This window comes from Aegilops tauschii, chromosome 6, assembly GCF_002575655.3.
Source record: "Aegilops tauschii subsp. strangulata cultivar AL8/78 chromosome 6, Aet v6.0, whole genome shotgun sequence".
NCBI classification, from domain to species: Eukaryota; Viridiplantae; Streptophyta; class Magnoliopsida; order Poales; family Poaceae; genus Aegilops; species Aegilops tauschii.
In genome coordinates, this window is record NC_053040.3 from 34,681,061 (window position 1) to 34,751,717 (window position 70,657).

Consider the following 70,657-nt stretch of genomic DNA (forward strand, 5'->3'; position numbering starts at 1 on the left):
ATGGCCTCCTGCCCCAGCGGCGGAGTTTTGAACAGGTTGTGTGCCGGCCATGAAGATTCCGACCCGGCTCGGCGGCTCAGAGGGGTCCGGAATACTGTCGCCATTGGAACAACCCCTGAGCCTGCCATCTTGAAGTTGATATAACGAGTCGGTCTCACCTGTGGACGACTCACCGTCAGAGCCGGCGGCTGTCTCCTCGCCAGATCCAGATCCTTCAGAGAGTTCTCCATGGACACATCCCACGAAAGCACGCTTCAAGGCCGGCAGAGCCCGGGCGGGTCTTGCATGCTGAGCCGTCTCGACGGGATCGGTGCAGATGTCCGGCTCAGGGCCCGGCTCGCCAATCTTGCCAATGAAAACGTGGATTCCGCCGAAGGGGACCCGGTACCCGTACTCAATTGAGCCGGCGTCGGGGCCCCAGCCTGCGTCGTCGATGTAGAGCTTGCCGCGACGACTCTTGGTCATCCGGCCCACAGCGTATCCCTTGAGCCCTTCGAAGCTGCCCTTCAAGAACTCAAATCCACCGTGCGCCAGCCCCACGGTGGGCGCCAACTGTCGTGGAATTGTCACGGCAGATGTCCTCGTGCAAGGACTTAGTCGTGGAGCCATCGCAGCTAGGAAGCTTAAAGGGGTTAAACGGGACAAAGGACACGAGGATTATACTGGTTCGGCCCCTTACGTTGAAGGTGAAAGCCTACTCCAGTTTGAGGTGGAATTACTTAGGGTTTCGATGACCAGGAGTTAAACCGCCCTGCCTGGCTATCGATCTGATCTTACTTGTCCCGAACCGCCGCCGGGTCGTCCCTTTATATAGAAAGGTTAACGCCCAGCGGCTCTCAGAGTCCCGGCCGACTCATAAACGGTGTCCGGCTCGGACTCTTAACTATTCTTGCCTTACACTACAAGTCATGCCACAACGGCGGTTTACCACTACGGGCCTTAAGCCGCCTCTGGGCCTTAGACCTATTACTAAACCGCCATCCTTAACCTGTCCTTGGGCTTCTGAACGAAGAGCTGTCGCAACGTAACCCGACCCATCTACGGCGGGTTACACCAGTAGCTATATCCTCAACACTCGGTGTTTTCTTTCCACTCTTGCCACCTTAGTTTCCGTCATACCGGTGTTATGTTCCTTGAATTTGCGTTCCTTACACGGTTGGGGTTTATGGGGCCCTCTCGACAGTTCACTTTGAATAAAACTCTTCCAGCAAGGCCCAACATTGGTTTTACCATTTTCCTAATAACAACTAAAACTTGCATAGGGAGTAATTAACCCGAGGACTCTTAATCAACAACTCGGGCCAATGCTCCTCATGAGTGTTGGTCCAAAACGGGCAGACTGCGGGGCCACCACGGGGCAACTCGAGGTCTGGTCTTACTCGTAGGCTTTCCCATCGGGTCGTGGCCTGAGACGAGATACGCCGGCTACTATTAGGGTGTCGGCACGTCGGGAGGTCTTGCTGGTTTTGTTTTACCATTGTCGAAATGTCTTGTGAACCGGGATTTCGAGCTTGATCGGGTTGTTCTGGGAGGAGGATTTTCCTCCTTTGATCGTGAGAGCTTGTCATGGGCTAAGTTGGGACACCCCTGCAGGGTTTAAACTTTCGAGAGCCGTGCCCACGGTTATGTGGCAGATGGGAGTTTTTAATATCCGGTTGTAGTGAACTTGAAGCTGATCTCATTAAAACACACCAACCACATGCGTAACCGTGATGGTCTCTTTTCGATGAGGTTCGGGGAGAGAACACGGTGGGGTTATGTATGAACGTAAGTAGTAAAGGATCACTTCTTGATCATTACTAGTTTGCGACCGTTGCGTAGATTCTCATCTTATTCTTACATTCGTAAGTTAGCCACCATACAATGCTTAGTGCTTGCTGCAACTCCACCATATATCCATACCTTACCTTTAAGCTTTGATAGTCTTGCTACCGAGGGTGTTGAGATTGCTGAGTCCCCGTGGCTCACAGATTACTACAAATACAGTTGCAGGTACCATTGAGACTGATGCAGGTGGGAGTTCGATGAAGATCGTGGTTGTTTCTATGTGACTTATCCGGACGATCAATAAAGGACCTAGTCGGGTATCCGTGGGCCTAGTAGCAGGGTGATTTTCCTTTTCAATCTAGTCCGTAGTCGGACACTACTTATGTATGGATGATTGTATGATGATCCTTGTTTATGCTATTTGGGGCAAGTGATGCCTGGATTCTAGTATTCTGTCTTTTCACTCAGGTTGTATGTATTTGTGTATGACCTTGCTACGCGTCCGAAATGCAATTGTGCCCCAATCATGAATTCATCACGTGATTGGAATAGAACTGCATCTTGGGCGTTACACCCATCTCTCCAAAAGATTTGGATGAACTACCTCTCAAGAACTACCCTTGTATCTTTATTTCTCTTGTTCTTAGATTTTGATGCACCTCAAGTATTGCTTGTGATTTGAGGAGTACCTGATATTTTGATGCACCTCAAGTATTGCTTGTGATTTGAGGAGTACCTGATGTGGATCTTGTCCAATAGAACGTTCTCCCTTTGATTTCTCCATGTTTTCTCCGTGTTCTTCGTCAATGGTGGCCGCCCTACCTTAGTTTTTCCGGTGCAGGCAGGGTGCAAGGCGGCGCATCAACGCCAGCGGCGAGTGACCAAAGCCTGCCCTACCTTAACTTCTATTCATCCTTCGTCACTGTTTTTGTGTTCCTCCTCGAATTCAACTTCAATTCGTGAAGACCGGGCAACTAGGGTTCGTTTTTGTGAAAAATCAAATTTGGATATTATTTTCTTCTTGTAAGAGATCATGATTGAACCAAGGCCCACATTGGGACAAGATTGAACCAAGGCCCACCCTAGGACAACTAGAAAGCTTTCTTTTGGAAGTTTCCTCATAGAGCCCTCCCAAAGTTTCATATTTGAAAGTTCTAAGAAACTAGCAAAGCTTGGTTGAAGGCCCTCATGTCGCAAAATCCAATCCCACCTTTGTACTTTGCCGGTCTCATCTTGTCCCAACTCAACCAGGCCATAAAGAATAAAAATAATGTTAGAACATTCTGAGATGATGTTTGTTAAAATTTCATCAATCCTTACTGGAGTATATTATCAACTTGGGAGTACAGAACTGAAAATGTACTCCAAAACCAAAAAAAGGATCTTGATGGAGTCGAACCATCATTCCCAGCAATTTATTTGCTAGAATGCTCTTTCCAGTTCAGAGCTTAAGATCCATGATTTATTTATTTTATATTAACCAAAATAATCGGACCAAACCATCTGTAGACATCGTAAGTTGACAAAATACTAATACCACAACCTGCTTGCTAAAGTTTAATTTGCTGATCACAAATGGAAGCATAAAAATGAGAATACTAGCAAGGAATGACCCCAACTTCCAAATTTAGAGATATTATTATTGTGCATTTTTTTATAGAATCACGAATCATAATTTATTAAGATAGTTTTGAAAGAAAAAAATCATATATTTTAAGCTACAAAGATCATTTATGATGCTAGATTCCGTAAATACGGAGAAAAATGCAATCAAATCAGGAACCAGCGAGCTCAAATGGCCTAACTAACCAGGGCTCCTTGCTGGAGAAGCAACTGTTGCACCCAAACACGGAAGCTACAGCACAACAAGATAAAAACTGCGTACCTCTGACAATGCCATATATGCATGGCTAGGAATTGCATGCAAATAAGATTACATATAACCAGATGTGCAAGCATGGAATGTGAAACCAGCTCTTCCCGAATAAAGGTCTTCCTTCAGGTTTCAGCAAGACATTGCTGAGCAAAAATGGCAACACACAAAAAAATTCTGATATGACGAGCTATACATCCAGTAAACATTCAACTGGAATCCAACTGATGACCAAGAGGAAGTATGATGAAGAACATCTGGACAAGCTTGAGTCCTCAAGGCCATTAACAAGGCATCAAATTTGGAAGAATAAAAAGTATACAAAGGAGAACACAAATCCTTCAATGGTATTTACAGAACTGATATAATAAATATGTACAGCATGTAGCAGAACAAATGAACTCACCTGTGCACACAGCATGAGAATTAACATGAACTAGTTGAATTATGATGAAGGTACAAAGCTCATAACATTGTACAATAAAAAAATATGCAGAGTAACCAAAATTTCGTGAAAAAGCCTGTGCTGCAAAAAGTCAACAACGGCTTTTTTCTAAAACAAGACATTGTAACATTGAACAAGAATGCTGATGATCTCTCGTGGGCATTTTAGTATTGTTGGGGTGCAGGAGTACAATATTTACATGTATGACAGAATCTCGTATCAAGCCAAGATATGGTTGTTCATTGACGAAGGGTAAACCACCATGTACGCTTTGAGTTGGGATGACGTGCATATGCAAATTTAAATTGATATAGCTAAGTGCTTGCCGGATAGAAGTAGTTAGATGTACCTTCGTTTGTACTTATCATTGATCTTCAGTACGTAGTTATCGCCGCACCCAGGCCTGTCAATACATTTGCTATGTAGGATCGTGCTGCAATTTAAGATGATCTTGGGGAATCGACAACACAGTGAAAGGACAGAGACACCATGGCAGGGTGGAGAACCCGGGCAAAATAGAACAAATTGATAGTTCCCCGTGTGATCTCCACGCCGCAGACACCAACAAAATATAAATTTTATTGTCTCGTGGCCTGCCAAGCGAGCGCACCCGTTGGCCGTCCTACACAATTACCTTTCTGCGATGTTTGGAGACAGGGAAGCATCATCTTGTCAGCAAAAGGAACCACAAACACCATCTGGATTTGATAAGCAAACATGAAGCATAAATCGGATGACCAGTTCCCTCCCGCGCCTTGTGGACAGCAGCAAGCACCGGAGAGCCTTCATCAACTAAGATGACCATCGTCGAAAATATGCTTTTTTTCTAACAGAAGACATTACATTGAAAAACAATGATAATTATATCTCATGGGTATTTCAGTACTATCGTGCTGGCGCGGTGCAAGAGTACAAGATTTACAAGTATGAACGATCTTTACCTAACCTTCCATGACGCGGAGCATCCTATGAAAATCACCATGTCAATAGCCCCTTTGTAAGAGACACGTGCAACCTCTACTTCAAACATATAAATGTGAATTTTCTCTTTTACACGTGTCTTTTTGTCCCCTTCGAGGATGGTATACTATTTGTCCATCCATCATGCACGTATAGGTTTGAATGGAGCTTCACGGATGACGAGGAATGCATGCATAAGAGAACATCTACACCATCCGCGAAGGAAGCTTGGAAGAGGCGACGAAAGAAGCATCAAGTAGAGAACCACCAAACATCCGGTGCCACGTGAAGATGGGCCACCAGAAGTGCCCAAAGACTGGACATGCTAGGAGGTCTGGAATGGACCAAACATCCAATGTGTGTGCCTCCGATCATACATCTGATGTGTACCAAAAATCCGGTGTCAGGCACGCGAAGCAAAGTCAACAGTAAATACTAGAGTTCCGTATACCTATCGAATGTCCTGCACGTAACAACTAGGGTTTCGACTCATGTACCTACCCTTTCACCCCTAACACTATAAATAGACGCTCCCTTCTCATTTTTAGGGTTAGCTATAAATAGAAAGAAAAGAGAGAGCTTAGCTCATCTACCTCCCCTAGTGGGATTCTTATTAGGAGTAGATACATGAGTGAATTCAAGACCTCTTAGGAGAATAATCATCTATGGTTATCAAGACCTCTACGAAGAAAGATTCCCAAGTGTATCGTCAAGCCCCATCTCTCCAAAAGATTTGGATGAACTACCTCTCAAGAACTACCATTTATCTTTATTTCTCTTGTTCTTAGATTTTGATGCACCTCAAGTATTGCTTATGATTTGAGGAGTACCTGATGTGGATCTTGTCCAATAGAACGTTCTCCCTTTGATTTCTCCACGTTTCCCCATGTTCTTTGTCAATGGTGGCCGCCCTACCTTGGTTTGTCCGGTGCAAGCAGGGTGCAAGGCGGCACATTAGCGCGGCGGCGTTGCCGGTGGCGAGTGACCAAAGCCTGCCCTACCTCAACTTCTATTCGTCCTACATCACTATTTTTTGTGTTCCTCCTCGAATCCACCTTCAATTCATGAAGATTGGGCAACTAGGGCTCCTACGCTACATCTAGGGTTTCTTTGACAAAATCAAATTTGGAGATTATTTTCTTCTTGTAAGAGATCATGTCTAGTAGAATCGACAAGATTGAACCAAGGCCCCACCCTGAGACAACTAGAAAGCTTTCTTTGGGAAGTTTCCTCATAGAGCCCTCCCAAAGTTTCATATCTGAAGCAAGTTTTTAAGAAACTAGCAAAGCTTGGTTGAAGGCCCTCGTGACGGAAAAACCAATCCCACCTTTGTACTTTGCCGGTCTCATCTTGTTCCAACTCAACCAGGCCATAAAGAATAAAAATAAAGTGAGGACTGAAAACGTACTCCCAAACCACAAAAGGATCTTGATGGAGTCGAACCATCATTCCCAGCAATTTGTTTGCTGGAATGCTCTTTCCAGTCCAGAGCTTAAGATCCACGATTTATTCATTTATTTTATAATAATAAAAATCGGACCAAACCAGCTGTAGATATCGTAAGTTGACAAAATACTATCACATCCAATTTGAATACCACAGCCTGCTTGCTAAAGTTTAATTTGCTGATCACAAATGAAGGCATAAAAATGAGAATACTAGCAAAGAATGATCCCAACTTCCAAATTTAGAGATATTATTGTGCATTTTTTTATAGAATAACGAATCATAATTTATTAAGATAGTTTTGAAGAAAAAAAAGCTACAAAGAACTTTTCTGATGATAGTCTGTAAATACGGAGAAAATGCAATCAAATCAGGAAATCAGCGAGCTCAAATTGCCTACCTAACCAGGTTTCCTCGTTGGAGAAGCAACTGTTGCACCTAAACACGAAAGCTACAGCACAACAAGTCAAAGACTGCGTACCTCTGACAATGCCATATATGCATGGCTAGGAATTGCATGCAAATGTAAGATTACATATAACCAGACGAACCAGTATGGAATGTGAAACCAGCCCTTCCCGAATAAAGCTCCTCCTACAGGTTTCAGCAAGACATTGCTGAGCAAAAATGGCATTCACACTAAAACAAAATTCTGATATGACGAGCTATACATCCATTAAGAACATCTGGACAAGCTCAAGTTCTCAAGGCCATTAACAAGGCATCAATTTTGGAAGAATAAAAAGTAAACAAAGGGGAACACAAGTCCATCAATGGTATTTACAGAATTGATAATAAATATGTACACCACGTAGTAGAACAAATGGAACTCACCTGTGCACACATCATGAGAACTAACAGGAAATAGTTGAATTATGACAAAGGTACAGAGCTCGTAACATTGTACAATAAATTTTTTGCAGAGAAAACAAAGCTTCTCGGAAAAGCCTGCAAACGGCTTTTTTCTAAAAGAAGACATTGTAACATTGAACAAGAATGCTGATGATCTCTCGTGGGGTGCAAGAGTACAATATTTACATGTATGATAGATCTCATATCAAGCCAAAATAAGGTTGTTCATTGACGAAGAGTTGGGATGGCGTGCATATGCAAATTTAAATTGATGTAGCGAAGTGCTTGCCCGATAGAAGCAGTTAGATGTACCTTCGTTTGTAGTATCATTAATCTTCAGTACGTAGTTATCACTGCACCCAGGCCTACATTTGCTATGTAGGATCGTGGTGCAATTTTAGATGATCTTGTGGAATCAACAACACAGGGCAAGGACAGAGACACCATGACAGGGTGGAGAACCCGGGCAAAATAGAACAAATTGATAGTTCCCCGTGCGATCTCCACCCCGCAAACACCAACAAAATATACGTTTTTTTGTCTCGTGGCCTGCCAAGCGAGCGCACCCGTCATGGCAAAGACCGTCCTACCTACCAATGTAGTACAGCAAGTAATACAACACATGCGCATCAATCTGCTTACCAACACAATTACCTTTCTGCAATGTTCGGAGATAGGCAAGCTTGTCAGCAAAAGGAACCATGAACGCCATATCTAGATTTGATCAGCAAACATGAAGCATAACTAGGATGACCAATTCCCTCCTGCGCCTTGTGGACAGCAGCAAGCACTGGAGAGCCTTCATCAACTAGACGACCATTGTCGAAAATATGCAGAGTAACCAAAAATTCTGGAAAAGCTTGTGCTGCAAAAAGTTAACAACTCTCTTTTTCTAACAGAAGACATTGCATTGAAAAAGAATGCTAATGAAGTAATGATATCTTATTGATATTTCAGTACTATCGTGCTGGCGCGGTGCAAGAGTACAAGATTTACAGGTATGAACGATTTGTATCAAACCAAAATATGGTTGTTCAGTATGGTTATGTTTTGCGTTGGGGTGACGTGCGATATGCAAATTTAAATTGATATAACGAAGTGCTTGCCTGATAGAAGCAGCTAGATGTACCTTGGTTTGTAGTTATCATCGATCTTGAGTATGCAGTTATCATTGATCTTCAGTACGTAGTTATCGCTGCACCTGTCGATATATTTGATATGAAGGATCGCGGTGTACTTAAGATGATATCGCGGAATCAACAAAGATGATGTCACGGAATCAACAACACGAGAGAAGGACAGAGACACCATGGCAGGGTGGAGAACCCGGGCAAAATAGAACAAATTGATAGTTCCCGTGCGATCTCCACCCCGCAAACACCAGCAAAATATTCCTTTTATTGTCTCGTGGCCTGCCAAGCGAGCGCACCCGACATGGCAAAGGCCGTCCTACGCTACCAATGTAGTACAACATGTAATAATACAACACGCACGTACACACATGCGCGTCAATCAGCCTACCAACACAATTACCTTTCTGTGATGTTTGGAGACAGGCAAGCATCATCTTGTCAGCAGAAGGAACCACGAACCTGAAGCATAAATCGGATGACCACTTCCCTCAGGCGCCTTCTTCAACTAGAAGGCGAGCATCGTCGAAGATAATCAGTGGTCCGCAGGCATCATAAACCAGTGACGATGAACATGAACCATCGGCGTGCCCGGAACAAAAACCGAAGGATCTGGCGCATCAACCGATTCAGGCGTCGCAAGCGTATCGCCAGAAAATCTTAGACGAACATGGCTCAAGGGATACACATGTACCAGAGAGGCAAATCCTCCGCTACAGGAACACCTCTTCGGATCGGATGACACATCATCCTGGATCAGAAGGAACAGACCACTAACCGTGCCGCGAGATCTGAAAAGCGTCCAGAAGATCGTCTAGTAACTTATCTAGAGAATATATATACTGGCTCCATGCATGAAGAAAGGAGTTGGGGAATTATAATTCGGAAAGTAACAACGTAGAAGAAGATATATGGATCTAGATCTAGCCTTGCTAACAAGCAAAATTATACCTACGCAATCACGACACAACCTTACTGTGATCTGAAATACCCTGGATTCTAATTCGAAAACCGAAAGGAAGAGGAGGAACAACAAGATTAGATTAGGTGCACCTCACGATTCTCGCGACGAAACAAAGACGAGACTGCGACGGGCGATGGGAGCAGGAGAGGACGGGGCGATCGAGGGGAAAGGCGTACATAAAAGGGAAGGGAGGGTGGCTGGTGGATTGTCGATGACGGAGCCGGTTTGGGTGATGGACGGCTTGGATTGGATCACGTAGCTGTCTGTCTATGTGCCGTTGTCGGTTGGGGAACGAGTGGACGGAGGACCTCACGTCTAGCACGAACTTTTCCCGATGCCCACCTTTGCGTGTTCCCTTTGGCCACGTTTTGCGTCATCCCTTGCGTCATTGAGTTGAGGAGGCCTGATCGTCCACGGCCAAACTACCGTCCCTCTTCCTTTTCTTTCGACCCCAAGATTCAGCGAATGTCAGACTTTTAGGCATGACAAATAAAACGTTCTTCATAGTAAATTATGTTTAATGATTAAGGATGACAAGTTTAGTTGGCGAGCACAGCAAATCCGTCTCAATTCATTTTTTTTTGCGAGGAAATTGCCGTGTTTCAAACTAAAATTTATCATCATCACGCCAATATATATTGCTATGAAAAACGTTCCATTTGACATGCCTAAAAATCTAACGCCAGACTTTTATTATTTATATCAGTTTTGCTAAAGCACATCTAGATGTGCCGTAAGTATTGCACATCTAAATCCTATGTCATTGATCTTACCTTAAGATTCGTGTGGATATTTTCCATTTCTTTTTTCTTTTTCCTCTTTATGCTTGATTCAGTCACTTAGATGTGCAATAGTTAGAGCACATCTAGATGTGCCCTAGACACACCCTATTTATATTCTTGCGTCATCCCTTGTGTCACGATTGAGGAGGCCTGATCCTCCACGGCCAAACTACCGTCTCTCTTCCTTTTCTTTCAACCTAAATATTCAACGAATGTTGGATTTTTAGGCATGACAAATAAAACGTTCTTCATAGCAAGTTATGTTTAATGATCAAGGATAGCAAGTTTAGTTGGGGAGCACAGCAAATCCGTCTCAATTCAATTTTTTTTGCGAGGAAATTGCCGTGTTTCAAATTAAATTTGTCATCACCACGACAATATATATTGCCATGAAAAACATTCGATTTGACATGCCTAAAAATATAAGGCTAGATTTTTATCATTTCTATCTTTTTTACTACTCCCTCCGTCCCAAAATTCTTGTCTTAGATTTGTCTACATACGGATGTATCAAGTCACATTTTAGTATTAAACTAGCAAGATGCTCGTGCGTTGCATGGAACTTGAAGATGCATTTGTATGAGTAGTTTATGTTATGGGAGAAAAAGGATAAACGAGGAAAGGCTGTATCTGCAAATGTGGAGAGGAGTGCAGGTAAATTGTCATAGTTTTCTTCCTATCCGTTAGATATAGATCGGATGGCCTATATTGCAGGATCACAGGCACACCATCATTACCAACTCTGTTTTTTTATAGGAGTAGAGATACATACTTATCTAAACAAATTTAAGACAAGAATTTTGGGACGGAGGAAGTAGAAAAAATGCCCGTGTGTAACGGAGATGCGTAGAAGGCAGCTAGCGTAACATAGACAAGCAGCGTAGCATTGAGGGGCCGGCCCATAGATGATGTGCGAGACAGTGACAAACCTGAAATCGGGTACAAAACACTGAAAGAGTAAGGTTCGTTGGCTTTTTTAAGGAACACCGTCTGGTTAGTCCGATCGTTGTTGTCCTTAAAAAAGCTGAGATCAATCGCTAACACGTGAGTGACGAAATAAGTGGTGGATTTTATTTTGATAAAAAGGCAGGCCACAGTCTACCTTACATATTCCAGAACCAGACCAAGGTCTAAGAATTGTCAGGGTACAAAGGATGCTAGCTAGCTAGCTGCATCAGAAAAAAGGAAAAGGGGTACAGCGGGGCGTAGCTAACTTAAGAAGCGGCTGAAAGGAAATCCGCTTTACACTGGAGGAAAACTCGTAAAGAACTATCGTTCAATCTGGCGCACCAAAGAAGTAGCATCTCTGCTATAGCAGCCCCCAAAGCATCTGGCAATATGGTTTCGCTGTCAAAAACCCTGGCGTTGCGCACCTTTCATAGCTGAGCAGTGAGCAGCACATGCAGCAATCAGAATTGTCCAGTGGCTAGAAGCTTCTCTCATCTTGAACACAAAATCCTTCAAGGAAAGCGATGAAATGGCTTGGTGGAGTGAAATAAGTGGTGGATCATGGAACCTTACTCTTATTTTTTCAGATGTTTTTATTTTATTACTTTTATTTCATTTCATTTTATTTTATTTCATTTTATTTATACTAGCACATGTGTCCATGCGTTGCAACGGAAAATAAATAACTTCAAACCCTCCTACTAAAAGTATTTAGTGCGCAAGGCTTGTGAATCAGGATGTGCAGATGCGATATAGAGATAAAAGAATTTACAAGAGTCCTCCAACGAGAGGTGCTCTGGCACCATCAGATTGCCTTGTGTGCCAGCCAATGCATTTCTTGATTAAATGTAGGTTTATTTGAATGTTTTATGTGGTCAGGCGTAAGATCCACTACTGATCGCAAGCTTCGAAACTCCGGGCGCTTCCTCATCGCTAATCTCTCTCTTCAATATTCTCACAAGTTTTTCTCCTCTCACGGATATGGCGATTGGCCAAGGTGTATTCTCTTGACTGCAATTTTCGGTAACCGCTAGATTACCGGGTTTTCCAATCGCTCCAAGAAATATTGTTACCGTTTGAAGAAAACTTGATGAATTTGAATGCAAACATAGACCTAATAGAATAAAGATGGTTGCATTGATGTGTACATAGAGAAGAGAATAATATATGTAGAGATATGATGCGGTTGGGGACACATTTTTTGTTCTTATAATGTGATCGCTTTTGGGGTTTGGTCATCCTTCTTAAAGCCAAAAACAGACATACATGCATAATGCCATCAGTATGGCACGTGGCTATATTGACATTTACAAATGGACATTATCCCCAAAAAATACTTATTTCTCCCGCTCGCTCGTGGCTGCTGTTTAGTGAAAGAGAGAGTGAATTATGCATGCACATAGTTCACCCTCCTTAGTGATTGAATAGAGTACAAACCGTGAAAAATTCAAGAAAAAAGTCCATTTTACTACCCTAAATAAAGTGGGTGGTTCATTTTACCTCCTGATCTATTTTTTGGCTTCTTTTACCCCCCAAACAAACCCAAACCGGACAAAACACCCCCCTGGCTGGTTTTTCTCCACCCTCTGCTGATGTGGCACTAGTCAACGGCGGTTTTGACCTGGGTGGGGCCCTCTTGTCAGGTTTCTCTCACCTCTCTCTCTCTCTCTCCAGGTACACTCGCCGGCGAGCAGAGTAGGGTCAGGCGGGGTCGGCAGGAGGCGGTGGCGCACGGGGCCGAGGCGGTGGGTACTTGGGGCGGGCTCGCGCGGCGGCGGGATGGCGTGGCCAGCGGGGTCGACAGGAGACGGTGGCGCGGCGGCGAGCGGAGTAGGGCCAGGCGGGGTTGGCAGGAGATGGTGGCGCACGGGGTGGAGGCGGTGGTGGCAACCACCGGCGGTGGGTACTCGGGGCGGGCTCGGGCGGCGGCGGGATGGCATGGCCAGCGGGGTCGGCGAGGCAACGGCGGCGCGAGGGCGGGGCAATCTGCGGCGGCGCGGGACGAGGCTCCTCTGGCAGGACGCCGGCGCGATGGCGGGGAGAGGGCGGCCGCTCCTGGGCGACGTGGTGAGGGAGGTGGGGCACGGGTGGCTCGGGCTCGGGGCGAGCTCCTTCAGCGGCGGCGGTTCTGACCTAGAGAGAGAGAGAGAGAGAGAAACCTGACAAGGGGGCCCCACCCAGGTCAAAACCGCCGTTGACTAGTGCCACATCAGCAGAGGGTGGAGAAAAACCAGCCAGGGGGGTGTTTTGTCCGGTTTGGGTTTGTTTGGGGGGTAAAAGAAACCGAAAAATAGATCAGGGGGTAAAGTGAACCACCGACTTTATTCTGGGTAGTAAAATGGACTTTTTTCAAAATTCAAGAAAGCATAGGTATCTTATTCGAGTTTGTGAGTTCGAGTAATGAGCACAACAAATTTTTTGGTCGAAGTGGACGTGGGCTGGAGGCCCAAAATGAACTGTTATGCATATTTATTAGAAATCTCAGTGGTTGATCTTTAGATTAACATAAAATTAATGGATATAAAGCGGTGATGAAAGGAGAACTAAGAAATGTTGCTTCCTTTATTTTTAGGTCTAGACTAGATCTAGGTATAGATATAAATTAAAAAAAGGTCTAGATATAGATTTATCTACTAGCCTATGCATTGCGACAGGGGCATACACATTCTAATAGTTCAATATCAATCATGTCAACCTTGCACCTTTAGAATAATCATGTACATTAGACAACATAGTCGATTCGATTTACCATTAAATAATTCCTCCTCCACCACCATCCACTTTCTCTTCTCTGGAAAACAAAGACTTGATTAACCTTAAAGAAATAAACCTAGCATACAGAGGGAATAGAAGCAGGGACAGTCATGTGTGAGTCACAGCGGGCAGTTTTTTTTGGCGTGCTAAGCACGGACGAAGGCAGAGGAACGTTGAGCAAAATGGGAACATTATGCATTGTTTTAAGATGGTGTAGATATGAGGTAATTGCTCAAAACCATCACAGACGAAGGTAAAACCATCGTCGTCTAGAGTGCACAAGGTTTGTGCGGCAGCGACGGCTACATCAGGCGTCCACCAGCAGCGAAATAAATCTCTTCTCTTTCTTCCCTTTCTCCTCTCACTGTAGGGTTAGTACATTTGACTGATTTGAATGCTAGGGTTAGGATTTGAATGCTAGAGGGTTAGTGGATTTGAAAGTTAGGGTTAGGATATTTAATTTCTTCTACTAAATTTAGTTTGTGGGATAATGAATTTGAATGCTAGGGTTACTATACTGGTACTGAATTTAGTTTGTCAAGCTACTGAATTTGGATGCTGGGATTAGTATACTGCTACCGTATTTAGTTTATTAAATTACTGAATTTTAATGCTAGGGTTACAATATAATATTGTATTTAGTTTCTTGATACTGTATTTAGTTTTTTGATATTGAACAAATACAAGGGGTTTGTAAGCCCTTAATAAAGCGACTCAATACGGTGTCACGATAAAGTTTACAACGGAAGACTAAACCGGGCTTGCACATCATTCCAATCGAAACCACGAGGTCCATCAACACTTGGTCACCTGGCCTAAACTCCTGTTCATGATGTATGATCTATCCATTGGCCATCAACCGAGGACCGAGAGGATGGATAGGTCGAAGGCGACTGCGGAGGCGTCTGCGGGCGCCCCAGGCGCCGACGGCGGCGAGCCCGCGCCTGGCCAAGCTACCGACGGCTCTGCCCAGGCCCTGGAGGGAGGCTGGTCGGCAGCAGCCTCGCCGGCGGCCAGGCGGGCGGTCGCGCCTGCTCCGGGCGCGGACATGCGGCCGGGGAGTCGTTTCTGGGTTCTGGCAGATGAGGTTTCTGACGACGATGAGGAGGTGGAGTCGCGCGGCGAGGCGGGGTCAGGGGAGGGCGGCCGTGTGCCCTGCTCCCTTGGCGACTTCGTGTCGCGCGCGGAGGAGCTCGGGGGCTCCTTCAGGGCTGGACGCCGGCGCGCTTTTGCGCCCGGAGGTCATGGCCCAAGGCGGACCGCACTGCTAGGGGGCAGGGCGCCGCGCGCATCTCTGCGGGGCGAGGGTCGAGGTAGCCCTGACGCGTCCGCAGCGGGGCTGCTCCTGCAGCCAGCGCAGCCGCTGCGCTGCTCGGTGTGGGCGGCCCCTGCGGCCACGGCGGCGGCGGCGGCGGATCCGGGCGGAACCCTGGCTAGGGTTGGGGACGAGGTGCCCGGGGCGCTGGTGGGCCTGGCCCATCGGGACGTCTGTAGCCCAAGTGCGGGACCTGTGTGTGCGGTGGCCCAGCCTAGGGTCGAGCCAGTGGTGCAGGGAGCCCCGCTGGCCCTCAGGTCACAGCCTGGCCCAATGGTGGAGGCCCAGCCCAGGTCCACCCGCTCTGCGCAGCCATATAAATGGCTTTGGCTTCCCCGTGGAACCCTAAACACCGCGTTAGGTTTTCCGGCCTCCTTTTCTGAAGTGCGGCGCTTCGGCCACTCCGCCCGCTTCCTCTCTCCCAATCCCTCACCCGCTCCCTCCCCACCTCCTCTGGTGAGATCCTTCGCGGAGGTGGTGGCGATGGGCTCCAAGCAAGACCGCCGGGGGGAGAAGCCGCCCATGGAGCCGCCACGGGAGCGCAACATTGGGCGGGCCGACGACGAGCGCGGCTGGGGTCCGCCGCCCGCCTGGTGGATCAAGGAGCAGGAGCGCAAGAAGAAGAAGAAGGAAGAGTACAAGAAGCGCGGCCTCGAGCTCAAGCGCAAGGGGCAGCAGTCCGCCGCGGGTGGCGACCGCGTCGGCGACCCCTCTGTGAAGAAGCAGAAGTTCAAGCCTGCAGGGGCGGCGGCTCCCAAACCGCCCCTCCCGCCCAGATCTGCGGCACCGGGCTCGTCCAAGGGCACGGAGGAGGAGCCGATCCCCATCGAAGAAGCCGACGGCCCGGAGTGCTTCAAGTGTGGTCGTGCGGGTCACTTCCAGAACCTCTGCACTTTTAAGCCGCTGTGCGTGGTATGCACCAAGGAGGGGCACACTTCGGCGCAGTGTCCGACCCGTGGCAAACCCCTACTCCTCCAAACCATGGGCCACGCCATATCTGGAGAGGGCTTCTTCTGCCTCCAGTTCCCGGAAGAGTCGGCGGAGGAGCCGCAGGTTCTGAGGGGGGACAACTCGGCGGTGCTCTCCATGCCCTCTGGTGCGCTCACGCAAGAGATCCTCGAAGTGGAGCTGCCACACCTCTTTGAGGGAGACTGGGACTGGCAGATTTCTCCTATCCACGGCGGCGAGTTCCTGGTGGTGTTCCCAGATCCCATTATGCTCAGGATGGCTACGCGGAGCGGCAAGCTCTTCCTCTCCCTCCACAACCTCATGGTGGACATTCGTGATGCGGTTCTCGACGCGCCCAAGGGTCTGGCCATGCCGGAGGTGTGGGTCAAGCTGGGCGGCGTCCCACCCAAGCACCGTCGCTCCGACCGGCTCATGGCGGCCACCACCATGCTCGGCCGTCCCTTGTTGGTCGAGGAGGCGTCCTTGACCCGTCCGGGGCCGGTCCGCATGCGCTTCGCCTGCCGCAATCCAAGCAAGCTCCGTGGCCAGGTCCAGATTTGGTTCAACGGCGAAGGCTTCAACATCTCCATCGAGCCCGAGCTTCCCCCGGAGCAACTCGCGGCTCCAGCCCTCCCGTCCCCCAACCCCCCTCCCCCCAACCGTGGCCGGGACCCGGATGGGCCGGGGCGTGAAGGCGACAAGGATCAAGATGCTAGCATGGAGGATGACTCCATCGATACGGCGGCGTGGGAGAAGCTGGGCATCACCGACAAAGGCGGGGCGGCGGACCAAGTGCAGAGGCCAATGATGGAGCAACCCCTGGTGGGGGGGTCCGTGGAGTTGGAGCTCTCGATCCCAAACCAGTACGGCTCCAACCTGGGGTCCGTCACGTCTCCTCCGGCGCGGATGGAGGTTGGGGTGGTTTCGGACATGATGGTGGAGCCGCAGGACGATACCCGCACCCCGGGTGTGGCGTCGGCAGCCTCGTTGCCTCTCTCCTCACGTTCCCCGACCCAAGGCGGCCGCAGCAGCAACAAGCTTGGCGTGGTGAAGCAGCTCAAGAAGGTGGCGGTTCGCAAGGTCACCGTGGAGGCCGGGCGTGCAGCGGAGCTCTTAGGCGCGCTGGCGACGCCGCGCCAGGCGGTCATGGCTCTGGCGGTGCCTGTTCCCGGCCCGCCGGCTCAGGAGGCGACCAAGACGACGTCCTTCCCGAAGGCCAAGCGCTCCAAGGCCGTGGTGGAGGGGCAGGCGGCCCCTGTGCAGGTCAGCGCTCGGGCCAAGGGTGCCAAAGGGAATCTCCCGTCTCTCCAACGTGCCCAACTCCTCCAAGCTCAGAAGAACCTCGAAACCTCAGGTAATCCCTTGCCTCGTTTTACGATTCTAGACTCCTTTTCGGATGATCACTTGAGCGAGGTATTGGGAGAGAGTGGGGTTGAACCGATGGGTGAGGGAGGGATGCGCGAACTCATCTCACTGGTGCGCGCGAAGGAGATGGCGCAGGCGGCGCTGACAGCGGCGGCTGCTCAACACGCGGATCGTCTGGCACTTGAGGCTGAGCCCTCGACGTCGCTAGCGGTCCGGCCCGAAGGGGAGACAGCAACAGGGGTTGCTACTCCTCCCTCGCCTCGCTGCGGCAAGGTGAGGCGTGTGGCCAAGGCGATCTCCTCAAGGGGGGTGCGCCTGCGCAATCGCGTCATCTAGATGCGTGCGCTTCTTTGGAACATTCGTGGCTTCGGTCACGCAGGGCGGCGCACCCAACTTAAAGAGTATATTAGGAAAGAAGCCATCGATATCGTCGGGCTCCAGGAAACGATTAGAGCAGAGTTTAGGCACCATGATATCCTAGCCATCGATCCCCTTGAGCGCTTTGTCTGGCACCATATGCCGGCAACGGGCCATTCGGGTGGCATGTTACTCGGTTTCTGTAGCGCCACATTCGAGGTGCTGACCTGGGAGGTCGGCATCTTCTTCATTGCTGCCAACATCCGCGTGCGAGCGTCGCTTCGCGAGCTTGTGATCGTGCAAGTCTATGGTCCAGCAGATCACTCACGCTCGGCCGAGTTCTTGGGAGAACTTGAAGCCAAGGTGAGGGAGGTTTCGGCAGCCCAACTCCCGTTATTGGTGGGAGGTGACTTTAACCTGATTCGGTCAGGAGTAGACAAAAACAACGATAATATCAATTGGCCAAGGGTGGCGATGTTCAACAATGCTGTTGCATCTATGGCACTTAGGGAAGTGGCCAGAACTGGGGCAAGGTACACTTGGACTAACAAGCAACTAGCCCCGGTGCGATCCGTCTTGGATCGGGTTTTCATGTCTCCAGACTGGGAAGTGGTGTTTCCACTCTGCTCACTCCTTGCAGAAACCCGGATTGGTTCGGACCATGTGCCCCTCATCTTTTCCTCAGGGGAGGACAGGATTCGCCGCAGCCCGCGGTTCTTCTTCGAAACCGCGTGGTTTGAGGTCCCAGATTTCGACTCCATCTTTAGGGAGAGATGGGTGCGAAGCGTCCAACTCGCAGGCCAGCAACGTGGCCCTATGGAGTTTTGGATCGCAGTCGGAGGCCGCCTCCGCGCAAGCCTAAAGGGTTGGGGCGCGAACCAGGGGCGTGCTGACAAGATCCTCAGGGAAAGGCTTCTTGCTGAATTAATCGTCCTTGATAACCAAGCGGACACTCGTCCTTTCTCAGAGCAAGAATGGGCGCATCGATACGCCTTGGAAGGGCAAGTCGAAGCTCTGTTGCGGGCAGAGGAGGAATATTGGAGGCGCAGGGGTGGTCTCAAGTGGACGCTCAAAGGAGACGCGAACACCCAGTATTTCCACGCGTACGCGAACGGCAGACGTAGGAAATGCTCAATCCTTAGGTTGCAGTCGGAGCAGGGGCTTCTTCTACAACACTCGGAAATCACCCATCATATCTACGACTTCTACATAAGTCTGATGGGGACCGACGAGGCACAACAAGCGCGCCTCAGCACGGAGGTGTGGCTCCCGTACCAAAAGGTACTACACAGCGAGAACGAAGAGCTGGGGCTCGCGTATCTCCCTAAGGAGATTGACAACGCTCTGTTAAGCATGAAAACTGACACGGCTCCGGGGCCGGATGGGTGGCCGGTGGCGATGTTCAAGCGCTTTTGGCCATTGCTCCGCGGGCCCATTTACGAGGTGTGTAATGGCTTCATGCGTGGCTTTGTGGATATTGCTAGGTTAAACTACGGCGTCCTATCGCTTATCCCAAAAGTGCCAGGGGCGGACAACATACGCCAGTACAGACCTATCGCGCTGATTAACGTTCCGTTTAAAATCTGCGCCAAAAGCTGTGCCACTCGGCTCGCGCCGATCGCCCACCGCACCATTAGTCGTGCCCAGTCGGCGTTCATTAGGGGTAGGAACATTCTGGAGGGACCTCTAGCGCTGCAAGAGACCCTTCACGAGCTTAAGCGCACACACGAACCAGCGATTCTACTTAAACTAGACTTTGAGAAGGCCTACGACAGAGTTAATTGGGACTTCCTCAGGCAGATCCTCACCAGCCGAGGATTCTCACCGGTTTGGGTGCACCGAGTCTTGCAATTGGTCTCGGGGGGCCAAACTGCGGTCTCGGTGAATGGAGAAGTAGGGCACTTCTTCAGGAACAAGCGTGGCTTACGCCAAGGTGACCCCATGTCGCCGCTCTTGTTCAACTTCGTCGCTGATGCGTTGGCAGCGATGTTGCGGAAAGCAACGGAGGCAGGACACATTAAAGGGGTGTTGGGACACCTCATCCCAGGGGGGATTTCGCACCTGCAATACGCAGACGACACGCTACTGCTGTTCCAGCCCGACCTCCATAGTGTGGCTACGGTCAAAGCCTTACTGATTAGCTTCAAGCTTATGTCAGGGCTTAAGATCAACTTTCACAAGTGTGAAGTGATGCCCATGGGATTGGAGGCGGATGAGGGTAGACACATAGCGGACCTGCTCAATTGCAAACTTGGCAATATGCCGTTTACCTACCTAGGTCTCCCATTGGATGCCAAGCGCATCAAGATCGACGGGTGGGCGCCGCTCTGGACCAAGGTGGGAGAGCGGGTCAGTCCGTGGAGGGGGAAGTTCCTCTCCTCTGCAGCTAGGTTAGTGCTCACAAACGCGAGCCTCTCCTCGCTGCCACAATTCGCAATGGGTTTGTTCCTCCTGGCGGAAGGGGTACACGCCAAGATGGACACACCGCGGTCCCGTTTCTTTTGGGAAGGCTCGGGACCAAAACGCAAGTACCACATGGTCAAGTGGGCTGCGGTGTGCCGCCCCAAGGATCTGGGAGGGCTTGGGATCACAAACACCAGAATCCAGAACGTTGCACTCTTGTGCAAATGGATCTGGAAACTCTCGCAGGGAGCGACGGGTCTATGGGTTGATCTGCTTCGGGCCAAGTACTTCCCGAACGGGAATTTTTTCGAGGGCGTGGCGAGGGGATCTCCTTTCTGGAACGATCTGCAAGCGGTACGGCCAGCTTTCGCTCTGGGAGCCAAGTTCTCCATTGGTAATGGTCGCTCGGCTCGCTTCTGGCTTGATCACTGGGTGGGAGCCCATCCCCTCTGGGTCGACTTCCAGAGCCTTTATACCCTGGCTGTCAACCCGGAGATCTCAGTGGCCACGGCGCTTGCCTCTTCCCCTCCGGCACTGCATTTCCGGAGAGAGCTATCGCAAGTAGAACAAGCACACCTTACGGAATTGCTTGATTCCATTGCGCCGGTCACGCTGTCGCCGACGGTGGACACAGTCACCTGGGCCCTCACCCAGTCTGGCAAGTTTTTGGTCAAGTCCCTATACCGTAAACTGTGCCTGGGCCCATCCTTCCAGGTGCCAAAGGGCTTGTGGAACGCGCGCCTTCCGCTCAGGATTAAGGTGTTTTTCTGGCAAATGTTCTGCAATAGACTGCCCACTTCCGCTAACGTCGCCAAACGTAACGGGCCGTCGACTGGTCTGTGTGCGATTTGCAACGTCCTGGAGGACGCGACTCATGTCTTCTTCCTATGTCCTCTGGCACGTTTTGCTTGGAGCGCCGTCCGTGCAGCAGCCAACTCCTCCTGGGACCCCCGGTCTGCGTCTGACCTCGCAACCATAATTGGCTCTTTTCACGGTGGCATCAACCGAGTACTCTGGAGCTGTTTCGGCGCCTTGTCCTGGGCACTCTGGCTCACTAGGAACAAACTTGCAATCGAGGGTATCTTTCCTTCTCACCCTGCTAACATAATCTACAAATGCAACCTTCTTCTGCAGCAGTGGAGTCCGTTGGCGAAGCGCAAGGATGCTGAAAGACTGAATCGCGCCCAAGAACGCCTTCGTCAGATCTACGTTTTGGCTAGGGAGCCATCTGCCACCTCTGCGCCGTGAAGTGGCCCTTTTATCTTGCGAGCGAGCCTGCGTGCTCTATGCTCTGCCTCCGGGCCTGTATTTCCTTTGCGACTGCTGGCCTGGTCTAGACTTGTGCGCCTCGTGCCGTCGTGGTCTGAGCCTCCGTGCTCTGTTTCGAAACCTATGCCTGAGCCTCCGTGCTCGTGTTCGAGTTGTTGTCTGCTACGCTGCCTATGTTGTGGGCTTTATTAATTTAAAGCCGGACGCTTCTAGCGTCTTCGTTCTAAAAAAAAAAAGACTAAACCGGGGTTCACGTGGCTAAGGCTGGACACCAATGTTCATGGAACTTGTTAGGTTTGCGTACTAGCAACTCTCCTTTCGGCTACATGCTGGTTGGAAGTCTGCTATAATCTGGCCACGACAATTGAGTGCAAATTACTCGCAAGACAAACCAAGGAGCATAAAACAAAAGGGGAAATGCCAATGCTCTACCGGCTGATCGCGCGGAGTGTTCCGCCACCCGCGCAGACATGGATCGCCTTGATCCATGTGCCGTCACGCACGCTCGCACACGGTCTATTATTTCTCTTGCCTACCACGTGCCCTTTACCTTATCTTGCAACAATTGCGGTGTTGCAAACCATAGTGGCGAACGACAACTGCAACTTAGACAAGCTTTTGCAACATCAGTTGTGTTGCAAAACAGTGCAACAAAACCTCTGTTGCAAACAAAAATATATGACGAGAACTCTATTGCAAAAAATATTAATCCCGCAACACAACCTATGTTGCAAAAAATATATTCTGCAACATAACGTTTGTTGCAAATGTTTCTGTAACAAGACCTTTGTTGCGAAGTAGTGAAAGACATTGAGCCACTGGATTGTGCCACATCCAACGACTCGCGAGGCGGCGGATCTTTTTAAAAGATTCCCCGCTGACGCGTAGCAGCCCATACAAGCATGACAATCATATCCAACCACCAGGTGCATAGAACAGATTAAAGCAGAACTAAGATAAGCATGCATAACATCATAACAATATAACAAGTAACTGGGAAGCCGGGTCCGTGTGAATAAAACAAGTAAATAAACCAAGGAACAAAGCCACCTTAAGGGTAGCGTTGTTACGATACATGAATGTAAAGTAATATAATTGTGAATAAACGGCATGTTCAACTTGTCTCCCATTTATTTAAATCCAGCAATCTCATTGCTCACAAATCCAACTGGTCTTATGTGTTCCCAACATATCTCATTGGCCTCACTCGGCGATATCATCACAAGTATCCACATATCAAAATGAACACGTTATTATTTTGCTGTCCTCCAGGCTCGATAGAGACAACTAGTGTGACTTATTCCGACTCCATGCATAATCGTGGACACGGCAACTCAGATAGTTTTAACTATGCAAAGAGCGTACACTATATATAGCCATACGACGAAGTATTCATTGTGGGAACACATCGACAAGATTATCCCCTAGCCTTTTCTTTATATATCATGTTACCGGTGAGGACTTGAACCTCACCTTCAGTAAGAGTGACGGGATATTTCCACCTTTCTCGTGGTTATTGAGTATAAGATTGACTCAGGAGTCAGGACTCTATCAAGCAAAATGATTGTCCCTACACTGCAACCCATGAAGAGATTATCACCTGATTCTTGTGCAATTTTGTAGAAACAACATGTAGCATTATGAGGCAATCAGGCCAATCATGCTTAGCAAGACGGTCTGTTTTCCAGACACACCTCTTGACGACCAGCCAAAGAAAGAGTTTGCCTTTTAGAGGAGCCCAAGCCTTCCAAATGGTGCAAGTAGTCCTATACATAACCGATGCAGCGAAGTGCGCTTTATAAACAAATTTTGCCAAGTAGGTACCTTTAGGATTCCATGACCAGCTCTATTTGTCTACAGCAATTTGTATGATTTGAACTTCAGAAATCACCTCCCATAAGATTAAAACCTGATGAAAAATATGAATATTTATTTTCCCCTTTATGTTCATAATCCAGACTGCACTAATCATTGCTTCTGCTACTGTTCTTCTCTCCCTGACGACCGGAGGCACGGAACTAAAAACTTCTCCCTGGCCTGATTGATCCATATCTATCGGTCCAAAATAAACATATTCCCATTACCAAACTCAACACGAGCACAGCAGCATAGAGTAGATGCCTTTCATGATTTTCCACAGGCTTTAAAAAGATGCTCCACGCACGATTATTTGATGTACGCGCCTTCCAAGCCCATCGCGACCAAAGCACGGAGTTCATGATCTTCAGGTCCAGAATGGCTAGTCCTCCGCTCTCTTTTGGAAAACAAATTTGCTTCTAACTCACCAAGCAGTGGTTGACTTTTAATAGATTAGTGCCCTTCCAAAGGAATGCTCTATGAATTTTGTCAATGGCCTTGAACACCCATGGCGGAGGGTCAAGGGATATTAAGTGAAAAATTGAAATTGTTGATAACACCGCTTGGACTAAAATTAAACGACCACTCTGGTAGAGGAATCCAGTGCGCCAGAGAAAAAAATATCCGATGCCTCTCACTAACGGACCAGAAGCGCCAGCAAACTGGCCAGCTGGCATTGCTGGACTGGTCCAGATCCACAACTGGCTGGCTTGGCTCGTCCTCCACCTCACGCCTGCGCAGGACAGAACATGGGAGGGAAGCAGGGGAGCTCCAGCGACGCACAACACTGGTGACTAGAGGCGCCCCCGCCGCTCCTGACCGGGGTAGATGGTCCTCGGGACCTCCCACAACTCATGCCCGAGTGCACGGACGGCGGGGAGGCACGACGGTGGCAACCACTTCTCTTCCGGCGGACGGGTATGGCCGGCTCAGTTGAATTTGTGGCCACTGCTTGCGAAGCTTGAATCTGAGCGTGTCAATCTCTTCCTCTCCTCGCACTCGCACTACAGGCACAGAGAAAGGGGCAAGGCTCACGGTTCCCATCACCGGAGGCGAGATTGTGAGGGGCCCTCAAGCGATTTAACAACGCAGGGAGGGAGAGAGTTGAATGCCATGATCACGGGGCTCAGGGGCTGCTTTTATAAATGGGACAGACGAGCTCCAGCTCAGGTTACCGCCGGTCCCAGTCACCATGCCCCCGCTGCTTGCTGTGGCGATCACCGTCGACGGCCTGGATGTCTAGGGGCTAGGGGAGGAGATATTTAGGACCATGGTCCTAAACTGTTCCCGCCATCGCCCTAAACTGTTCCCGCCATGCAATAGTTTACTCACCATGCACATATCTCCATACCCGGTGTCCTGAGATGAATGGTTCTGGGCGTGGGTTCGGGTGGACCATGGTCCCAAGCAACATTTTCGTAGGGGCTAGACCAAGGTGGCGCATGTTGATACGACCGCAAGCTATGGCCTAGGGGAGGGCATGTTGATGCGACGAGCAGCTGGCGCTGGACATGTTTATTCCCGAGGACGCCCGGCTTATTCTGGAGATCCCGTGTTACAAGATGTTGTTGATGTACTTCATTGCTTGCCACGTTGACAAGCATACAAATTGAAGGTCCGGAGAAATGTCATGGCCAATGGCATGAGCTCAAGTAAGTTTGATAATTACCGATGGAAGCGTATATGGAGAATACCGCGCACGGGGGGGGGGGGGGGGGGGGGGGGGGGTGGTCTTGCTTCCATTCTATGCACATGAAATTTGTTCCAATTAAATGCTAAACTAAAGCTGGCACCTGAATCGTCAAATGCAAGTGTACAACTATTCACTTCTCACTGAGCAAATCTGAGTCTCCATTGATACTGATAGGATAGGAAGACTGAACATAATCATAGGCTCTTATTTTCTATAATCACTGGTAGGATAGGAAGATTGAATGAAGTGCATTTTCTTATTTCTGTTCTAGCTATCTAGAACACCATCTCTTGCGTTTTGAAGACACCTGGTAAATCAAACTTAATGTATGTACTGAAATCGCTTTGATCAAGAAGGGAAGCAGCACTTATTATTATTTCCAACCACGTAAATCAACTGTATTACCATTTAAGTGTTTATTGCAGGAAGAAGAGAGCACGAAGGACAATAAAACAGAAACGGTGAGATGCACACAGACACACAATGTAAGCAAAGATCATTAAGCAGGCAAGCTTGCTTAACATGCTTCCTGGAAAGCAAATGACAAATGAACCAAGAGGCAAGTATTAACTAATCGAAGCAAGCCAATGTATCTTCATCATCCCAGTTGGCGAATTGTGTCCAGAAATTATATAATAGAGGAGAATTGGCAAACTAAATGATTAACTCCTCTTACAGGTCTACTTCCCAGATGATCAGTGCACGCTATGTAGATGGTTGATCTCCAGGTGAAGCCGAAGAACCTTCAGCAAATGGCCCATTCGTGCATCTCAGCAACCGGGACACACTTCTAGATACCTGTGGAGCAATCAATGTCATTAATCAAACTAGTCTGTACTGTCCATTCATGGAAAAGCGAACTTATACATTCTGACATTTTTTTTTATGATTCAAACATCAACTATCAGCTTAACCATTGTGGCAATCGTACCTACCAAAAACTCCAAAGTTGAATCATCTCAGCATTATTGTAAAAACATAGCAATATAAGCAGAGAATAACAACAGAAAGTGTAGAAGACAGTCAATTTGTAGTGCCACGGCTTCAACTTCTATTGTTATCACATTCACATCTTCAAGTTCTTTACATCATCTGATCTCAGTAAAACAAGTGATCGTGGCTGTTCAGATATAAACAAATATATAGCCTGAAGATATAAACAAATATATAGCCTTTAAGCTTCTAACTATGCATACATAGGATAAATCTATTTGATATTTAAGTTACTTCAAGTTAGTTTTTAATGAAGTTGTCTCCTACTGTTATGTATCTCATCTTCTAAAAGAGAACTTCACCGCTACACTAAACTCATCAGAAACTTTCCTAGCTCTGACTTGAACCACAATGTCCAATGGTAATGTTAATAAAAATATGCGAATATTAAGAACAACTTGGCATCATATATGTTTACAATACAGCAGAACGATGCCATCACATCGTCTGGGTATAGAAACAGAACTGTTCATGTATCTCACCTTGAGAAAAACTGTACTGCATCAATGCACTAGCACTACCATTAAAATTTTCAACTTGGCCACAGAAACAGAACTGGTGGCATCAGCTAAACTGGACATCACAAGCTAATATTTTTGCAGATCATAAGAATTACATAAACACCACCACACAACCATTGGGACAGAACACAACGGAACAAAACTGGTATGTATTGAAGAGATCATATCAAGCAGCAAAAGAATAATTGATACGACACTACTTAAATTGTTAGTTTAACATGAAAGGAAGTGAAAGGCATTCCATCAACCAATTATCAAAAGGTAACTTGGTTTTGTTATACCGGGAGTGCAAAGGCATGGATATTACCTGCACCATAGACACTTTCAAATGGATAGCAGCAACACCGCACTTTGGTGTCGAAAAGTTTTTTGAACTGCAATTGCTCAAGCTTGAGCGTGAAGAGGCTGGTAGTGGTCTTCAGGAGCACCAAATGAGATTCCTCAGCAAACCCTTGTATAATTACAACATCCCTTGGATCCAGAGAAAGTAGCTTGTCCAGTTCAATAGTTGTTCCAATCCCCCATGACGCAACACCATGCAAGTCAGTGTTCCTCTTCCATAACTGGGCAGTGAGGCCTGACACATAGAGTATACCCAGCTTACCATCATTTGCCTGCATGAGTTTGGGCCACATGACACCAGAAAAATACTCTGGCATCCGTATCACGGCCAGGCTCTCCCTCTCCAAATCAAACTCGAGGATATGCGACGAAGTTCCAGAAAGTATCCAATAAAGAGCATGCCCAACCAGCACAGCGGGCTCCATAGTAACATAGGTGACAAATAAGTCGCTGGATTCGGATGTAACCGGTGCTGTGATGAGATTGCCCCACAACCTGGTCTCTGATGAGTAAACGCGGGCGACCGCTTGTCCGTCTTGTATCGCTACCAAGACAACCTGGAAGTGGACGTCCGCGGCAGATGAGCGGAACACCGCCCCGTTGATCACGTACTTGGTCACATCCAACCCCGGCGGATCCGCTATGTAGTGCTTGTGGCCTGTGACGGGATCCCACACCATGAACTGCTGCCGTGTCTTGTCGAAGACTAATACGAGGCCATGGCGGCACCCGAGGAACCAGAGGTCGCCGCGGTCGGACGGCAAGGAGAGGCGCCCGGGCGGAACGCGATCGGGGGCCTCAAGAGCAGGCTCGAAGGATATGCCTTCGGCACCTTTGTGGAAGCAGCCGAGGAGTGGAGGGTTGCGGCGGTGGTGGAGGTGGAAGCGGCGGGAGAAGGCTGGATCGGAGGCGAGGCTGCGCCAGCGCTTGCAGACGAAGGAGGCGCGGGGGAGGGAGGACGGGAGCGGGGGGAGGCGGAGGAGGATCTCGGCGAGCAGGTTGTCGTCGTCCAGCGGCCCCGCCGCCACCGCCGCCGGCAACATCTCGGGCTCCTCACAACTCATGGCTCATGCGGCAGGGGGGGATGGTGAAGCAGCCGCCACGCTGGGATGACCTAAAGCGACACGGCCAAGGGCCAACAGGAGAGACACTGTGATTAATTAAGCCCACTGGAAGAAGAAAGCCCACGAACACACCTCCCTATGGACCAACAACGAGGCCCGGCACGCTCAGGGCACACACGATTTACCTTTTTATTTTTACTTTTTGTGTGCCTTTTCAGTTCTAAGATCCCACTTGCTTTAACCTTTGTGGTTCCGGAAAATTGTCTGACCTTTGTGGGATATATATGTATTTTCAGCTTGAAACTTGAAGATATGTTTGCGGATCATTCATCGATAAATCAGAGTTGTAGTGCCGTCAATCGCAATTGTGTTTTTTCTGGCCACTTTAGGGTTTCCTTTCTTTCAGTGGAGTGTGTAGCATACACGGCATGACTTTGCGTCCCAACATTCTCATTTCTGAAGCAAAAAACCCTCATTCGATTTCTAATATTTTGCCTCAGTTTCCAAAGCTCAATTTTAGTAGATTGGTACTGCTGATAGATAACGAAAACTTTCGTTTTTAGTACTAGACTAGAGAATCTTGCTTAGATGGACATGACCCTTGCCTCCTAAACTAAGGTCGGCACGTGACTTCTCCATAGCCAAGTCTTCGATCGACTGCCGGGTAGTGTAATACTTCAGTTCTCACTCTGCTAGTTGTTAATTTGTACCGTATAACGTTTCCTAAAAAAAAATTTGTACCGTATCACGCATAACTGCACAAGACCTATAATAAGCAGATTTGGAGCTTTTCCTATACCGAATCAGAAGACTGGTAGAATCACAAGACTGAATGAACTCTTCTTTCTGTTCTAGACCTTTTCTTATATACTCGTATTTTTGTATGGCTGCTAGTGGCCTAATGCATTGTGTGGTTGTTATTTGTGTCAACTTCAGTGTTAGTACAATCTAGTATAAATCAGTGCATTGTGTGGCCTGATGCTGTATGGATTGTGCATGGTATATGGCCTGATGGCTGTTACTCGAGTCAACATTCAGACTGTTGTTGCTTACTTGCTATAGGCTTTGGACACATTACTTTTGGTCTCGATATTTTAGGAATATATGAAATTTTGGAAAACGAAACTACCCGAGCTGAAAGAGCTGAAATACCCTGACCTGAGGAGGATTTTTGGGGATGTGGTAAAAGGAACTCCGACTGGGTGGAAGATCATTGATGGAGAGAACTGCAAGAAAAAGTAATGAAGAGAAGCAAAGGCAAGCCTCTTGGATTTCGTGCTTGATTTCCTTTTTCTTTTCTCTTCTAACAAACAATGCCAATCTACAGTGTGTGCAAGTAGTGGTGACTTTGCATGTTTCTTATACTGTAACCCATACCGAAAGTTTATCGACATGATAATGACAGCATTAATCAAAGTGCTTATAACTACTATAGGAATAATCTAGAGAGGAAATAACCACTACTCTGCAAGGAAGGGGAGGGCCTAGCTAGTTGGTTCCCATGGAGTAAACTCCCCATACTTGTGCCGGAGTGCCCTATCTTTCCTTTATAGTTTTCGGTCAGTATATCAGTACATCAACATTCCAAACATGCATGCATGATAAAGCATTGCTTCCGTTGCTAATGGCCGAAACGCTTGCTATGCAGAAACAGATAGTATCAGCCAGGAAGGTGTAAGTCAACACTCATTAGCGAACATCAGATAAAATTCGATAGACACACAAAATGGACATAAGCAAAGTACGACGACAAATCTCCTGACCAGATACAACACATAATGATCGTCAGGCAGGCAGGCAAGCTTGCTTGGAAAGCATAAGACAGATGTACCACAAATACAAAATAAACCAAAGGAAGTCTCTTCATCATGCCACTTGGCTAATTGTGTCTAGACATTAGATAACAGAGGGAAGTTAGCACTGGACGATTAAACCTACGATTTTCCACTTCCCAGTTGACTAGTGCATGCAGCGTAGAGGATTGATTCCCGTGTGAAGGATACAAAATGAAGAAGACACATCGGAGAAGCTAGTTTCTGCATCGCAGCAACCAGAATACCATTTTAGGTACCTGTGGATCAATCAATGTCATTAGTCAAACCATTTTGTACTATTCACCCAGGGGAAAGACATTGAAGCTATGCAACTACACAACATTTTATGATTCAAACAGTAAACATTAGCTTCGTCATAAGGAAATTATATAAAAACACCAAGTTGAATCATCTCGGCATTACTGGGAAGAAAACAGCAATAGAAACATATGTTATTAGTAGGTAATTCGTGGGGTAGTGGCACACTTTAAACTTCTACTCCCTCCATTTCTAAATATAATCCCCTTTAGAGATTTCAATACAGACTACGTACGGATGTATATAGACATATTTTAGAGTGTAGATTCACTCATTTTGCTCCGTATGTAGTCCATATTGGAATCTCTAAAAGGTCTTATATTTAGGAAAGAAGCAAGTACTATTAGCACATTCTCCAGTATTTTCTCCATCTGCTCTCAATAGAGGCCAACAGACCAACCGTTCAGAACTTTAGATACCTCCTAGGCCCCTACACAAGCATAATTTAGTTCAATTATTATACAACGAATTTGTCAATCTTGGATACAGAAGCAGAATTTGTGACAAAAACTAAGCTAAACCAGACACCACAAGGATTTTTTTCCCAGATCATAAGAATTACATAAACACAACACCAACATGGGGAAAGAACACTAACGAACGCCATTGGTATATGTTGAAGTGATCAAGCAGCAAAGGAAAAATTGGGACAGAACACTACAGCACAAGATCACTATATGTTGAAGAGATATCAAATTTCAAATTAATTGTACCTCTAGCATAGACACTTTCAAATGGGTGATGATGAACCCTGTTGCTGGGTACGTCAAGTTTCCTGAATTGCAATGACTCAAGCTGGACCGTGAAGACACCATCAGCCGCCAACAGGATCACCACATTATTTTCCTCTGCAAACCCTATTACCCTAAGGGGCCTCCTTCTCTCCTTCTCTGAATTCAGGGAAAGTAGCTTATCCAATTCAACAGTTCTTCCCATCCCCCATGATGCAATACCATCATAATCAGTTTTCCTCTTCCACAATTTGGCGGTAAAGCCTGACACAGAGAGTAAACCCAGCCCGCCACCCTCAGCCCGCATAAGCGTGAAGTCAATCTTCGCTTCAGATATATCCACAGGCACTTGTATCACACCTAAGCTCTGCCTCTCCAAATCAAACTCGAGAATAGTATAGGAACCAACAGCAAGACGCCAGTAAAGGGAATTCCCAACCAGCACAGCCGGCATGCCCAACAAAGACATGGTGTAATAGGAATAAAGATTCCTATATTCCTTGGATGGAATCGATGTAAAGATGATATTACCCCATAAGCCAGTCTCTGAGCAGTAAACGCAGACAATGGCTCGTGTATTTTGATCGTCGGCCTCTAACAAGACCACCTGGAAGTGGTGGTCCTCGTCGGCTGCACGAAGCACAGCCCCCTGGATCGGGTTTGCAATCACATTGAACCAATGGGGAATGGCAATGTGGTGCTGGTCGCCGGTGACGGGATCCCACACAATGACTCGCCTCTTCCATTTGTTGGAGATGAGCACGAGGCCATGGCAGCAGCCGAGGACAGAGCAGAGCAATCTGTGGTCGAGCTGCAAGGAGAAGCGTCCGGCGGGGACACGATCGGGGGAATCCATGGAAGGTGTGAAGGAGATGCCTTTCGGGTCGTGGGTGAAGCAGCCGATAAGGGGAGGGCTGTGTCGGTGGTGGCGGCGGAAGCGACGGACGAAGCCGGGGTCGGAGACGAGGAGGAGCCAGCGCTTGCAGACGGCGGATGCGCGGGGGAGTGAGGAAGGCTCCGGGGGGAGGCGGAGGAGGATCTCCGAGAGGAGGTCGTCGTCTTCCAGCGGCCCAGCCACCGGCAAGGGGGCACGGCGGCGGCGGCGGCTGGCCGTCATCTCGGCCTCTAGGGTTGTGGTGGACTCGAACCCTCAGGCCAGTGAACTGCGGGATGGTGACACTGGAGTGAAGCAGCCCAGTGTGGCAGCCATCAAGTGCGATGCAAGCGATGAAGCCCAACACGTTTTTCTCTGAACAAAAGGCCGAGATAATTCAATTCGGAGCCCGGCTCATCTAGAATCCCTAAAAAAAATCTACAGCCAATGGACAATAAAATAGCAGATTTTTTTTAATAAAATATCTAACTTTTTTTTGTTATCCAAGAAGCTCAAAGGCATGATATTTATGCAGTATTTCAAGGTGTTTGGACATTTGAGGCGCTCATGGAAAAAAATAGACAAAATCAGCTGCAAATAGTGTTGTTTTCAAAAGTTTCTCACACACCCGAAATTTGTCTTTTTTGCCATGAGCTTTTCGTATGTCAAAACTTCCCAAATTTTGCACAGGCACCACACACTTGAGCATCTGGCACCATAAAAAAATAATCGGATGATTTTAAATTGTTTTGCGATTTAAAATGATTTTACCGTTTACACCCTGACTCATCTGGGCCTGGGTGCAGAATAGTCGCACTCGAGATAACTTGGAATTCCTATGTATTCTGGAAAATCCTTAGGGTTGTATATTAAATAAAATCATGTAGCTGGATAATGGGAGTAACGACATAGGAGACTAGTGTGGACCTTTCCACGACAGTTGGGAAGGTCATCCTGCCTGTGGTTTCCGTTTGTCGACAGCCTCGATACATGTCATTGCCATCCTCGGCTCCAGTTGTCGCTCGACGTGGATCAAATCAGACATGAGATGTTATCATTGGTATTTTTTGCTCGCCGATGGTTTGCAAATGGTGAAATGTTATCAGTAATGGACCATGGAGGACTTTTATCGGCAATTTTCTTCAAAACCACGAGTGGCGGGATTAGGGGGTCAGTGATGGCCTAATCTATGGGAGTGTTTATTTTGATCGGTGAATGAAACAATTCCTAAGATTTTTTTCCTACGGGGAACGAAGCAATTATGGGTTTCAGGTGGCATAGTACGAACACTGAAAAGACTGAGAATCAGACATATTAAACAAAATCAGGGGAAAATGAACACATTTAAGTGCCACATTGGAAGGCGGTACGCCGTTGTAATTTGTTTTTACTTTTTGGCAAGCTGGTTGTACTACAATTGGAGTACTTTGTAAAGCGCACAAGGCACGAAACAAGTCCGAAACCAAATTTAGCAGATTAGAATGGATTCATCGAGGTGGACTCGGCCTTCATTGTGGCCAAACTCAACGTAACTGCTCAGCTAGGACTAGAGATCAAGGGTTAGGTGGTGACTAAATACAAGAACTCCATGTAGAGACATGCAACTACAACCAAGTTCCCCTAGGCAAAATTAGCACAACCAACGCGTTGCCCTATTACTAGATACCATCTTTACCTCTTTATCTTTATCTTTACCTAATGATAATAAAAGGGCTATTGCTTCTTACCAACGTAATTTCGTCCGTTTTCTTTTTTGAAGGCAAAGCAAAGCTTTATAGATTAACGGCGCTCGGACATATCCCCGAGACACAAGCAGCCACAGCGGGCGGTACATTAGAGTTCCACTCCATACAAACACTATGTCAGCACATACCGCCGATCTGGGCTAATTCATGTGCTGCAGAATTTGCAGTGCCCCTACATGGGATCACGCTACATTTCGAGAACCACATCTTGAACTGGAACTTCAGATCTTCAATGATCGCAGCATACTGTGAGGAATCAGCTATTCGGACGTTCATAGCATCAGCTAGCAACCGCGAGTCAGTTTCAAAAACGACCCGTGTGGCACCCAGCTACGTCGCAGTCGTGATTGCCGCCGCCAACGCGTTAACTTTGGCCCCAAACGCATCCAATGCTTGGTCCTGGCGCCCAGCGCGAGCAACCACCACTCGGCCATTGATATCACGAGCCACCACACCCCATCCACTAATGAACTGTCCAGGAGTGAATGCCCCATCAAGATTAAATTTGAGCATATCAGCTTCAGGTGGCCGCCATTTCCCCAAGGGCGTTCTTTGCTTCTCTGGTGCAAACACTTGTTCATACTCCATTGCAGTACTTCCGACCCGCCTTAGACCTCCGGAACCTGCAACGGCAACTGTCCTTCACGGATTTTGTTGCGCTGGTTCCACCATTGCCACCAGAAGATTATAATTAGGACCCTTTTCTTCTCGTCCAACTCCCAGAGCTGGTCTAGCATCGCATGTACACCTGTGATCTTTTCCAGCCGCATGCGTTCTTTTTCCAGTCCTAGTTCACGCCACACTTCTTTAGCCCATTTGCACTTGACGAAGAGGTGTCCACCATCCTCTTTCCCATTACCGCAAAAGAAGCAGCAAGCTTTCTCTAGCTGTACTCCTCTCGTCTCCAAGTTTAGACAAAGGGCCAGAGCTTCGTGTTTTATACGCCATACGAAGCACAGCCCCCTGGATCGGGTTTGCAATCACATTGAACCAATGGGGAATGGCAATGTGGTGCTGGTCGCCGGTGACGGGATCCCACACAACGACTCGCCTCTTCCATTTGTTGGAGATGAGCATGAGGCCATGGCAGCAGCCGAGGACAGAGCAGAGCAATCTGTGGTCGAGCTGCAAGGAGAAGCGTCCGGCGGGGACACGATCGGGGGAATCCATGGAAGGTGTGAAGGAGATGCCTTTCGGGTCGTGGGTGAAGCAGCCGATAAGGGGAGGGCTGTGTCGGTGGTGGCGGCGGAAGCGACGGACGAAGCCGGGGTCGGAGACGAGGAGGAGCCAGCGCTTGCAGACGGCGGATGCGCGGGGGAGTGAGGAAGGCTCCGGGGGGAGGCGGAGGAGGATCTCCGAGAGGAGGTCGTCGTCTTCCAGCGGCCCAGCCACCGGCAAGGGGGCACGGCGGCGGCGGCGGCTGGCCGTCATCTCGGCCTCTAGGGTTGTGGTGGACTCGAACCCTCAGGCCAGTGAACTGCGGGATGGTGACACTGGAGTGAAGCAGCCCAGTGTGGCAGCCATCAAGTGCGATGCAAGCGATGAAGCCCAACACGTTTTTCTCTGAACAAAAGGCCGAGATAATTCAATTCGGAGCCCGGCTCATCTAGAATCCCTAAAAAAAATCTACAGCCAATGGACAATAAAATAGCAGATTTTTTTTAATAAAATATCTAACTTTTTTTTGTTATCCAAGAAGCTCAAAGGCATGATATTTATGCAGTATTTCAAGGTGTTTGGACATTTGAGGCGCTCATGGAAAAAAATAGACAAAATCAGCTGCAAATAGTGTTGTTTTCAAAAGTTTCTCACACACCCGAAATTTGTCTTTTTTGCCATGAGCTTTTCGTATGTCAAAACTTCCCAAATTTTGCACAGGCACCACGCACTTGAGCATCTGGCACCATAAAAAAATAATCGGATGATTTTAAATTGTTTTGCGATTTAAAATGATTTTACCGTTCACACCCTGACTCATCTGGGCCTGGGTGCAGAATAGTCGCACTCGAGATAACTTGGAATTCCTATGTATTCTGGAAAATCCTTAGGGTTGTATATTAAATAAAATCATGTAGCTGGATAATGGGAGTAACGACATAGGAGACTAGTGTGGACCTTTCCACGACAGTTGGGAAGGTCATCCTGCCTGTGGTTTCCGTTTGTCGACAGCCTCGATACATGTCATTGCCATCCTCGGCTCCAGTTGTCGCTCGACGTGGATCAAATCAGACATGAGATGTTATCATTGGTATTTTTTGCTCGCCGATGGTTTGCAAATGGTGAAATGTTATCAGTAATGGACCATGGAGGACTTTTATCGGCAATTTTCTTCAAAACCACGAGTGGCGGGATTAGGGGGTCAGTGATGGCCTAATCTATGGGAGTGTTTATTTTGATCGGTGAATGAAACAATTCCTAAGATTTTTTTCCTACGGGGAACGAAGCAATTATGGGTTTCAGGTGGCATAGTACGAACACTGAAAAGACTGAGAATCAGACATATTAAACAAAATCAGGGGAAAATGAACACATTTAAGTGCCACATTGGAAGGCGGTACGCCGTTGTAATTTGTTTTTACTTTTTGGCAAGCTGGTTGTACTACAATTGGAGTACTTTGTAAAGCGCACAAGGCACGAAACAAGTCCGAAACCAAATTTAGCAGATTAGAATGGATTCATCGAGGTGGACTCGGCCTTCATTGTGGCCAAACTCAACGTAACTGCTCAGCTAGGACTAGAGATCAAGGGTTAGGTGGTGACTAAATACAAGAACTCCATGTAGAGACATGCAACTACAACCAAGTTCCCCTAGGCAAAATTAGCACAACCAACGCGTTGCCCTATTACTAGATACCATCTTTACCTCTTTATCTTTATCTTTACCTAATGATAATAAAAGGGCTATTGCTTCTTACCAACGTAATTTCGTCCGTTTTCTTTTTTGAAGGCAAAGCAAAGCTTTATAGATTAACGGCGCTCGGACATATCCCCCGAGACACAAGCAGCCACAGCGGGCGGTACATTAGAGTTCCACTCCATACAAACACTATGTCAGCACATACCGCCGATCTGGGCTAATTCATGTGCTGCAGAATTTGCAGTGCCCCTACATGGGATCACGCTACATTTCGAGAACCACATCTTGAACTGGAACTTCAGATCTTCAATGATCGCAGCATACTGTGAGGAATCAGCTATTCGGACGTTCATAGCATCAGCTAGCAACCGCGAGTCAGTTTCAAAAACGACCCGTGTGGCACCCAGCTACGTCGCAGTCGTGATTGCCGCCGCCAACGCGTTAACTTTGGCCCCAAACGCATCCAATGCTTGGTCCTGGCGCCCAGCGCGAGCAACCACCACTCGGCCATTGATATCACGAGCCACCACACCCCATCCACTAATGAACTGTCCAGGAGTGAATGCCCCATCAAGATTAAATTTGAGCATATCAGCTTCAGGTGGCCGCCATTTCCCCAAGGGCGTTCTTTGCTTCTCTGGTGCAAACACTTGTTCATACTCCATTGCAGTACTTCCGACCCGCCTTAGACCTCCGGAACCTGCAACGGCAACTGTCCTTCACGGATTTTGTTGCGCTGGTTCCACCATTGCCACCAGAAGATTATAATTAGGACCCTTTTCTTCTCGTCCAACTCCCAGAGCTGGTCTAGCATCGCATGTACACCTGTGATCTTTTCCAGCCGCATGCGTTCTTTTTCCAGTCCTAGTTCACGCCACACTTCTTTAGCCCATTTGCACTTGACGAAGAGGTGTCCACCATCCTCTTTCCCATTACCGCAAAAGAAGCAGCAAGCTTTCTCTAGCTGTACTCCTCTCGTCTCCAAGTTTAGACAAAGGGCCAGAGCTTCGTGTTTTATACGCCATACGAAGCACAGCCCCCTGGATCGGGTTTGCAATCACATTGAACCAATGGGGAATGGCAATGTGGTGCTGGTCGCCGGTGACGGGATCCCACACAACGATTCGCCTCTTCCATTTGTTGGAGATGAGCATGAGGCCATGGCAGCAGCCGAGGACAGAGCAGAGCAATCTGTGGTCGAGCTGCAAGGAGAAGCGTCCGGCGGGGACACGATCGGGGGAATCCATGGAAGGTGTGAAGGAGATGCCTTTCGGGTCGTGGGTGAAGCAGCCGATAAGGGAAGGGCTGTGTCGGTGGTGGCGGCGGAAGCGACGGACGAAGCCGGGGTCGGAGACGAGGAGGAGCCAGCGCTTGCAGACGGCGGATGCGCGGGGGAGTGAGGAAGGCTCCGGGGGGAGGCGGAGGAGGATCTCCGAGAGGAGGTCGTCGTCTTCCAGCGGCCCAGCCACCGGCAAGGGGGCACGGCGGCGGCGGCGGCTGGCCGTCATCTCGGCCTCTAGGGTTGTGGTGGACTCGAACCCTCAGGCCAGTGAACTGCGGGATGGTGACACTGGAGTGAAGCAGCCCAGTGTGGCAGCCATCAAGTGCGATGCAAGCGATGAAGCCCAACACGTTTTTCTCTGAACAAAAGGCCGAGATAATTCAATTCGGAGCCCGGCTCATCTAGAATCCCTAAAAAAAATCTACAGCCAATGGACAATAAAATAGCAGATTTTTTTTAATAAAATATCTAACTTTTTTTTGTTATCCAAGAAGCTCAAAGGCATGATATTTATGCAGTATTTCAAGGTGTTTGGACATTTGAGGCGCTCATGGAAAAAAATAGACAAAATCAGCTGCAAATAGTGTTGTTTTCAAAAGTTTCTCACACACCCGAAATTTGTCTTTTTTGCCATGAGCTTTTCGTATGTCAAAACTTCCCAAATTTTGCACAGGCACCACGCACTTGAGCATCTGGCACCATAAAAAAATAATCGGATGATTTTAAATTGTTTTGCGATTTAAAATGATTTTACCGTTCACACCCTGACTCATCTGGGCCTGGGTGCAGAATAGTCGCACTCGAGATAACTTGGAATTCCTATGTATTCTGGAAAATCCTTAGGGTTGTATATTAAATAAAATCATGTAGCTGGATAATGGGAGTAACGACATAGGAGACTAGTGTGGACCTTTCCACGACAGTTGGGAAGGTCATCCCGCCTGTGGTTTCCGTTTGTCGACAGCCTCGATACATGTCATTGCCATCCTCGGCTCCAGTTGTCGCTCGACGTGGATCAAATCAGACATGAGATGTTATCATTGGTATTTTTTGCTCGCCGATGGTTTGCAAATGGTGAAATGTTATCAGTAATGGACCATGGAGGACTTTTATCGGCAATTTTCTTCAAAACCACGAGTGGCGGGATTAGGGGGTCAGTGATGGCCTAATCTATGGGAGTGTTTATTTTGATCGGTGAATGAAACAATTCCTAAGATTTTTTTCCTACGGGGAACGAAGCAATTATGGGTTTCAGGTGGCATAGTACGAACACTGAAAAGACTGAGAATCAGACATATTAAACAAAATCAGGGGAAAATGAACACATTTAAGTGCCACATTGGAAGGCGGTACGCCGTTGTAATTTGTTTTTACTTTTTGGCAAGCTGGTTGTACTACAATTGGAGTACTTTGTAAAGCGCACAAGGCACGAAACAAGTCCGAAACCAAATTTAGCAGATTAGAATGGATTCATCGAGGTGGACTCGGCCTTCATTGTGGCCAAACTCAACGTAACTGCTCAGCTAGGACTAGAGATCAAGGGTTAGGTGGTGACTAAATACAAGAACTCCATGTAGAGACATGCAACTACAACCAAGTTCCCCTAGGCAAAATTAGCACAACCAACGCGTTGCCCTATTACTAGATACCATCTTTACCTCTTTATCTTTATCTTTACCTAATGATAATAAAAGGGCTATTGCTTCTTACCAACGTAATTTCGTCCGTTTTCTTTTTTGAAGGCAAAGCAAAGCTTTATAGATTAACGGCGCTCGGACATATCCCCCGAGACACAAGCAGCCACAGCGGGCGGTACATTAGAGTTCCACTCCATACAAACACTATGTCAGCACATACCGCCGATCTGGGCTAATTCATGTGCTGCAGAATTTGCAGTGCCCCTACATGGGATCACGCTACATTTCGAGAACCACATCTTGAACTGGAACTTCAGATCTTCAATGATCGCAGCATACTGTGAGGAATCAGCTATTCGGACGTTCATAGCATCAGCTAGCAACCGCGAGTCAGTTTCAAAAACGACCCGTGTGGCACCCAGCTACGTCGCAGTCGTGATTGCCGCCGCCAACGCGTTAACTTTGGCCCCAAACGCATCCAATGCTTGGTCCTGGCGCCCAGCGCGAGCAACCACCACTCGGCCATTGATATCACGAGCCACCACACCCCATCCACTAATGAACTGTCCAGGAGTGAATGCCCCATCAAGATTAAATTTGAGCATATCAGCTTCAGGTGGCCGCCATTTCCCCAAGGGCGTTCTTTGCTTCTCTGGTGCAAACACTTGTTCATACTCCATTGCAGTACTTCCGACCCGCCTTAGACCTCCGGAACCTGCAACGGCAACTGTCCTTCACGGATTTTGTTGCGCTGGTTCCACCATTGCCACCAGAAGATTATAATTAGGACCCTTTTCTTCTCGTCCAACTCCCAGAGCTGGTCTAGCATCGCATGTACACCTGTGATCTTTTCCAGCCGCATGCGTTCTTTTTCCAGTCCTAGTTCACGCCACACTTCTTTAGCCCATTTGCACTTGACGAAGAGGTGTCCACCATCCTCTTTCCCATTACCGCAAAAGAAGCAGCAAGCTTTCTCTAGCTGTACTCCTCTCGTCTCCAAGTTTAGACAAAGGGCCAGAGCTTCGTGTTTTATACGCCATACGAAGCACAGCCCCCTGGATCGGGTTTGCAATCACATTGAACCAATGGGGAATGGCAATGTGGTGCTGGTCGCCGGTGACGGGATCCCACACAACGACTCGCCTCTTCCATTTGTTGGAGATGAGCATGAGGCCATGGCAGCAGCCGAGGACAGAGCAGAGCAATCTGTGGTCGAGCTGCAAGGAGAAGCGTCCGGCGGGGACACGATCGGGGGAATCCATGGAAGGTGTGAAGGAGATGCCTTTCGGGTCGTGGGTGAAGCAGCCGATAAGGGGAGGGCTGTGTCGGTGGTGGCGGCGGAAGCGACGGACGAAGCCGGGGTCGGAGACGAGGAGGAGCCAGCGCTTGCAGACGGCGGATGCGCGGGGGAGTGAGGAAGGCTCCGGGGGGAGGCGGAGGAGGATCTCCGAGAGGAGGTCGTCGTCTTCCAGCGGCCCAGCCACCGGCAAGGGGGCACGGCGGCGGCGGCGGCTGGCCGTCATCTCGGCCTCTAGGGTTGTGGTGGACTCGAACCCTCAGGCCAGTGAACTGCGGGATGGTGACACTGGAGTGAAGCAGCCCAGTGTGGCAGCCATCAAGTGCGATGCAAGCGATGAAGCCCAACACGTTTTTCTCTGAACAAAAGGCCGAGATAATTCAATTCGGAGCCCGGCTCATCTAGAATCCCTAAAAAAAATCTACAGCCAATGGACAATAAAATAGCAGATTTTTTTTAATAAAATATCTAACTTTTTTTTGTTATCCAAGAAGCTCAAAGGCATGATATTTATGCAGTATTTCAAGGTGTTTGGACATTTGAGGCGCTCATGGAAAAAAATAGACAAAATCAGCTGCAAATAGTGTTGTTTTCAAAAGTTTCTCACACACCCGAAATTTGTCTTTTTTGCCATGAGCTTTTCGTATGTCAAAACTTCCCAAATTTTGCACAGGCACCACGCACTTGAGCATCTGGCACCATAAAAAAATAATCGGATGATTTTAAATTGTTTTGCGATTTAAAATGATTTTACCGTTCACACCCTGACTCATCTGGGCCTGGGTGCAGAATAGTCGCACTCGAGATAACTTGGAATTCCTATGTATTCTGGAAAATCCTTAGGGTTGTATATTAAATAAAATCATGTAGCTGGATAATGGGAGTAACGACATAGGAGACTAGTGTGGACCTTTCCACGACAGTTGGGAAGGTCATCCTGCCTGTGGTTTCCGTTTGTCGACAGCCTCGATACATGTCATTGCCATCCTCGGCTCCAGTTGTCGCTCGACGTGGATCAAATCAGACATGAGATGTTATCATTGGTATTTTTTGCTCGCCGATGGTTTGCAAATGGTGAAATGTTATCAGTAATGGACCATGGAGGACTTTTATCGGCAATTTTCTTCAAAACCACGAGTGGCGGGATTAGGGGGTCAGTGATGGCCTAATCTATGGGAGTGTTTATTTTGATCGGTGAATGAAACAATTCCTAAGATTTTTTTCCTACGGGGAACGAAGCAATTATGGGTTTCAGGTGGCATAGTACGAACACTGAAAAGACTGAGAATCAGACATATTAAACAAAATCAGGGGAAAATGAACACATTTAAGTGCCACATTGGAAGGCGGTACGCCGTTGTAATTTGTTTTTACTTTTTGGCAAGCTGGTTGTACTACAATTGGAGTACTTTGTAAAGCGCACAAGGCACGAAACAAGTCCGAAACCAAATTTAGCAGATTAGAATGGATTCATCGAGGTGGACTCGGCCTTCATTGTGGCCAAACTCAACGTAACTGCTCAGCTAGGACTAGAGATCAAGGGTTAGGTGGTGACTAAATACAAGAACTCCATGTAGAGACATGCAACTACAACCAAGTTCCCCTAGGCAAAATTAGCACAACCAACGCGTTGCCCTATTACTAGATACCATCTTTACCTCTTTATCTTTATCTTTACCTAATGATAATAAAAGGGCTATTGCTTCTTACCAACGTAATTTCGTCCGTTTTCTTTTTTGAAGGCAAAGCAAAGCTTTATAGATTAACGGCGCTCGGACATATCCCCCGAGACACAAGCAGCCACAGCGGGCGGTACATTAGAGTTCCACTCCATACAAACACTATGTCAGCACATACCGCCGATCTGGGCTAATTCATGTGCTGCAGAATTTGCAGTGCCCCTACATGGGATCACGCTACATTTCGAGAACCACATCTTGAACTGGAACTTCAGATCTTCAATGATCGCAGCATACTGTGAGGAATCAGCTATTCGGACGTTCATAGCATCAGCTAGCAACCGCGAGTCAGTTTCAAAAACGACCCGTGTGGCACCCAGCTACGTCGCAGTCGTGATTGCCGCCGCCAACGCGTTAACTTTGGCCCCAAACGCATCCAATGCTTGGTCCTGGCGCCCAGCGCGAGCAACCACCACTCGGCCATTGATATCACGAGCCACCACACCCCATCCACTAATGAACTGTCCAGGAGTGAATGCCCCATCAAGATTAAATTTGAGCATATCAGCTTCAGGTGGCCGCCATTTCCCCAAGGGCGTTCTTTGCTTCTCTGGTGCAAACACTTGTTCATACTCCATTGCAGTACTTCCGACCCGCCTTAGACCTCCGGAACCTGCAACGGCAACTGTCCTTCACGGATTTTGTTGCGCTGGTTCCACCATTGCCACCAGAAGATTATAATTAGGACCCTTTTCTTCTCGTCCAACTCCCAGAGCTGGTCTAGCATCGCATGTACACCTGTGATCTTTTCCAGCCGCATGCGTTCTTTTTCCAGTCCTAGTTCACGCCACACTTCTTTAGCCCATTTGCACTTGACGAAGAGGTGTCCACCATCCTCTTTCCCATTACCGCAAAAGAAGCAGCAAGCTTTCTCTAGCTGTACTCCTCTCGTCTCCAAGTTTAGACAAAGGGCCAGAGCTTCGTGTTTTATACGCCATACGAAGCACAGCCCCCTGGATCGGGTTTGCAATCACATTGAACCAATGGGGAATGGCAATGTGGTGCTGGTCGCCGGTGACGGGATCCCACACAACGACTCGCCTCTTCCATTTGTTGGAGATGAGCATGAGGCCATGGCAGCAGCCGAGGACAGAGCAGAGCAATCTGTGGTCGAGCTGCAAGGAGAAGCGTCCGGCGGGGACACGATCGGGGGAATCCATGGAAGGTGTGAAGGAGATGCCTTTCGGGTCGTGGGTGAAGCAGCCGATAAGGGGAGGGCTGTGTCGGTGGTGGCGGCGGAAGCGACGGACGAAGCCGGGGTCGGAGACGAGGAGGAGCCAGCGCTTGCAGACGGCGGATGCGCGGGGGAGTGAGGAAGGCTCCGGGGGGAGGCGGAGGAGGATCTCCGAGAGGAGGTCGTCGTCTTCCAGCGGCCCAGCCACCGGCAAGGGGGCACGGCGGCGGCGGCGGCTGGCCGTCATCTCGGCCTCTAGGGTTGTGGTGGACTCGAACCCTCAGGCCAGTGAACTGCGGGATGGTGACACTGGAGTGAAGCAGCCCAGTGTGGCAGCCATCAAGTGCGATGCAAGCGATGAAGCCCAACACGTTTTTCTCTGAACAAAAGGCCGAGATAATTCAATTCGGAGCCCGGCTCATCTAGAATCCCTAAAAAAAATCTACAGCCAATGGACAATAAAATAGCAGATTTTTTTTAATAAAATATCTAACTTTTTTTTGTTATCCAAGAAGCTCAAAGGCATGATATTTATGCAGTATTTCAAGGTGTTTGGACATTTGAGGCGCTCATGGAAAAAAATAGACAAAATCAGCTGCAAATAGTGTTGTTTTCAAAAGTTTCTCACACACCCGAAATTTGTCTTTTTTGCCATGAGCTTTTCGTATGTCAAAACTTCCCAAATTTTGCACAGGCACCACGCACTTGAGCATCTGGCACCATAAAAAAATAATCGGATGATTTTAAATTGTTTTGCGATTTAAAATGATTTTACCGTTCACACCCTGACTCATCTGGGCCTGGGTGCAGAATAGTCGCACTCGAGATAACTTGGAATTCCTATGTATTATGGAAAATCCTTAGGGTTGTATATTAAATAAAATCATGTAGCTGGATAATGGGAGTAACGACATAGGAGACTAGTGTGGACCTTTCCACGACAGTTGGGAAGGTCATCCTGCCTGTGGTTTCCGTTTGTCGACAGCCTCGATACATGTCATTGCCATCCTCGGCTCCAGTTGTCGCTCGACGTGGATCAAATCAGACATGAGATGTTATCATTGGTATTTTTTGCTCGCCGATGGTTTGCAAATGGTGAAATGTTATCAGTAATGGACCATGGAGGACTTTTATCGGCAATTTTCTTCAAAACCACGAGTGGCGGGATTAGGGGGTCAGTGATGGCCTAATCTATGGGAGTGTTTATTTTGATCGGTGAATGAAACAATTCCTAAGATTTTTTTCCTACGGGGAACGAAGCAATTATGGGTTTCAGGTGGCATAGTACGAACACTGAAAAGACTGAGAATCAGACATATTAAACAAAATCAGGGGAAAATGAACACATTTAAGTGCCACATTGGAAGGCGGTACGCCGTTGTAATTTGTTTTTACTTTTTGGCAAGCTGGTTGTACTACAATTGGAGTACTTTGTAAAGCGCACAAGGCACGAAACAAGTCCGAAACCAAATTTAGCAGATTAGAATGGATTCATCGAGGTGGACTCGGCCTTCATTGTGGCCAAACTCAACGTAACTGCTCAGCTAGGACTAGAGATCAAGGGTTAGGTGGTGACTAAATACAAGAACTCCATGTAGAGACATGCAACTACAACCAAGTTCCCCTAGGCAAAATTAGCACAACCAACGCGTTGCCCTATTACTAGATACCATCTTTACCTCTTTATCTTTATCTTTACCTAATGATAATAAAAGGGCTATTGCTTCTTACCAACGTAATTTCGTCCGTTTTCTTTTTTGAAGGCAAAGCAAAGCTTTATAGATTAACGGCGCTCGGACATATCCCCCGAGACACAAGCAGCCACAGCGGGCGGTACATTAGAGTTCCACTCCATACAAACACTATGTCAGCACATACCGCCGATCTGGGCTAATTCATGTGCTGCAGAATTTGCAGTGCCCCTACATGGGATCACGCTACATTTCGAGAACCACATCTTGAACTGGAACTTCAGATCTTCAATGATCGCAGCATACTGTGAGGAATCAGCTATTCGGACGTTCATAGCATCAGCTAGCAACCGCGAGTCAGTTTCAAAAACGACCCGTGTGGCACCCAGCTACGTCGCAGTCGTGATTGCCGCCGCCAACGCGTTAACTTTGGCCCCAAACGCATCCAATGCTTGGTCCTGGCGCCCAGCGCGAGCAACCACCACTCGGCCATTGATATCACGAGCCACCACACCCCATCCACTAATGAACTGTCCAGGAGTGAATGCCCCATCAAGATTAAATTTGAGCATATCAGCTTCAGGTGGCCGCCATTTCCCCAAGGGCGTTCTTTGCTTCTCTGGTGCAAACACTTGTTCATACTCCATTGCAGTACTTCCGACCCGCCTTAGACCTCCGGAACCTGCAACGGCAACTGTCCTTCACGGATTTTGTTGCGCTGGTTCCACCATTGCCACCAGAAGATTATAATTAGGACCCTTTTCTTCTCGTCCAACTCCCAGAGCTGGTCTAGCATCGCATGTACACCTGTGATCTTTTCCAGCCGCATGCGTTCTTTTTCCAGTCCTAGTTCACGCCACACTTCTTTAGCCCATTTGCACTTGACGAAGAGGTGTCCACCATCCTCTTTCCCATTACCGCAAAAGAAGCAGCAAGCTTTCTCTAGCTGTACTCCTCTCGTCTCCAAGTTTAGACAAAGGGCCAGAGCTTCGTGTTTTATACGCCATACGAAGCACAGCCCCCTGGATCGGGTTTGCAATCACATTGAACCAATGGGGAATGGCAATGTGGTGCTGGTCGCCGGTGACGGGATCCCACACAACGACTCGCCTCTTCCATTTGTTGGAGATGAGCATGAGGCCATGGCAGCAGCCGAGGACAGAGCAGAGCAATCTGTGGTCGAGCTGCAAGGAGAAGCGTCCGGCGGGGACACGATCGGGGGAATCCATGGAAGGTGTGAAGGAGATGCCTTTCGGGTCGTGGGTGAAGCAGCCGATAAGGGGAGGGCTGTGTCGGTGGTGGCGGCGGAAGCGACGGACGAAGCCGGGGTCGGAGACGAGGAGGAGCCAGCGCTTGCAGACGGCGGATGCGCGGGGGAGTGAGGAAGGCTCCGGGGGGAGGCGGAGGAGGATCTCCGAGAGGAGGTCGTCGTCTTCCAGCGGCCCAGCCACCGGCAAGGGGGCACGGCGGCGGCGGCGGCTGGCCGTCATCTCGGCCTCTAGGGTTGTGGTGGACTCGAACCCTCAGGCCAGTGAACTGCGGGATGGTGACACTGGAGTGAAGCAGCCCAGTGTGGCAGCCATCAAGTGCGATGCAAGCGATGAAGCCCAACACGTTTTTCTCTGAACAAAAGGCCGAGATAATTCAATTCGGAGCCCGGCTCATCTAGAATCCCTAAAAAAAATCTACAGCCAATGGACAATAAAATAGCAGATTTTTTTTAATAAAATATCTAACTTTTTTTTGTTATCCAAGAAGCTCAAAGGCATGATATTTATGCAGTATTTCAAGGTGTTTGGACATTTGAGGCGCTCATGGAAAAAAATAGACAAAATCAGCTGCAAATAGTGTTGTTTTCAAAAGTTTCTCACACACCCGAAATTTGTCTTTTTTGCCATGAGCTTTTCGTATGTCAAAACTTCCCAAATTTTGCACAGGCACCACGCACTTGAGCATCTGGCACCATAAAAAAATAATCGGATGATTTTAAATTGTTTTGCGATTTAAAATGATTTTACCGTTCACACCCTGACTCATCTGGGCCTGGGTGCAGAATAGTCGCACTCGAGATAACTTGGAATTCCTATGTATTATGGAAAATCCTTAGGGTTGTATATTAAATAAAATCATGTAGCTGGATAATGGGAGTAACGACATAGGAGACTAGTGTGGACCTTTCCACGACAGTTGGGAAGGTCATCCTGCCTGTGGTTTCCGTTTGTCGACAGCCTCGATACATGTCATTGCCATCCTCGGCTCCAGTTGTCGCTCGACGTGGATCAAATCAGACATGAGATGTTATCATTGGTATTTTTTGCTCGCCGATGGTTTGCAAATGGTGAAATGTTATCAGTAATGGACCATGGAGGACTTTTATCGGCAATTTTCTTCAAAACCACGAGTGGCGGGATTAGGGGGTCAGTGATGGCCTAATCTATGGGAGTGTTTATTTTGATCGGTGAATGAAACAATTCCTAAGATTTTTTTCCTACGGGGAACGAAGCAATTATGGGTTTCAGGTGGCATAGTACGAACACTGAAAAGACTGAGAATCAGACATATTAAACAAAATCAGGGGAAAATGAACACATTTAAGTGCCACATTGGAAGGCGGTACGCCGTTGTAATTTGTTTTTACTTTTTGGCAAGCTGGTTGTACTACAATTGGAGTACTTTGTAAAGCGCACAAGGCACGAAACAAGTCCGAAACCAAATTTAGCAGATTAGAATGGATTCATCGAGGTGGACTCGGCCTTCATTGTGGCCAAACTCAACGTAACTGCTCAGCTAGGACTAGAGATCAAGGGTTAGGTGGTGACTAAATACAAGAACTCCATGTAGAGACATGCAACTACAACCAAGTTCCCCTAGGCAAAATTAGCACAACCAACGCGTTGCCCTATTACTAGATACCATCTTTACCTCTTTATCTTTATCTTTACCTAATGATAATAAAAGGGCTATTGCTTCTTACCAACGTAATTTCGTCCGTTTTCTTTTTTGAAGGCAAAGCAAAGCTTTATAGATTAACGGCGCTCGGACATATCCCCCGAGACACAAGCAGCCACAGCGGGCGGTACATTAGAGTTCCACTCCATACAAACACTATGTCAGCACATACCGCCGATCTGGGCTAATTCATGTGCTGCAGAATTTGCAGTGCCCCTACATGGGATCACGCTACATTTCGAGAACCACATCTTGAACTGGAACTTCAGATCTTCAATGATCGCAGCATACTGTGAGGAATCAGCTATTCGGACGTTCATAGCATCAGCTAGCAACCGCGAGTCAGTTTCAAAAACGACCCGTGTGGCACCCAGCTACGTCGCAGTCGTGATTGCCGCCGCCAACGCGTTAACTTTGGCCCCAAACGCATCCAATGCTTGGTCCTGGCGCCCAGCGCGAGCAACCACCACTCGGCCATTGATATCACGAGCCACCACACCCCATCCACTAATGAACTGTCCAGGAGTGAATGCCCCATCAAGATTAAATTTGAGCATATCAGCTTCAGGTGGCCGCCATTTCCCCAAGGGCGTTCTTTGCTTCTCTGGTGCAAACACTTGTTCATACTCCATTGCAGTACTTCCGACCCGCCTTAGACCTCCGGAACCTGCAACGGCAACTGTCCTTCACGGATTTTGTTGCGCTGGTTCCACCATTGCCACCAGAAGATTATAATTAGGACCCTTTTCTTCTCGTCCAACTCCCAGAGCTGGTCTAGCATCGCATGTACACCTGTGATCTTTTCCAGCCGCATGCGTTCTTTTTCCAGTCCTAGTTCACGCCACACTTCTTTAGCCCATTTGCACTTGACGAAGAGGTGTCCACCATCCTCTTTCCCATTACCGCAAAAGAAGCAGCAAGCTTTCTCTAGCTGTACTCCTCTCGTCTCCAAGTTTAGACAAAGGGCCAGAGCTTCGTGTTTTATACGCCATACGAAGCACAGCCCCCTGGATCGGGTTTGCAATCACATTGAACCAATGGGGAATGGCAATGTGGTGCTGGTCGCCGGTGACGGGATCCCACACAACGACTCGCCTCTTCCATTTGTTGGAGATGAGCATGAGGCCATGGCAGCAGCCGAGGACAGAGCAGAGCAATCTGTGGTCGAGCTGCAAGGAGAAGCGTCCGGCGGGGACACGATCGGGGGAATCCATGGAAGGTGTGAAGGAGATGCCTTTCGGGTCGTGGGTGAAGCAGCCGATAAGGGGAGGGCTGTGTCGGTGGTGGCGGCGGAAGCGACGGACGAAGCCGGGGTCGGAGACGAGGAGGAGCCAGCGCTTGCAGACGGCGGATGCGCGGGGGAGTGAGGAAGGCTCCGGGGGGAGGCGGAGGAGGATCTCCGAGAGGAGGTCGTCGTCTTCCAGCGGCCCAGCCACCGGCAAGGGGGCACGGCGGCGGCGGCGGCTGGCCGTCATCTCGGCCTCTAGGGTTGTGGTGGACTCGAACCCTCAGGCCAGTGAACTGCGGGATGGTGACACTGGAGTGAAGCAGCCCAGTGTGGCAGCCATCAAGTGCGATGCAAGCGATGAAGCCCAACACGTTTTTCTCTGAACAAAAGGCCGAGATAATTCAATTCGGAGCCCGGCTCATCTAGAATCCCTAAAAAAAATCTACAGCCAATGGACAATAAAATAGCAGATTTTTTTTAATAAAATATCTAACTTTTTTTTGTTATCCAAGAAGCTCAAAGGCATGATATTTATGCAGTATTTCAAGGTGTTTGGACATTTGAGGCGCTCATGGAAAAAAATAGACAAAATCAGCTGCAAATAGTGTTGTTTTCAAAAGTTTCTCACACACCCGAAATTTGTCTTTTTTGCCATGAGCTTTTCGTATGTCAAAACTTCCCAAATTTTGCACAGGCACCACGCACTTGAGCATCTGGCACCATAAAAAAATAATCGGATGATTTTAAATTGTTTTGCGATTTAAAATGATTTTACCGTTCACACCCTGACTCATCTGGGCCTGGGTGCAGAATAGTCGCACTCGAGATAACTTGGAATTCCTATGTATTCTGGAAAATCCTTAGGGTTGTATATTAAATAAAATCATGTAGCTGGATAATGGGAGTAACGACATAGGAGACTAGTGTGGACCTTTCCACGACAGTTGGGAAGGTCATCCTGCCTGTGGTTTCCGTTTGTCGACAGCCTCGATACATGTCATTGCCATCCTCGGCTCCAGTTGTCGCTCGACGTGGATCAAATCAGACATGAGATGTTATCATTGGTATTTTTTGCTCGCCGATGGTTTGCAAATGGTGAAATGTTATCAGTAATGGACCATGGAGGACTTTTATCGGCAATTTTCTTCAAAACCACGAGTGGCGGGATTAGGGGGTCAGTGATGGCCTAATCTATGGGAGTGTTTATTTTGATCGGTGAATGAAACAATTCCTAAGATTTTTTTCCTACGGGGAACGAAGCAATTATGGGTTTCAGGTGGCATAGTACGAACACTGAAAAGACTGAGAATCAGACATATTAAACAAAATCAGGGGAAAATGAACACATTTAAGTGCCACATTGGAAGGCGGTACGCCGTTGTAATTTGTTTTTACTTTTTGGCAAGCTGGTTGTACTACAATTGGAGTACTTTGTAAAGCGCACAAGGCACGAAACAAGTCCGAAACCAAATTTAGCAGATTAGAATGGATTCATCGAGGTGGACTCGGCCTTCATTGTGGCCAAACTCAACGTAACTGCTCAGCTAGGACTAGAGATCAAGGGTTAGGTGGTGACTAAATACAAGAACTCCATGTAGAGACATGCAACTACAACCAAGTTCCCCTAGGCAAAATTAGCACAACCAACGCGTTGCCCTATTACTAGATACCATCTTTACCTCTTTATCTTTATCTTTACCTAATGATAATAAAAGGGCTATTGCTTCTTACCAACGTAATTTCGTCCGTTTTCTTTTTTGAAGGCAAAGCAAAGCTTTATAGATTAACGGCGCTCGGACATATCCCCCGAGACACAAGCAGCCACAGCGGGCGGTACATTAGAGTTCCACTCCATACAAACACTATGTCAGCACATACCGCCGATCTGGGCTAATTCATGTGCTGCAGAATTTGCAGTGCCCCTACATGGGATCACGCTACATTTCGAGAACCACATCTTGAACTGGAACTTCAGATCTTCAATGATCGCAGCATACTGTGAGGAATCAGCTATTCGGACGTTCATAGCATCAGCTAGCAACCGCGAGTCAGTTTCAAAAACGACCCGTGTGGCACCCAGCTACGTCGCAGTCGTGATTGCCGCCGCCAACGCGTTAACTTTGGCCCCAAACGCATCCAATGCTTGGTCCTGGCGCCCAGCGCGAGCAACCACCACTCGGCCATTGATATCACGAGCCACCACACCCCATCCACTAATGAACTGTCCAGGAGTGAATGCCCCATCAAGATTAAATTTGAGCATATCAGCTTCAGGTGGCCGCCATTTCCCCAAGGGCGTTCTTTGCTTCTCTGGTGCAAACACTTGTTCATACTCCATTGCAGTACTTCCGACCCGCCTTAGACCTCCGGAACCTGCAACGGCAACTGTCCTTCACGGATTTTGTTGCGCTGGTTCCACCATTGCCACCAGAAGATTATAATTAGGACCCTTTTCTTCTCGTCCAACTCCCAGAGCTGGTCTAGCATCGCATGTACACCTGTGATCTTTTCCAGCCGCATGCGTTCTTTTTCCAGTCCTAGTTCACGCCACACTTCTTTAGCCCATTTGCACTTGACGAAGAGGTGTCCACCATCCTCTTTCCCATTACCGCAAAAGAAGCAGCAAGCTTTCTCTAGCTGTACTCCTCTCGTCTCCAAGTTTAGACAAAGGGCCAGAGCTTCGTGTTTTATACGCCATACGAAGCACAGCCCCCTGGATCGGGTTTGCAATCACATTGAACCAATGGGGAATGGCAATGTGGTGCTGGTCGCCGGTGACGGGATCCCACACAACGACTCGCCTCTTCCATTTGTTGGAGATGAGCATGAGGCCATGGCAGCAGCCGAGGATAGAGCAGAGCAATCTGTGGTCGAGCTGCAAGGAGAAGCGTCCGGCGGGGACACGATCGGGGGAATCCATGGAAGGTGTGAAGGAGATGCCTTTCGGGTCGTGGGTGAAGCAGCCGATAAGGGGAGGGCTGTGTCGGTGGTGGCGGCGGAAGCGACGGACGAAGCCGGGGTCGGAGACGAGGAGGAGCCAGCGCTTGCAGACGGCGGATGCGCGGGGGAGTGAGGAAGGCTCCGGGGGGAGGCGGAGGAGGATCTCCGAGAGGAGGTCGTCGTCTTCCAGCGGCCCAGCCACCGGCAAGGGGGCACGGCGGCGGCGGCGGCTGGCCGTCATCTCGGCCTCTAGGGTTGTGGTGGACTCGAACCCTCAGGCCAGTGAACTGCGGGATGGTGACACTGGAGTGAAGCAGCCCAGTGTGGCAGCCATCAAGTGCGATGCAAGCGATGAAGCCCAACACGTTTTTCTCTGAACAAAAGGCCGAGATAATTCAATTCGGAGCCCGGCTCATCTAGAATCCCTAAAAAAAATCTACAGCCAATGGACAATAAAATAGCAGATTTTTTTTAATAAAATATCTAACTTTTTTTTGTTATCCAAGAAGCTCAAAGGCATGATATTTATGCAGTATTTCAAGGTGTTTGGACATTTGAGGCGCTCATGGAAAAAAATAGACAAAATCAGCTGCAAATAGTGTTGTTTTCAAAAGTTTCTCACACACCCGAAATTTGTCTTTTTTGCCATGAGCTTTTCGAATGTCAAAACTTCCCAAATTTTGCACAGGCACCACGCACTTGAGCATCTGGCACCATAAAAAAATAATCGGATGATTTTAAATTGTTTTGCGATTTAAAATGATTTTACCGTTCACACCCTGACTCATCTGGGCCTGGGTGCAGAATAGTCGCACTCGAGATAACTTGGAATTCCTATGTATTCTGGAAAATCCTTAGGGTTGTATATTAAATAAAATCATGTAGCTGGATAATGGGAGTAACGACATAGGAGACTAGTGTGGACCTTTCCACGACAGTTGGGAAGGTCATCCTGCCTGTGGTTTCCGTTTGTCGACAGCCTCGATACATGTCATTGCCATCCTCGGCTCCAGTTGTCGCTCGACGTGGATCAAATCAGACATGAGATGTTATCATTGGTATTTTTTGCTCGCCGATGGTTTGCAAATGGTGAAATGTTATCAGTAATGGACCATGGAGGACTTTTATCGGCAATTTTCTTCAAAACCACGAGTGGCGGGATTAGGGGGTCAGTGATGGCCTAATCTATGGGAGTGTTTATTTTGATCGGTGAATGAAACAATTCCTAAGATTTTTTTCCTACGGGGAACGAAGCAATTATGGGTTTCAGGTGGCATAGTACGAACACTGAAAAGACTGAGAATCAGACATATTAAACAAAATCAGGGGAAAATGAACACATTTAAGTGCCACATTGGAAGGCGGTACGCCGTTGTAATTTGTTTTTACTTTTTGGCAAGCTGGTTGTACTACAATTGGAGTACTTTGTAAAGCGCACAAGGCACGAAACAAGTCCGAAACCAAATTTAGCAGATTAGAATGGATTCATCGAGGTGGACTCGGCCTTCATTGTGGCCAAACTCAACGTAACTGCTCAGCTAGGACTAGAGATCAAGGGTTAGGTGGTGACTAAATACAAGAACTCCATGTAGAGACATGCAACTACAACCAAGTTCCCCTAGGCAAAATTAGCACAACCAACGCGTTGCCCTATTACTAGGTACCATCTTTACCTCTTTATCTTTATCTTTACCTAATGATAATAAAAGGGCTATTGCTTCTTACCAACGTAATTTCGTCCGTTTTCTTTTTTGAAGGCAAAGCAAAGCTTTATAGATTAACGGCGCTCGGACATATCCCCCGAGACACAAGCAGCCACAGCGGGCGGTACATTAGAGTTCCACTCCATACAAACACTATGTCAGCACATACCGCCGATCTGGGCTAATTCATGTGCTGCAGAATTTGCAGTGCCCCTACATGGGATCACGCTACATTTCGAGAACCACATCTTGAACTGGAACTTCAGATCTTCAATGATCGCAGCATACTGTGAGGAATCAGCTATTCGGACGTTCATAGCATCAGCTAGCAACCGCGAGTCAGTTTCAAAAACGACCCGTGTGGCACCCAGCTACGTCGCAGTCGTGATTGCCGCCGCCAACGCGTTAACTTTGGCCCCAAACGCATCCAATGCTTGGTCCTGGCGCCCAGCGCGAGCAACCACCACTCGGCCATTGATATCACGAGCCACCACACCCCATCCACTAATGAACTGTCCAGGAGTGAATGCCCCATCAAGATTAAATTTGAGCATATCAGCTTCAGGTGGCCGCCATTTCCCCAAGGGCGTTCTTTGCTTCTCTGGTGCAAACACTTGTTCATACTCCATTGCAGTACTTCCGACCCGCCTTAGACCTCCGGAACCTGCAACGGCAACTGTCCTTCACGGATTTTGTTGCGCTGGTTCCACCATTGCCACCAGAAGATTATAATTAGGACCCTTTTCTTCTCGTCCAACTCCCAGAGCTGGTCTAGCATCGCATGTACACCTGTGATCTTTTCCAGCCGCATGCGTTCTTTTTCCAGTCCTAGTTCACGCCACACTTCTTTAGCCCATTTGCACTTGACGAAGAGGTGTCCACCATCCTCTTTCCCATTACCGCAAAAGAAGCAGCAAGCTTTCTCTAGCTGTACTCCTCTCGTCTCCAAGTTTAGACAAAGGGCCAGAGCTTCGTGTTTTATACGCCATACGAACATTTGTAGCTTAGGCGGACATGGGAGTTTCCAAATGCATTTCCACGACTGATCAGCAGTTCGCTCTAGCTGTCCGGCTCCACTGGAGCTCGATCCTGGCGATCCATTCCCAACTTGCTTGCTTAGCTCAACTTGTAGTTTGTATGCACTCTTCACAGAATGATTTCCCTTGCTATCATAATGCCGTGCTATGAAGTCGTCCACCCCATCCCGTAGAGGGATCTGTAATATCCGTTGGGTGTCTTCAGCACAAAAGGTGTCCTTCACCAGCTGCTCATCCCAACATCCAGTTACAGGGCAAATGAGATTAGACACTTGCGTTAGCAGACTAGCACCTCTAGGGGGTGATAACCCGCCGTGACCAGAATCTTGGTATCCAGGGGTCAGTCCAGATATTCACCTGCGATCCAGTCCCAATTCTCCAGATATACCCTTCCTTGATTAGCTATAGACCATGGAGGATGCTTCGCCACGAGTACGAGATACCATCATGTGCCTGAGCCTCAAGAACACTGCAGTGCGGAAAATATCGCGCCTCCAGCACCCTTGCGCACAGGCTGGACTGATTTTGGAGGATTCTCCATCCTTGTCTGGACAACATGGTGATGTTGAACATATGCATGTCCCGAAACCCTAGTCCTCCCATTGCCTTGGGCAGTGTTAGCTTTTCCCAATTTATCTAATGCAGCGCATTTTGCTTATCTTGTTGGCTCCACCAGAACGTTCCCAAGAGAGAGTTCAGCTCCCCACAGAAGGTTTTTGTTAGATCGAAGCAAGACATAGCAAAGGTAGGACCCCGAGATAGAGCCAATTGGGCGTATTTCAGGCATGGCGACTCAGGGGGCGACTCAGGGGGTCTCCGCCGCCCGTGCCCGATCTCCTGACCTCGGCTTGCGGCGGCGATTCGGGGGCCGCTTCTGGGCGTTAGCGGACAAGGACGAGGACGAATCAGATGGCGAGAAGGAAGCGTCTTCGCCGGAGTTTCTTCCATCGCCGACGCCTTCTGACTTGATTTGCGAGTTTTTCCTTTCAGGTTACGATGAGGACGAGGTGGCATCGACTGTTGACAAGGTGCTACCCCTCGATGATCCGGCAAGGATCGGTCTACAGGCAGGGTAGAAGAACGAGATGGTCGGGCGAGTCGTTCACCGGCGAACGGCGGCGACGGTGATCAGGCCATGGAAGGGACTGTTACCTAAGGTGCGTCTCCCTACTCTTACTCTCGGTGACTTTGTGGGATCTTGGAAGGTCGTCGAAGGTCGCCGAAAAAAGAAACGGCAGACGGCGGCGCCAGCGCCGATGATGGATCTCGGCCAGATCCAGGCGGACAGGGAGTCTCGTTTGAAATATCTACTGGGCCAAGTTGGGCCTGATTCGAGAGAGGTGGTTTTGGGCGCAACAGAACTAGGGCAAGTGGCCCAGGTAGTGTCCCAACCCATCGAGGGCATCAGTTTGACGCATGCTGTACGCGATTTTGGCCTGCGAGCGGGGCTGAGTTACGTACGACGCGGCGCTAGGGATCCTGTGATCGCTAAACCTGGGTTCCCGAAGCTGGGATCAGGACGAGCGGCGCGTGTGTCTCCGCCCGGTGCGATCCCTCCTGCTCTCGACACGGTAGCCATGACAGGCCGGGGGCGGGCCGCCGCCTGCGCAGAGGACGGATCCGCTGCCGCCGCAAGATGCGTGATACGTCTTCAACGTATTTATAATTTATGAAGTATTCATGCTATTATATTATCTATTTTGGATATTTATGGGCTTTACTAAACACTTTTATATTATTTTTGGGACTAACCTATTAACCGGAGGCCCAGCCCAAATTGCTGTTTTCTTGTCTATTTCAGTGTTTCGAAGAAAAGAAATATCAAACGGAGTCCAAACGGAATGAAACCTTCGGGAGAGTTATTTTTGGAACGGAAGCAATCCAGGAGACTTGGAGTAGACGTCAGGGAAGCTTCGAGGAAGCCACGAGGCAGGGAGGCGCGCCCTACCCCTGGGCGCGCCCCCACCCTCATGGGCCCCTCGTGGCTCCCCTGACCTATTTCTTTCGCCTATATATGTCCATATACCCTAAAAACATCGAGGAACAGAATGGATCAGGATTTTCCGACGCCGCAAGCCTCTGTAGCCACCAAAAAACCAATCGGGAACCTGTTCCTGTTGGGGATCGTTGCAGAATTTTAAAATTTTCTACGCATCACCAAGATCCATCTATGGAGTTTACTAGCAACGAGGGGAAAGGAGTGCATCTACGTACCCTTGTAGATCGCGAGCGGAAGCGTTCAAGTGAACGGGGTTGATGGAGTCGTACCCGTCGTGATCCAAATCACCGATAACCGAGCGCCGAACGGACAGCACCTCCGCATTCAACACACGTATGGAGCAGCGACGTATCCCCCTTCTTGATCCAACAAGGGGGAAGGAGAGGTTGATGGAGATCCAGCAGCACGACGGTGTGGTGGTGGAAGTAGCGAGGATCCGGGCAGGGCTTCGCCAAGCGCAAGCGGGAGAGAGAGGTGTGACAGGAGGGAGAGGGAGGCGCCAGGGGCTAGGGTACCATAGCCCTCCCTCCCCCCTTTATATAGGCCCCCTGGGGGGGCGCCGGCCCTGGGATCCCATCTATGGGGGGGGCGGCCAAGGGGGGAAACTTCCCCCCCAAGTCAGGTGGGGCGCCCCCCACCCCTAGGGTTTCCAACCCTAGGCGCAGGGGGAGGCCCATGGGGGGCGCACCAGCCCACTAGGGGCTGGTTCCCCTCCCACTTCAGCCCATGGGGCCCTCCGGGATAGGTGGCCCCACCCGGTGGACCCCCGGGACCCTTCCGGTGGTCCCGGTACAATACCGATAACCCCCGAAACTTTCCCGGTGGCCGAAACTGGACTTCCTATATATAATTCTTCACCTCTGGACCATTCCTGAACTCCTCGTGACGTCCGGGATCTCATCCAGGACTCCGAACAACTTTCGGGTTTCCGCATACTAATATCTCTACAACCCTAGCGTCATCGAACCTTGAGTGTGTAGACCCTACGGGTTCGGGAGACATGCAGACATGACCGAGACGCCTCTCCGGTCAATAACCAACAGCGGGATCTGGATACCCATGTCGGCTCCCACATGTTCCACGATGATCTCATCGGATGAACCACGATGTCGAGGATTCAATCAATCCCGTATACAATTCCCTTTGTCAATCGGTACGTTACTTGCCCGAGATTCGATCGTCGGTATCCCAATACCTCGTTCAATCTCGTTACCGGCAAGTCACTTTACTCGTACCGTAATGCATGATCCCGCGGCTAACTCCTTAGTCACATTGAGCTCATTATGATGATGCATTTCCGAGTGGGCCCAAAGATACCTCTCCGTCATACGGAGTGACAAATCCCAGTCTCGATCCGTGCCAACTCAACAGACACTTTCGGAGATACCCGTAGTGTACCTTTATAGTCACCTAGTTACGTTGTGACGTTTGGTACACCCAAAGCACTCCTACGGTATCCGGGAGTTGCACGATCTCATGGTCTAAGGAAATGATACTTGACATTGGAAAATCTCTAGCAAACGAACTACACGATCTTTTGTGCTATGCTTAGGATTGGGTCTTGTCCATCACATCATTCTCCTAATGATGTGATCCCGTTATCAATGACAACCAATGTCCATAGTCAGGAAACCATGACTATCTGTTGATCAACGAGCTAGTCAACTAGAGGCTTACTAGGGACACGTTGTGGTCTATGTATTCACACATGTATTACGATTTCCGGATAACACAATTATAGCATGAACAATAGACAATTATCATGAACAAGGAAATATAATAATAACCATTTATTATTGCCTCTAGGGCATATTTCCAACAGTCTCCCACTTGCACTAGAGTCAATAATCTAGTTACATTGTGATGAATCGAACACCCATAGAGTTCTGGTGTTGATCATGTTTTGCTTTAGGGAGAGGTTTAGTCAACGGATCTGCTACATTCAGGTCCGTATGTACTTTACAAATATCTATGTCTCCATTTTGAACACTTTCACGAATGGAGTTGAAGCGACGCTTGATATGCCTGGTCTTTCTGTGAAACCTGGGCTCCTTGGCAAGGGCAATAGCTCCGGTGTTGTCACAGAAGAGAGTCATCGGGCCCGACGCATTGGGAATCACCCCTAGGTCGGTAATGAACTCCTTCATCCAGATTGCTTCTTGCGCTGCCTCTGAGGCTGCCATGTACTCCGCTTCACATGTAGATCCCGCCACGACGCTTTGCTTGCAACTGCACTAGCTTACTGCCCCTCCATTCAAAATATACACGTATCCGGTTTGTGACTTCGAGTCATCCAGATCTGTGTCGAAGCTAGCGTCGACGTAACCCTTTACGACGAGCTCTTCGTCACCTCCATAAACGAGAAACATATCCTTAGTCCTCTTCAGGTACTTCAGGATATTCTTGACCGCTGTCCAGCGTTCCATGCCGGGATTACTTTGGTACCTTCCTACCAAACTTACGGCAAGGTTTACATCAGGTCTGGTACACAGCATGGCATACATAATAGACCCTATGGCCGAGGCATAGGTGATGACACTCATCTTTTCTCTATCTTCTGCCGTGGTCGGGCATTGAGCCGTGCTCAATTGGACACCTTGCAATACAGGCAAGAACCCCTTCTTGGACTGATCCATATTGAACTTCTTCAATATCTTGTCAAGGTACGTACTCTGTGAAAGACCAATGAGGCGTCTTGATCTATCTCTATAGATCTTGATGCCTAATATATAAGCAGCTTCTCCAAGGTCCTTCATTGAAAAACACTTATTCAAATAGGCCTTTATACTTTCCAAGAATTCTATATCATTTCCCATCAATAGTATGTCATCCACATATAATAAGAGAAATGCTACAGAGCTCCCAGACACTTTCTTGTAAACACAGGCTTCTCCATAAGTCTGTGTAAACCCAAACGCTTTGATCATCTCATCAAATCGAATGTTCCAACTCCGAGATGCTTGCACCAGCCCATAGATGGAGCGCTGGAGCTTGCATACCTTGTTAGCATTCTTAGGATCGACAAAACCTTCCGGCTGCATCATATACAATTCTTCCTTAAGAAAGCCGTTAAGGAATGCCGTTTTGACGTCCATTTGCCATATCTCATAATCATAGAATGCGGCAATTGCTAACATGATTCAGACGGATTTCAGCTTCGCTACGGGTGAGAAAGTCTCATCGTAGTCAACCCCTTGAACTTGTCGATAACCCTTAGCGACAAGTCGAGCCTTATAGATGGTCACGTTACCATCCGCGCCTGTCTTCTTCTTAAAGATCCATTTATTTTCTATGGCTCGCCGATCATCGGCCAAGTCAGTCAAAGTCCATACTTCGTTTTTCATACATGGATCCTATCTCGGATTTCATGGCTTCTAGCCATTTGTCGGAATCCGGGCCCACCATCGCTTCTTCATAGTTCGAAGGTTCACCGTTGTCTAACAACATGATTTCCAGGACAGGGTTGCCGTACCACTCTGGTGCGGAACGTGTCCTTGTGGACCTACGAAGTTCAGCAGTAACTTGATCCGAAGCTTCATGATCATCATCATTAACTTCCTCCCCAGTCGGTGTAGGCACCACACGAACATCTTCCCGCGCTGCGCTACTTTCCGGTTCGGAAGGGATGACTATCACCTCATCAAGTTCCACTTTCCTCCCACTTAATTCTTTCGAGAGAAACTCTTTCTCCAGAAAGGACCCGTTCTTGGCAACAAAGATCTTGCCTTCGGATCTGAGGTAGAAGGTATACCCAATGGTTTTCTTAGGGTATCCTATGAAGACGCATTTTTCCGACTTGGGTTCGAGCTTTTTAGGTTGAAGTTTCTTGACATAAGCATCGCATCCCCAAACTTTTAGAAACGACAGCTTAGGTTTCTTCCCAAACCATAATTCATACGGTGTCGTCTCAACGGATTTCGACGGGGCCCTATTTAAAGTGAATGCGGCAGTCTCTAAAGCATAGCCCCAAAATGAGAGCGGTAGATCGGTAAGAGACATCATAGATCGCACCATATCCAATAGAGTGCGATTACGACGTTCGGACACACCATTTCGCTGAGGTGTTCCAGGCGGCGTGAGTTGTGAAACGATTCCACATTTCCTTAAGTGTGTGCCAAATTCATGACTTAAATATTCCCCTCCACGATCTGATCGCAGGAACTTTATTTTCCTGTCACGTTGATTCTCAACCTCACTCTGAAATTCCTTGAACTTTACAAAGGTTTCAGACTTGTGTTTCATTAGGTAGACATACCCATATCTACTTAAATCATCAGTGAGAGTGAGAACATAACAATAGCCACGGCGAGCCTCAACACTCATTGGACCGCACACATCAGTATGTATGATTTCCAATAAGTTGGTTGCTCGCTCCATTGTTCCGGAGAACGGAGTCTTGGTCATCTTACCCATGAGGCATGGTTCGCACGTGTCAAATGATTCATAATCAAGAGACTCCAAAAGTCCATCTGCATGGAGCTTCTTCATGCGTTTGACACCAATGTGACCAAGGCGGCAGTGCCACAAGTATGTGGGACTATCGTTATCAACTTTAAATCTTTTGGTATTCACACTATGAATATGTGTAACATCACGTTCGAGATTCATCAAGAATAAACCATTGACCAGCGGGGCATGACCATAAAACATATCTCTCATATAAATAGAACAACCATTATTCTCGGATTTAAATGAGTAGCCATCTCGAATTAAACGAGATCCAGATACAATGTTCATGCTCAAAGCTGGCACTAAATAACAATTATTGAGGTTTAAAACTAATCCCGTAGGTAAATGCAGAGGTAGCGTGCCGACGGCGATCACATCGACCTTGGAACCATTCCCGACGCGCATCGTCACCTCGTCCTTCGCCAGTCTCCGCTTATTCCGCAGCTCCTGTTTTGAGTTACAAATATGAGCAACCGCACCGGTATCAAATACCCAGGAGCTACTACGAGTACTGGTAAGGTACACATCAATTACATGTATATCACATATACCTTTGGTGTTGCCGGCCTTCTTGTCCGCTAAGTATTTGGGGCAGTTCCGCTTCCAGTGACCACTTCCCTTGCAATAAAAGCACTCAGTCTCAGGCTTGGGCCCATTCCTTGGCTTCTTCCCAGCAACTGGTTTACCGGGCGTGGCAACTCCCTTGCCGTCTTTCTTGAAGTTCTTCTTACCCTTGCCTTTCTTGAACTTAGTGGTTTTATTCACCATCAACACTTGATGTTCCTTTTTTATCTCCACCTCCACTGATTTCAGCATTGAATATACCTCAGGAATGGTCTTTTCCATCCCCTGCATATTGAAGTTCATCACAAAGCTCTTGTAGCTTGGTGGAAGCGACTGAAGGATTCCGTCAATGACCGCGTCATCCGGGAGATTCACTCCCAGCTGAGACAAGCGGTTGTGTAACTCAGACATTCTGAGTATGTGCTCACTGACAGAACTATTTTCCTCCATTTTACAACTGAAGAACTTGTCGGAGACTTCATATCTCTCGACCCGGGCATGAGCTTGGAAAACCATTCTCAGCTCTTCGAACATCTCATATGCTCCATGTTTCTCAAAACGCTTTTGGAGCCCCGGTTCTAAGCTGTAAAGCATGCCGCACTGAACGAGGGAGTAATCATCCGCACGTGATTGCCAAGCGTTCATAACGTCTTGGTTCTCTGGGATGGGTGCTTCACCTAGCGGTGCTTCTAGGACATAATCTTTCTTGGCAGCTATGAGGATGATCCTCAGGTTCCGGACTCAGTCCGTATAGTTGCTGCCATCATCTTTCAGCTTGGTCTTCTCTAGGAACGCGTTGAAGTTGAGGACAACATGGGCCATTTGATCTACAAGACATATTGTAAAGATTTTAGACTAAGTTCATGATAATTAAGTTCATCTAATCAAATTATTCAATGAACTCCCACTCAGATAGACACCCCTCTAGTCATCTAAGTGAAACATGATCCGAGTTAACTAGGCCGTGTCCGATCATCACGTGAGACGGACTAGTCAAGATCGGTGAACATCTCCATGTTGATCGTATCTTCTATACGACTCATGCTCGACCTTTCGGTCTTCCGTGTTCCGAGGCCATGTCTGTACATGCTAGGCTCGTCAAGTCAACCTAAGTGTATTGCGTGTGTTCCGAGGCCATGTCTGTACATGCTAGGCTCGTCAACACCCGTTGTATGCGAACGTTAGAATCTATCACACCCGATCATCACGTGGTGCTTCGAAACAACGAACCTTCGCAACAGTGCACAGTTAGGGGGAACACTTTCTTGAAATTATTATAAGGGGTCATCTTACTTACTACCGTCGTTCTAAGCAAATAAGATGCAAAACATGATAAACATCACATGTAATCAAATAGTGACATGATATGGCCAATATCATTTTGCTCCTTTGATCTCCATCTTCGGGGCGCCATGATCATCTTCGTCACCGGCATGACACCATGATCTCCATCATCATGATCTCCATCATCGTGTCTTCATGAAGTTGTCACGCCAACGATTACTTCTACTTCTATGGCTAACGCGTTTAGCAATAAAGTAAAGTAATTTACATGGCGTTATTCAATGACACGCAGGTCATACAAAAAAATAAAGACAACTCCTATGGCTCCTGCCGGTTGTCATACTCATCGACATGCAAGTCGTGATTCCTATTACAAGAATATGATCAATCTCATACATCACATATATCTCATTCATCACATCCTTTTGGCCATATCACATCACAAGGCACATGCTGCAAAAACAAGTTAGACGTCCTCTAATTGTTGTTGCAAGTTTTTACGTGGCTTCTATAGGTTTCTAGCAAGAACGTTTCTTACCTACGTAAAACCACAACGTGATGTGCCAATTTCTATTTACCCTTCATAAGGACCCTTTTCATCGAATCCGTTCCGACTAAAGTGGGAGAGACAGACACACGCTAGCCACCTTATGCAACTAGTGCATGTCAGTCGGTGGAACCTGTCTCACGTAAGCGTACGTGTAAGGTCGGTCCGGGCCGCTTCATCCCACAATACCGCCGAAACAAGATAAGACTAGTAGTGGAAAGAAAAATTGACAACATCTACGCCCACAACTGCTTTGTGTTCTACTCGTGCATAGTAACTACGCATAGGCCTGGCTCATGATGCCACTGTTGGGGATCGTTGCAGAATTTTAAAATTTTCTACGCATCACCAAGATCCATCTATGGAGTTTACTAGCAACGAGGGGAAAGGAGTGCATCTACATACCCTTGTAGATCGCGAGCGGAAGCGTTCAAGTGAACGGGGTTGATGGAGTCGTACTCGTCGTGATCCAAATCACCGATGACCGAGCGCCGAACGGACGGCACCTCCGCGTTCAACACACGTACGGAGCAGCGACGTCTCCTCCTTCTTGATCCAGCAAGGGGGAAGGAGAGGTTGATGGAGATCCAGCAGCACGACGGCGTGGTGGTGGAAGTAGCGGGGATCCCGGCAGGGCTTCGCCAAGCGCAAGCGGGAGAGAGAGGTGTGACGGGAGGGAGAGGGAGGCGCCAGGGGCTAGGGTACCGCAGCCCTCCCTCCCCCCCTTTATATAGCCCCCCTAGAGGGGGGGGGGGGCGCCGGCCCTGGGATCCCATCTATGGGGGGGGGGGCGGCCAAGGGGGGGGGGAAACTTCCCCCCCAAGTCAGGTGGGGCGCCCCCACCCCCAGGGTTTCCAACCCTAGGCGCAGGGGAAGGCCCATGGGGGGCGCACCAGCCCACTAGAGGCTGGTTACCCTCCCACTTCAGCCCATGGGGACCTCCAGGATAGGTGGCCCCACCCAGTGGACCCCCGGGACCCTTCCGGTGGTCCCGGTACAATACCGATAACCCCCGAAACTTTCCCGGTGGCAGAAACTGGACTTCCTTTATATAATTCTTCACCTCCGAACCATTCCGGAACTCCTCGTGATGTCCGGGATCTCATCCGGGACTCCGAACAACTTTCGGGTTTCCGCATACTAATATCTCTACAACCCTAGCGTCACCGAACCTTAAGTGTGTAGACCCTACGGGTTCGGGAGACATGCAGACATGACCGAGACGCCTCTCCGGTCAATAACCAATAGCGGGATCTGGATACCCATGTCGGCTCCCACATGTTCCACGATGATCTCATCGGATGAACCACGATGTCGAGGATTCAATTAATCCCGTATACAATTCCCTTTGTCAATCGGTACGTTACTTGCCCGAGATTCGATCGTCGGTATCCCAATACCTCGTTCAATCTCGTTACCGGCAAGTCACTTTACTCGTACCGTGATGCATGATCCCGCGGCTAAATCCTTAGTCACATTGAGCTCATTATGATGATGCATTACCAAGTGGGCCCAGAGATACCTCTCCGTCATACGGAGTGACAAATCCCAGTCTCGATCCGTGCCAACTCAACAGACACTTTCAGAGATACCCGTAGTGTACCTTTATAGTCACCTAGTTACGTTGTGACGTTTGGTACACCCAAAGCACTCCTACGGTATCCGGGAGTTGCACGATCTCATGGTCTAAGGAAATGATACTTGACATTGGAAAATCTCTAGCAAACGAACTACACGATCTTTTGTGCTATGCTTAGGATTGGGTCTTGTCCATCACATCATTCTCCTAATGATGTGATCCCGTTATCAATGACATCCAATGTCCATAGTCAGGAAACCATGACCATCTGTTGATCAACGAGCTAGTCAACTAGAGGCTTACTAGGGACACGTTGTGGTCTATGTATTCACACATGTATTACGATTTCCGGATAACACAATTATAGCATGAACAATAGACAATTATCATGAACAAGGAAATATAATAATAACCATTTATTATTGCCTCTAGGGCATATTTCCAACAGTTCCGGCACCCTGCCGGAGGGGGGATCCCTCACCGGTGGCCATCTTCATCATCCTGGCGATCTCCATGACGAGGAGGGAGTAGTTCACCCTCGGGGCTGAGGGTATGTACCAGTAGCTAGCTATGTGTTTGATCTCTCTCTCTCTCTCTCGTGTTCTTGACTCGGCACGATCTTGATGTATCGCGAGCTTTGCTATTATAGTTGGATCTTATGATGTTTCTCCCCCTCTACTGTCTTGTGATGGATTGAGTTTTCCCTTTGAAGTTATCTTATCGGATTGAGTCTTTAAGGATTGGAGAACACTTGATGTATGTCTTGCATGTGCTTATCTGTGGTGACAATGGGATATTCGCGTGATTCGCTTGATGTATGTTTTGGTGATCAACTTGCGGGTTCCGTTTGTGAACTTATGCATAGGGGTTGGCACACGTTTTCGTCTTGACTCTCCGGTAGAAACTTTGGGGCACTCTTTGAAGTTCTATGTGTTGGTTGAATAGATGAATCTGAGATTGTGTGATGCATATCGTATAATCATACCCATGGATACTTGAGGTGACATTGGAGTATCTAGGTGACATTAGAGTTTTGGTTGATATGTGTCTTGAGGTGTTATTCTAGTACGAACTCTATGATAGATTGAACGGAAAGAATAGCTTTGTTATTTTACTACAGACTCTTGAATAGATCGATCCGAAAGAATAACTTTGAGGTGGTTTCGTACCCTACAATAATCTCTTTGTTTGTTCTCCGCTATTAGTGACTTTGGAGTGACCCTTTGTTGCATGCTGAGGGATAGTTATATGATCCAATTATGTTATTATTGTTGAGAGAACTTGCACTAGTGAAAGTATGAACCCTAGGCCTTGTTTCAACGCATTGCAATACCGTTTGTGCTCACTTTTATCATTAGTTAACTTGCTTTTTTTATAAATTCAGATTACAAATACCTATATCTACCATCCATATTGCACTTGTATCACCATCTCTTCGCCGAACTAGTGCACCTATACAATTTACCATTGTATTAGGTGTGTTGGGGACACAAGAGACTCTTTGTTATTTGGTTGCAGGGTTGCTTGAGAGAGACCATCTTCATCCTACGCCTCCCACGGATTGATAAACCTTAGGCCATCCACTTGAGGAAAATTTGCTACTGTCCTACAAACCTCTACACTTGGAGGCCCAACAACGTCTACAAGAAGAAGGTTGTGTAGTAGACATCAAGCAATTTCTGGCGCCGTTACTGGGAAGGTGAGTGCTTGAAGGTATATCTTTAGATCTTGCAATCGAATCTTTTTGTTTCTTGTTTTATCACTAGTTTAGTCTATAAAAGAAAACTACAAAAATAAAATGGAATTGAGGGTGCCTCATATGCTTCATCTTTTTAATATCTTTCATGAGAATAAGGATTCCGATAATTGTGCTCAAGTGCTAGAGGAAGAATGCATTACAATGTTTGGCACTAAATCTTTGAATGATGAGCATGATTGCAATGTTGTTAGTATGAACTCTTTGAATATCCATAGTACTAATGATGATTGCACTAGTCATGATGAAAATGTCTCTTATAAGCATGTCGACTTTTGTGGGATACATAGAGCTTGCAAGTACACACCAAATAGGGAAAATAGATTTTGCAAGAGGCATAAGTATTTGGAAACTAAATGGTTGCAAGAAAGGCTAGATGTTTGTGCTGAAAATTGAAAATTTCTTTGCCGTCCTTGTGAACTTTGCAATGAACGTGATCATTTCAATAACCAATGCAAATTGTTTCATGATCGTATCGTGTCGAAAAATTGTGATGACTTGATTTCCCTTGCACATCATAATGAACTTAGATTACTTTTGGGTTATGAAGAAATGAAACGTATAACTAAAGATCTTCCAGAATTTATCCTTGATAAAGTTCTTGATTTTGATCTAGAAGAAATTTTTATGCATTGTGCGGTGAATTGCATTGAAAATCCTTATATTGCCAATTACATAAAGACAAGATAACAAATAGAAGATGAAGAGAATACTAACGAAAGGGAAGAGACTTCCCAATATCCTCCTATTATTTCTTATGATGAATCAGGTAACGAGGAGGAGCTTTCTATTCAACCCATCTCATTAATAAGGAGATCGAAAAAGAGGGTTAAACCCACACATGATGTGAAGAAGAAAAAGAAAAGACGGAGAAGCAAAGGTAGAAAGCTATCCCTCCCAAATGATGTTGCTCCTATTACTCATTGTGATGATGATAATTGCTATACTATTGGTGCTATCCATACTGTTAATGATGAGAGTGATTATGCTTATGATATGAAAAGGCCCAAGCTTGGGGATGCTATGTTTGATGAGAATGACAAGTTTGAGAATATATTTGCTGAAATTAATGTTTTTCCCAAGCTTGGGGATGCTATGTTTAATGAAGATGATGTTTTTAGCCTCCCAAGCTTTGATATGCAAATTTGTTATGATAGCATGCCTCCTACTTATGATGATTATATTGATGAAAGTGGGTTTGGAAGAGTGTCAACTTTAGGAAGTAATGATCCCACTATTTTGGAGGATGTTGAATCTATTGTGATAATTATGAAAGTGGATTTGGAGAGGTCATGACTTTATTTAGTAATGATTCCACTATCTTGGAAGAGGTTTCAATTGATTATGATGAGAACAAAGTTGCTACTTATGATGATTATTGTGATGATACTTATGCTATAAAAAGTAGTGATGATTATATTTATAAAACTTGTCATGATTATATTTAGGAAGTAATGATGCCACTGAACCCTATGAGCCCGTCATTGATTATAGTGATGATGATGATTATGCATTTATTGATGATACTGATTGAGATTATTAGTAGTGTCAGGTATTAAATTTTTTTATGTTGTACTTGATGATGATACACTTAAGTGATACACATATTATTATTCATGTCGGTCTTTTTTTATGTTGTACTAATTTCGTTTACTGTTTGTCATGGCAGGTGTTGAAAGATGGTGGGCGCTGGTCGGGAGCGCGCCAAGGCCCCTTCTTCGTCGGCACGTGGTCTGAGGTCTTCCATTCCAGACGCACCTCTCCGCCGAGCGTTGCTGGACAGTATGGCCACACCGCCGGGCCCTTCTTCGTCGACCGCGGTGCCCAGCAGGGGACGAGGTAGGAAGAGAGGAGGTGGGGCACGTGGTCACGGGAGAGGAGGTAGGGTGACTGCTATGGCGCCTTCCTCGCTGCCACCCCCAGCCGTTTCACCCGAGCACGTGACTGCTAGGGTGGACTCGTCCGAGGAGGAGGCTACACGGACTCTGGTCCACGAGCCTCCGGTCCACGGGTCTTGGGCCCATGAGCCTCGGGTCGACTGGCCTTCGGCCCACGAGAGTTCGGCCCACGAGACCCCGGAGGAGCACACGTCCGGATGGGGTACCTGGCCGGATCAGCCCGAGGAGCCGAGTGGCCATGCTGATGATGGCGGGGAGCCGACTGATCTTGAGGAGGAGGGGGGCACCGTCTACCAGCGTGGTGCTACACGGCTCCCGTCCGTGCCGGCGACCCGCGAGCAGAGGTGGTTGATTTTCCCTGATGGGGAGAGGTACGTAAGTGCATTTAGTATTTTTGTACCTTCTGCATTCACGTTTCTTCAAATAACTAATGCGTTGGCCTTGTCATGCTGCAGGGGTTGGGACCACCATCATAGTGTCCGCCGGCCCAACTCCGTCCTTGGAGTTCTTTGCCGGCAAAACTTCCCGGGGTTTGTCACGTTGCCTGGTGAGGGTCGGCTTCCAGAGCTTGGATTGAGCTGGGAGCACTACGTGGCTGCCCCGGCCCCGCCGGATGAGATTATCGACGGTGTCGTGTGCGACACGAGGGCAGACATGGTGATCAGAAAGTTCTGGGTAATTTCTCCTTTACACATTTAAAAATCTTCAACTAGCTAGTTATTAATTGTACTAATCAATATTGTCTCATTTGATTGCAGACATTCTACAGGTGTGAGGAGGGATACGAGGAGGACGCGGCACATGTTATCGAGAACGTCTGCAAGCGCCTACTCCAGAACTTACGGCACGAGGCTCGGGTGCAGGCTGTTCGAGACTACTACGCCTTGCGTGGTATCAAGAAGACCAAGCCGGCGTGCCGCGATAAGTTCCTGAGTAAGGAGCAGTACATGAAGGTAATTCTTAAGGCCTTCTACTTAAGTTCCTTCATTTAGTAATTCTTGGCCGTAGCGCTCAAGTTTCTATTTGCTAACTTAGGCGCCTCCAAGATGGTGTGCGGATCGGATGGATTGTTTGGAGGTGTTGGTCGATGAGTGGTGCTCAAAAGAATGGCTAGCCCTCCACAACGAGGCCAAGGACAAACGTGCCCAAATGGAAGGTGTGCCACACCATCAAGGCAGCTCCAACTTATATCAGTTCGGGCGCAACTGGGTATGTGGTTTACTTCATGATTCATGCAATTCATTCATCATGCTAGATTGAGCCCTTTAATTACTAATTTACATTGTTTCTCTCTTTCCAGGCACGCCACAATAAGGTGGATAAGGTGCCAGAGGTGTACGACCTGTATGCCATGGCCCACACTGCCTCTTTCAAGAAAGTCAAGGCTTTCTCTCACTCTGACCTCGATGATGCAAACAACTTCACCAACATCTCCCCCCACAACAAGCTCGTGAGATATAGAGATGAGGGGAAGGCGAGGAAAGGGGAGGACTTTAACCTGAGCCAGGGTCCCATTG

General features: G+C 47.9%; 9 protein-coding genes and 1 long non-coding RNA gene across 10 annotated transcripts; all 10 read right to left on the reverse strand.

The window, feature by feature from the left end:
- Window positions 1-6,546: 6,546 nt before the first annotated feature.
- LOC120966116 (uncharacterized) lies at window positions 6,547-9,678 on the reverse strand. Its single transcript, XR_012187079.1, has 2 exons — window positions 9,527-9,678; window positions 6,547-9,264 (listed from the first exon to the last, which is right to left on the reverse strand). It is a non-coding gene; the product is annotated as an uncharacterized lncRNA (long non-coding RNA).
- Window positions 9,679-25,614: 15,936 nt separating this feature from the next.
- LOC109752235 (uncharacterized) lies at window positions 25,615-28,069 on the reverse strand. The gene is made up of 2 exons (XM_020311140.4): window positions 26,950-28,069; window positions 25,615-25,926 (listed from the first exon to the last, which is right to left on the reverse strand). Exons 1-2 carry the CDS (start codon window positions 28,046-28,048, stop codon window positions 25,919-25,921), a joined length of 1,107 nt encoding a protein of 368 aa, XP_020166729.1. The 5' UTR covers window positions 28,049-28,069; the 3' UTR covers window positions 25,615-25,918.
- A 1,668-nt stretch (window positions 28,070-29,737) lies between these two features.
- Window positions 29,738-32,075, reverse strand: LOC120967327 (F-box protein At5g07610-like). Its single transcript, XM_040393915.3, has 2 exons — window positions 30,894-32,075; window positions 29,738-30,119 (listed from the first exon to the last, which is right to left on the reverse strand). Exons 1-2 carry the CDS (start codon window positions 32,026-32,028, stop codon window positions 30,112-30,114), a joined length of 1,143 nt encoding a protein of 380 aa, XP_040249849.1. The 5' UTR covers window positions 32,029-32,075; the 3' UTR covers window positions 29,738-30,111.
- Window positions 32,076-34,385: 2,310 nt separating this feature from the next.
- LOC109752238 (putative F-box/kelch-repeat protein At3g17540) lies at window positions 34,386-34,961 on the reverse strand. Its single transcript, XM_020311142.3, has one exon. The coding sequence runs from the start codon at window positions 34,959-34,961 to the stop codon at window positions 34,386-34,388; it is 576 nt and encodes a 191-aa protein (XP_020166731.3).
- Window positions 34,962-37,319: 2,358 nt separating this feature from the next.
- On the reverse strand, window positions 37,320-37,895 carry LOC141025757 (putative F-box/kelch-repeat protein At3g17540). Its single transcript, XM_073501676.1, has one exon. It carries the CDS (start codon window positions 37,893-37,895, stop codon window positions 37,320-37,322), a length of 576 nt encoding a protein of 191 aa, XP_073357777.1.
- Window positions 37,896-40,253: 2,358 nt separating this feature from the next.
- LOC141025758 (putative F-box/kelch-repeat protein At3g17540) lies at window positions 40,254-40,829 on the reverse strand. The gene has a single exon (XM_073501677.1). The coding sequence runs from the start codon at window positions 40,827-40,829 to the stop codon at window positions 40,254-40,256; it is 576 nt and encodes a 191-aa protein (XP_073357778.1).
- Window positions 40,830-43,187: 2,358 nt separating this feature from the next.
- On the reverse strand, window positions 43,188-43,763 carry LOC141025759 (putative F-box/kelch-repeat protein At3g17540). The gene has a single exon (XM_073501678.1). The coding sequence runs from the start codon at window positions 43,761-43,763 to the stop codon at window positions 43,188-43,190; it is 576 nt and encodes a 191-aa protein (XP_073357779.1).
- Window positions 43,764-46,121: 2,358 nt separating this feature from the next.
- On the reverse strand, window positions 46,122-46,697 carry LOC141025760 (putative F-box/kelch-repeat protein At3g17540). Its single transcript, XM_073501679.1, has one exon. It carries the CDS (start codon window positions 46,695-46,697, stop codon window positions 46,122-46,124), a length of 576 nt encoding a protein of 191 aa, XP_073357780.1.
- A 2,358-nt stretch (window positions 46,698-49,055) lies between these two features.
- Window positions 49,056-49,631, reverse strand: LOC141025761 (putative F-box/kelch-repeat protein At3g17540). The gene has a single exon (XM_073501680.1). It carries the CDS (start codon window positions 49,629-49,631, stop codon window positions 49,056-49,058), a length of 576 nt encoding a protein of 191 aa, XP_073357781.1.
- A 2,358-nt stretch (window positions 49,632-51,989) lies between these two features.
- On the reverse strand, window positions 51,990-52,565 carry LOC141025762 (putative F-box/kelch-repeat protein At3g17540). The gene has a single exon (XM_073501681.1). It carries the CDS (start codon window positions 52,563-52,565, stop codon window positions 51,990-51,992), a length of 576 nt encoding a protein of 191 aa, XP_073357782.1.
- Window positions 52,566-70,657: the final 18,092 nt, after the last annotated feature.

Excerpts from the sequence above, each read along its gene's own strand:
- LOC109752235 (XM_020311140.4), bottom strand. The coding sequence starts at position 28,048 with ATGAGTTGTGAGGAGCCCGAGATGTTGCCGGCGGCGGTGGCGGCGGGG.
- LOC120967327 (XM_040393915.3), bottom strand. The coding sequence starts at position 32,028 with ATGACGGCCAGCCGCCGCCGCCGCCGTGCCCCCTTGCCGGTGGCTGGG.
- LOC109752238 (XM_020311142.3), bottom strand. The coding sequence starts at position 34,961 with ATGACGGCCAGCCGCCGCCGCCGCCGTGCCCCCTTGCCGGTGGCTGGG.
- LOC141025757 (XM_073501676.1), bottom strand. The coding sequence starts at position 37,895 with ATGACGGCCAGCCGCCGCCGCCGCCGTGCCCCCTTGCCGGTGGCTGGG.
- LOC141025758 (XM_073501677.1), bottom strand. The coding sequence starts at position 40,829 with ATGACGGCCAGCCGCCGCCGCCGCCGTGCCCCCTTGCCGGTGGCTGGG.
- LOC141025759 (XM_073501678.1), bottom strand. The coding sequence starts at position 43,763 with ATGACGGCCAGCCGCCGCCGCCGCCGTGCCCCCTTGCCGGTGGCTGGG.
- LOC141025760 (XM_073501679.1), bottom strand. The coding sequence starts at position 46,697 with ATGACGGCCAGCCGCCGCCGCCGCCGTGCCCCCTTGCCGGTGGCTGGG.
- LOC141025761 (XM_073501680.1), bottom strand. The coding sequence starts at position 49,631 with ATGACGGCCAGCCGCCGCCGCCGCCGTGCCCCCTTGCCGGTGGCTGGG.
- LOC141025762 (XM_073501681.1), bottom strand. The coding sequence starts at position 52,565 with ATGACGGCCAGCCGCCGCCGCCGCCGTGCCCCCTTGCCGGTGGCTGGG.